This window comes from Protopterus annectens, chromosome 1.part0, assembly GCF_019279795.1.
Source record: "Protopterus annectens isolate FY-2018-M chromosome 1.part0, PAN1.0, whole genome shotgun sequence".
Classification (NCBI taxonomy): Eukaryota; Metazoa; Chordata; order Ceratodontiformes; family Protopteridae; genus Protopterus; species Protopterus annectens.
In genome coordinates, this window is record NC_056725.1 from 1,441,864,948 (window position 1) to 1,441,937,036 (window position 72,089).

Genomic DNA, 72,089 nt, shown 5'->3' on the forward strand with positions numbered 1-72,089 from the left:
CTGCCTGCATTTTTGCTTTGGAGTTCTCTGTTGCCTACACAGAGTAGTATTGAGAGGCTCTGCAAATGTTGTAGTCTTACTATGTGTGGCCTGTGGTGGTGGAGATCTAGTGAGACTATGTGATGAGTGTGGTGTGGTGTAAACACTTAACATCCCCACATGATTGCCAGGTTCAGTCTGGGTTGGAGAGAGCTTTACCTCCAGCATGGCTACATATGTGCATCTCCCACAGGTTGTAGTGTTGTATGTTAGGAGGGGAGCATTGACTGTGTACACTAGACACTTTCTATATTGTCTCATAATGCCCATATTCATCATATAGACAGGCGATAACACTGGGAATTGACACTTGGACATGCCTGAATATTTAACTATTTCTCACTAGATATGTGAGGAAAGTGTGTACAACAGCTGTTTTACTCTAAGCAAGCTGGAAATGTAAGTACAAACAGTGTTTACCTGTAGGAAATGAGGAGGATCGAGTGCTATAGTAATTTCTAGCTCATGAAGTGCTTACATGTTCTGAACAAGTGCTGAGCATGAATAAGCAATACAGATAGGGTGTTGGATAACATAAACACACTGCCCTCCCCAACAGGTACACAATCACATATCCATGAACACTACAGAGCCCCTATAACCATAACTATGATGGTACAAGGTGCACTCAGGCTGCATGTGACCTGTCCACATCCCTGGTTGTATCATACATATATGGCAAAACAGTTTGCTCTACACATACACATCATGTAAAACATAGCTTCATGTCAGTCTGTGAAAACACTGAATGGTGCACACCAAAAGTTATCACAACCCACAAAGTAGAGACACCACTCATAATGGGAGGCACTGCACTATTACCCTGCTGAGTCTGTTCTGAAAGTCCATGAACCTTAATCAACGTATATGTTGCTAGCAGTACAGATGGAGATGGCAGTACAGTTGATTTTACACTGCATATCATACCTATGACAGGTCATAGGACATCATCACCCATACTGTGTTCCACCTACAGTCAGTATACTAGATGTACCTTTGTATGTCACAGGAGTGTTCTGCCAGTGGCCTGTTGACAGAACCAACACTACAAAAGGTGTCTGTGTGATATGGGCATATCACACCAGTGGCAGCTACAGTAAAAAAGGGTTAATTCATTGTACTCCCCCTCATTGTAGCCCATACCACACAGACAAATGGGAGGCATTTGTGTATGTAAGTATGTGAATGGCTATGACCTAGGAGCAATAGCTGACTCAGTGTTGTGGACAACATACAGAATGGGCTTTGTGGGTGAGGTGCATGACATATGTGTACAATCTGACAGCTGCATATTGCATTGTCACTGCTAGGTTAATAACCCCGTACCCATGAACTACCACCTAGGCAGCGGTCAACATAATGGACACTGTTTGTAAGGGATGGTGCTGTGCAGTTTACTGCCCTGAGCTAGTGGCATCACCTAGCCTATTAGGTAGTTATAAGAGGCAACCCTAGTCATGACAGGGTGCCATCCATGAGCATGAAGATCATTGTACAGCCATTCTCATCACTCAAGTGACCAATATCGGATCACATATCACCTTTAAGGGGTATTACCCATGTTTGAATGGGAAACACCAGCCTTCACAATCCTCATTTCCACTATGTAGCATGATGCCTACTCTGCATAAAGACATGTCCAACACTATTATGTTGGACATGCTACATGTACATATCCTGATCTGAAATACATACGTCATGGACATCCACCTTTCTAGTACAAGGATCGCCACATGCTGGACAGATCCTTGTGACATACACGTTACATACTCCTGCCATACCATGCAACCCTGTCCAGCAAAGATGCACATTTCACCTCTGTCAGACATGGTGTGATGACCGCATGGTAGATATATCATTAACCATCTGGATCAGTTATGTGGCACTGCTTCACCTGGTGCCGGAGACATGGCTGTCGGCTACAGCTAGAAACCCTTACATCCTATGCTCATATATGGCCCAGGGCATAAAGACTACTACATTACCTTGGCCGTAAATGCTATAGTTGATAACCATCCCTGCAAATACCATCCGGCTAGCCATTGTCCCATGGGTATCACATGTGCAACACAGGCGATATGTGGCAGGATGTTGAACTGCTGTACAGTGCTGTGTAGATGTATATGGCAAAACAAATGCATGTAAAGGTTTCCGTGTGCATGTCTGCATTGTCACAGGTCATGTCTGTTAAGGCACTGTATGTGTTTATATGTGGCATATACACAGCATCAAGGTCAACAGCATTAATGTGGAAACATCCAGGCATGTGCTGATAGGTAAGAACACCAGTAAAGGCAAACAGACATGCCCACATCAATATAGCGTTCACATGGAGTATGAGCAATGTAATCAGGTGACACACATATATGGTGATAATATCCAATCCGCATTGGGTGTCACATGTGTGTGACACAAACATGTCAGTGGTGTCAGTGTCATGAAGATTTGCAAAGACAACTGTTCATATGTACTAAATGTAATACACATGTATGTGCAGCTGTATCTCTGTGCATTTCTGAGATACTGTGACCTGTCTCCATCATTATGTCTTCCAGATATGCTTTGAGTAAGGCTCCCAGCTTATACCTGCTTTGAGGATGAGGCCCTTATACCTTACCTCCAACATAACTATGATGTCTTGTTTAGCCATGTGCCACAGCATGCACAGCAGCGTGATGACCTGTGGCAGGAACTTTGCAGGAGGGCTAATGATGTGGGTGGCCATAACTGCACATACCAGCAAATGCGCAGACACTGCATGGACCTGATCAGATGTGCAAAACAGCATAAGAATGCAATTGCCATGGAACAAGGTGCAACAGGTGGTGGGCCACCAACCCAGCCCCCACTCACATGTACCGAGGAGCTACTGGACAACCTGGGGACACCATCAGAACAGCATCCACAAACCCTAGCTGCCATCGTGGCGATGGGTGTCTCTCAACCACTGAGCCTGGAGTTGCCTGGTAAGTCACAACTGCACATATAACTATTATATCCCATTTAGTTGCATGTGTCACTGTACAATATGTAATGTAACATCATATGCAAGGCATGTATACACACATGCCGCATACTATAGTATGCTATTCTGTGTATGCACACATGTGCATACTCCATAGTATATCCTATTCTGCTGGCGAATGTGTTAACATGCACATTGCACCCTGTAGCTGTCATACAGTCATAGCTAATGATCATACTGCTGTGTCACCCCTATATAGGTACTTCTGGCATGCCGCAGAGATAGCAGGCCATTGCAGGTGAGACAGTTATAAGTATCAGGCATGTTAATGCACAGATCTATTCGCCATGTGGCCAGTTAACACATGTACACATAATGTATGGTTTGGTCACAATATACAGGTCACATCTTCAATCCATCACATTGGCTACCCATGTGCAATACTTACAAACTAGGTGAAACACCGACATGAAGCCACAGAAACTGTCATTGCTAGATGTGTGGACAGCTGTGCATACAACAGTGGAGGTGTTGTTCGATGTAGGAATATGTACTATACATCAGAAGCACACATGTGGGGTACAGAAACAGTACTACACAGTGAGCTGGAGTATGGGCAGCTCACAGGATTCACCATTATGGAATATGCCCCTGCAATGAGTGCACATATTGTGATGTGCCATCTGACATGTCCATGACATGTAGTGGTCCGGCTGCAACATTGTCTCACTATCCCATAAATCATACCCCACATACCAAACATACAACCCTTTGTCTGCATAACCCTGTGGACAGTGGAGTATCTGAAATCGATGGGTGTATGTCATATGGGACAACACACAAATGTGAGATAGATGGCCATCACAACCGTTTGGCCAACACATGTTCACACATGGCCATGGAGGATGGCCAGAGACATGTAGCAACACACAGTAGATGTGATGTGTTTGTGTGTACACCCTGTTGTACATTGGCTACACATGGTCCAACTATAGCCTTTGTTGAATGGTTATATTGCAGATGTGGGACACTGGACACCCTAAAAGCCTATGCACAGCTTGTGGAGGCGTCACTTAATTCGACCACATAAGATGTGTTGAACATCATGACTGTGTCACAGCATGACAGTAGTCACTTGTACAGCATCCACATACATACACAGACAACCACATCAGGCCACAGATACAGTACATTTCCCTTGCTGCTATTGGACATCACTGTCAGCTGTGCACCTCGTGTGTGTGGTACACAAATGTCACGTGGGACATGGTGTATTGACAAGTCTGCCATGTGTGAACATGGTTGCCAGGCAGCTAAGATATGCTAGCAGATGTGCAGGGGTGTCATCCGTAAGTCCTTCGGTGACTTGTCACACATTACACATCATGGTTTAGTGTGTATACACCTCAGCGATGTGGGTCACAATCCACAGTATATATGTACTGTGAATGTACGCAGTCATGGTTATGCACTGTGTGTGTAATCCACACTGTATAGCAATAGAGACACTTCATGATTCCATGCAATGGCACTGTGTCTGTACGTCACACTGTATAGCAATATAGACGCCACATAATACCCTTCAATGGTCATGCACATCTGCTAAAAGTGCATTTTATCTGTAAGGTGTACGGACAACACTGCAATGTGACACCATTACACCACTGTACATGTGTCAGGACACCATTGTGTCAAACATGTATGCATGTCAATGCACACGTCAGCAGATTACGTCATACTACATGTTAATGTCAAGGTGATATGCCTCACATCAGGCATGTGTACTGTCAACCTGTGCTGGTCCACATGGTGTAACACAGGATTGCATGCTTACTACCATGATTGTGTGAAATGCATGGTTTCTGCTATGACACATGCTTGCTGTTGTGTGCAACCCAGGGATGTATGATAACTACCACTATTGTTGTCTGAGCTGTGTGTGTGTGTGTGTGTGTGTGTGTGTGTGTGTGTGGGGGGGGGGGGGGTGTCTGTATTGTAATGTAGAGTCTTTGTTTGCCTTCACAGGTGATGTAGGTCCGTTACCCTCCTGTGGTCCATCTGATGTTAGTGTCCCCACGGACTCTAGCAGTGATGATGAACATATGCTTGAGGCACAGGCAGGGTTGTCAGGGGCTGAATCTGTGCCATTGGTTGCCATTCCACCTATATCCCCCTCATCCCTGCACACAGTTCTCATGCCAAGACATACGTCATCACCAGTGGCCATAGAGGAAGGTCAGTTAGCATGTGGTAGCTTGGAACAGGAACATGTGGTGGCTACGGAAGGTGTGTATTCACCCCATGGTGTCAGTCAAATGACTGCAGATGTGCCACACAGGCATGTGGCCAGTGCTGTTCGAAGGTGGGCCTATGGCCGACATGCCCCTGCAGGACAGATGCAGCAGCTGGTGTCACCAGATGCATGTTTCAGACTGTAATGGCGGCACAGGTATGTGCTGAATGGCAGAACAGAGAAGGGTAGAGGCTTCAGAGGGCTGCTATCTGTTCTTTAAACGACAACATTCAGGCATTGGCAAATGCTCAACAGCAGATTGCTGAAGTTTTGGACAGATGAATGGGTGACATGGTTGGAATCCTTGACCGTGGCATGACAATCCACGAGCATGAGCTGCCTGTGCTGGAACATCTGGTAGGAGTGAGGCATAGGGCACATGGACGTAGGCCAGCTACATCACCTGGTGCAGGTCTACTTGTATGAGCTACCTCACATGCCCGCTCCCGTAGTGGCGGTAGCAGCAGCAGCAGTGCATCTGGTGCTGCGCTGTCCACACCAGGACACAGCAGGCCACATGGATGTGGCCCGGGATGGTCCCAATGGGGACACGGTTCCAGTGGACATGTGTCATCGGACAGTACCCAATTTGTACCTCTGCCTGGTAGTGCTTGTGCAACCCCTGGCAGGCACAGGTCATGTTGCCATGGCCGGACACTGTGAGCTGTAAATCCTGGTCTGTACAGTCTGGAGCTGTCAATAATACCCCTGTGTAGGCCAGAAACATGGCAGACCTGTGTGCACACATACATGCACACACCAGAAACATCTGTAGGGCACTGCAACACTCACAAGCATAACAGCCACATATGGCCAATTAGATCACAGGCCCTAACCCACACACATGATGTCATCCACTGGTGCAGCCTAGGTCCCTGGAAAACATTATCACCCTGTGCATATGATGATGCCTGTGCAGCATCCCTGTCATCCACACCATCGGTGCAGGGACATTCTCATATGGTCTGATGCACAGGGTGAACATAATAGAGAGATAAGTGTATATTACAATTGTTGTGTACTGTTGGCACGCAGCAGACATACAATGTAGTACAGGTTTAGAATGCATTGTTTTCTGTTCACACTATGTGTCTTGGTAACAACAGTAACAGCATGTTGGTAATGATGCCCTGCTTCCCTCCTTCAGGTCTAATTGCATGTGACATTGAGCACCAGTGTTTGCAGTTTCCCATGTGTAAATGTGGACTACTCACAGGCATGTATGGCAACACCAGCATACTATACGTAGCTTCAACTTCACTGTTAGAAAGGCTGACATTCCAAAGATGTCTACACATCTACTGATCCAGGAGCATGTGAGTTGTGTACTAAGCTACAGTGGCTAGAGACGTGACATCCATACCGGGTGACATCACAGGTACAGTTACATGGGGCGGGGAGTTTACATAGCGGTCTAGCTGATGTCAAGGGTAGAGGCCAGTTGATAGCTTGAGGCCTCACTGTGTAGCAGTAATACATATTCACATTACAGGATGAGAACACACACACACACACACACACACACACACACACACACACACACACACACACACACACACACACACACACACAGGTATTCGCGCGCATGTATTCAGACACAGTGACATGCCCACACCCATGGGGTCAATGACACTGTAACATACACACACACACTTGATAGTGTTGAGGTGAGGACCCCTGCCTATGTGGTAATCACCATTACAGTACTGTGCACCCACATGACGCGACACTGAGAATGAACATGTATAGGTAGTCAGTAACGCCTAAGATCGATGGCATCAACAGGGTAGTAGATTGCATCACCTGGAGGGGTTAAGGGTCCTATCTGTTCACTATGGTAGCATACATCCTCACTCCATGGACCAGACAGCCATACACACACACACACACACACACACACACACACACACACTGTGGAGTCCACAATTGAATGCACCTATGTCATGCACATACAGATAACTCACATGTGTGTGATACACACCCCACCCCTGCCTATGCCTTGCTTTCTACACTGCAGTATGTACAGATCTCTACAACAGAGTACAGGGGTGTGAGTAACAATTGGGATGTATTCCCCACCATACGTGGCATATATCTACACACAAGCAAATACACATTGCAGTACTGTGAATCAAACACCTGCTATCTTATGATACGTATGACAGACATGCAGCAGTATTGTCCGCATTACAATGTGTACTGATGCTACCTTTGGCAATTGTACTGATATATGCACACGGGAGGTCTTAAGTGTTACAGGTGTCAAGTGATTTACAGTCACTGACACCCTGACCGCTGTGTAGGTTGTATGTCTTCCCTTTCAATTAACAGAAACATAGCTTAGTGTTTGCACATGTTATGGTAAGACGGTTTGTGGCACACCTGTGAGCTGTCTTCAGCAAACATCCATCTGCAAATTTGGCCCACTACTTTATGTCCACACATCCGTCCATACCTGATGTACATCTTACCGTACTGTCAGTATTTCACCATATACAGTTGGCAATGATGGGGCTGCATTGCAACTACATGTTGTAGTAAGACTCAGATCACCTGCAAACATCAGCTACTGCACACGCATGGTAGCTGAATGCACACCACTACATGTACATGTGTGTAGGTCCTACATTCCTGTCATTTAGCCATGTTTGTAGGCATTGCAAATGGTGGACATGTGTAATGACATACATGACATATGGACTGTTGTATGATATGATAGTTTTCATGGGTAACCAGTACAGAGGGAATGTTAACTCAGTCAACATTGCTATCATACCTTATATACTGTTAACATTTAACAGCCATGTGCATGTGTGTAATTGCTGTAGCCACCTGTCTGCACGAAGGACAGCAACAGCTATGCTATGTACATATGTGTTGTGTGTGTGTGGGGCATGTACATATCCACGGCAGGTACATGTATGTCATATCCAAACATGAGTGTGTTTACTGGTGTACAGCAACAGTCATCTGTTACAGCTCTATATGACCCAGGGCCCCTGTTATGTGTACAGCCGACCTGGTTATGAACAGTGGTATCATTGCATTGCATAACACATGATGGAACTGTGTCAGTACATGTGTAGTCTGCACAGCTGCTGTAGAGCTGGGTACAGTCCACTGGTCATGGGTAACAAGGTGTTGTACTAATGTGTGCTCTGCCACATGTATGGATGTGTGTTGCTGGTCCAAGGACATGGTGATGTCTGAGGGCTACATCCTAGAATGCAGCTTTTGACACTGTGATCTGCACCTGACACATCTGTGATGGCTTTTGAGGGTGTACTGGTCAGTACATGTGAGTGGCCTTCATGTACGTGGGGACACCACTGCCTGAAGCGGTCCATAATGGTGTTATGGCTCACATGTCTGTATCTGAGGTATAGGGTGGTAGTGCTATTGTGCACAACTGAGCCTTCAGCCAGGTGTTCCTCACTGCACAGATGTCAGTATTCCCCATTGTTGGATCTAGATTGGCAGCTGTGATTACGAACGCTACACATCTAGCACTATTTAGCATACACATACAATGCAGTTGTCCTCTAGGTGTCAGGGTGTTAACCTGGTCTCAGGACATTCTTCTATGAATGGCACTATATGGGCGAAGTAGCCAATCCTGGCAGGACATCACCATGGGTGGTATTAGTGTGCCAGGTTTAGATTGGTACATCTAAGGTGATGGACAGCAGCAGACGTTGTGTAGAAGACCGGTATCAGATAAATGTAGTGCAGCATTCATGCTAACAATGACAACTATCGACACACTGTGCCCTTCCATGTTTAGAATCAGAGTGCATACAAAACAGCCCTTTGCTACTAAGTGTGTGAGCATGCCAGTATGACGTTGTGTAGATGGACACATAGTGCATTCCAAATGGACGTGTGCTACTAAGTGTGTGAGCATGCCCAGTGACACCTTGTGTCGGTTATATACCTCTATGTGTATGGGCATGGCCATTGTAATACTGTATAGTGATAGTGGTCGTCCAGGCAACAGATGGCCATACCCCACTTCAGGATGGATTTCTACATTGAACACACTGGTTCACAGGTATGTACATCGTAACTGCCAGCATCCATGTCGATGTCCGCATTCCTAGAAGGTCATATTGACAGTCTTGAAAGTTGTAGTGTCTGTTGCGCATCTCGTATCTATGTACTGTTGTAATAGTGGTCCATAGATAGGTAGTTGTCCTGATCACACCACTGGCGTGTGTTTGTCTCCATCTGCCTGGGGACAGAGTAATGCTTTTAGACTGGTCACACTCCATACAATCCCTATCAGTGTCTTTTCCATTGCTGATGATATCACCCACCTAGAAGTATCCCTCTGGGAGTACAGTGATCCAGTAATCTTGGGAGCATGTTCTGTAACTGCCTAAGGCAAGGTAGTTAGGTCTATGTTCTAATCCCAGCCATGCCAATTGTGCGTGTGTGTTTCCATCTGCCTGGGGACAGAGTAATGCTTTTAGACTGCTCACACTCCATACAATCCCTATTGACATCTTTTCCATTGCTGATGATGTCACCCACCTAGAAGTATGCCTCTGGGAATGCTGTGATCCAGTAATCTTGGTAGCGCATTCTGTAACTGCGTAATGCTGTAGTGTGATAAGGTAGTTAGGTCTATGTTCTAATCCCAGCCATGCCAATTTTGTGTGTGTGTTTCCATCTGCCTGGGGACAGAGTAATGCTTTTAGACTGCTCACACTCCATACAATCCCTATCAGTGTCTTTTCCATTGCTGATGATGTCACCCACCTAGAAGTATGCCTCTGGGAGTGTTGTGATCCAGTAGTCTCGGTAGCACATTCTGTAACTGTGTAATGCTGTAGTGTGATAAGGTAGTTAGATCTGTGTTTTAATCCCAGCCATGCCAACTGTGTGTGTGTGTGTTTCTATCTGCCTGAGGACAGAATAATGCTTTTAGACTGCTCACACTCCATACACTCCCTATCGGCGTTTTTTCCATTGCTGATGATGTCACCCATCTAGAAGTATGCCTCTGGGAGTGCTGTGTCCCAGTAATCTCGATAGCACATTCTGTAACTGCATAACACTGTAGTGTGATAGAATAGATAGGTAGGTGTTCTATTTCAAGGCATGACAGGTGTGTGTGTTTGGCAGTCATATCTTATGTGTTGGCATCTGTGAGTGGCTAGCTCCAGGATGTGTTGAGCGTGTTTTGTTGTTTTCCTATCTAGTGTCCATACATGTCACAATCGCCCAAAAGACTGGGTTGGCAAGACATACACATACATTCACCAGTAGGTCTGGTGAGTAAATATCAGCAGCCCTAATCTTACCCTTAATAGAGTCTGACCTGTGTGATGCAATGAAACACACTTGCCTTGATAGTAACACCAGTACATAATGCAGGAGGCACATGTGGTTTCCTTTTCATTCTTGTCTAATGCTTTGGTGTCATGTGGTCCGCTGTTGTGATATATATTCTATATTTACATATGTGTGTGTATATCTATGTGTGTGTGCGTGTGTGTGTGTGTGTGTGTGTGTGTGTGTATATATATATATATATATATATATATATATATATATATATATATATATATATATAGACATTAGCACACATAAATCTATATGATGGAATACATGTCCTATACTGTTGAATGCCTGTGCTGAATGATCTGTACGTGATCTCCTCAGATGCATGTATATCTGCCATGGCTTAGTGGTAAAGCACATAATCTGTGGTGTGCAGGGTCCTGGGTTCGAGGCATGTAGAGACCGGTTACTTTGTTGCTGGGAAGAACAAGGGACATTGAATACGGTGATAGTAAGGTGCTTTTAACCAGTTGTGTGTGGATCTGTGCGACAGTAAGCAGTGGTTATTATTTTGGAGGCTCAGTATGGGTCATGTAACTATGCATTAGAAGACAATACTATGCAAATTAGGTGGAAATAGTGAATCCCATTTATCCCGAGGGTGTGATGCAGATCTCAAAAGTGTATGTGTATAGATAGCCGGGTGCAGGACTCGAATATAGGTGAAAGCATGGGAGGGAGTGTCAGGCATACTGTACGTACATTGGAGCCCTGTGTCTCAGGATTGCTCCTGCCTTAGCATGCCTAAGCTAGGGGTGTGTCTATACCTGCCTAGTGCAATTGGGAGGGACAACAGCAGTAGGAGAGTATTCACGGTGAACAAGCTGCGCAAACAGGTGATAATTAGCACAATCAGCAGATTACAGGCCCAGCCCGGACCAGAACACTACGATAAAGTGAGCAAGCACCATACACATGGATTTTTTCCACATTCTGCACCACCGGTGTATACATGAGGGGACATTTTATGAAACAATCCAACCAAATGAGAAGGGCTGCAGCAGGCAACATAGACCAACATGTACAGAAGGCTGAGGGTGGTGAGGATGTGAATGCTGCCGAACAACCCTCAGTGAGGTGACAGAGAAGACTTTACAGACCCAGGGTAACCTACCAGGGGCTACATGAGCTGGAGATAGTAAGCGCTATGGGGTGGACAGAGATTTCCTACAGTAGATTGTTGAGCTGTGCCGGCCACACCTGACACATCGAACAGGCCGAAGGAAACCCATCCCAGTGGATACCAAGGTATGTGTAGGCCTAGGTATACTAGCCACAGGTACCTCCCAAAGCACAACTGGGGATATCATGGGGATCTCACAGGCATCTGCATCCAGAGTATTGCACCAGTTCCTAGATGCCATGTCACCACATGCCAGTGAGCATGTACATTTCCTCAACACACATGAGGAGTTGACCAGCAATATACGTCTCTTCCACCAAATGGCAGACTATCCTGGGGTAGTGGGTGCTATAGCCTGCACGCACATATGCATCAAAGCACCACCTGGTGAGCGGTGTAGGGCCTACATTAACCGCAGGGGCATCCCCTCCATCAACTGCCAGGTTGTATGCGATGCCCAGGGCATTATACTGCATGTGTGTGCTGGCTGCCCTGGAAGCTATGACGATTCTGATATATGGCATCTGACGCAGCTGTACCACACCTTTGCCAATATGGACATCCCCTACAGTCACCTAGTGGGGGATGCTGGGTACCCACTGGAGCCGTGGCTGATGACACCCATCAGAAATGCATGCACACCTGAACAACTATGCCATAAAGAGGCACACGCACAGCCAAGACATATAAATGAACATGTGTCTGGGATGCTCAGGTCACGGTTCCGGTGTATGGACACATCCAGTGGAGCCTTGCAGTATTCACCAGCTACATTCACCCAAATTGTTATGGTATGTGCTATGCTACACAATATGATCCTGCGGAAACATTTGCAGCAGGAACAGCATGGGGCAGGGCCACACAGCCCCCCACCAATGCCAAGGCCTGTATAGGCACAGAGTGACTCGGAGGAGGAACTACCTGAGCCAGACCCAGTAGGTGAAAGAAGTCGTGCCCAGTATGACCTGCCCTTGGCAAAGAGGCAATGCATAGCATATGCACTGACACAGTAGGTACCCAGGGAATTTCACCCTCTCTGACTCGCACAGACAATAAAAGGGATGCCAAACATGACACTACCTGTGCTCAGCCATTTATAGGAAGTGCACTGTGTGCATCCGGCATAGGCAGCCCTCCAGCACCATCCTCAGGTCTGGAACACCCTCAAGGTAAGTCAATCAACCTACCAATTGGCAGCTGTATTAGAATGTGTTTTTACCTGTAGCTATGGTATGGATGTGAGCATGCAAGGGAATTTGGTGGCCGAATATTAGGGCAGCAGACAGTACACGTCCATAGTGGCACCATGACATCTGTAGCAGATACCAAGGTCACAATAGTAGCCAGTAGAACACAGGGTGTCCTAACCCACTGCGGGTTATGGGCTGAACATCATGTGTGTCCATACAGCCCACACAAGTCTCAACCAGCTGGACAGGTGTAGACCAACACAGACAAATGCTGTACAATGGCCTCTAAATATGCCAAATGGATGCCCCCCCCCCTTGTCCACAGACACACACAGACAGACTACAGCAGGCCAGGCAGTTGGATGTAGGTTGTGAAGGCTAGGATGTCTGAAATCAATATGTTGGTAATTAAAGCTAGGATCTGAAGTACACTGGTATGCCTCTAGCCAGCACATTAGGTAGGTCCACACACTGAAATGGAGTACCTGACATACCAGTACAGTAGTAGCAAAAGTGTACAACTGTCAGCTGTGCTCCGCTTCCAATGTACACATGTAACTGTCATGTGCGCCCTCCCCCGGTGCTGTGTAGGAATGTGGATACAGTTGGATGTCCCCCCACACTGTGCAGAAATGTAGCAACAGTCAATGCCATATGACTGATGGATAACCTGCAGACACAGCATGCCACCTGTCAGTGTACAACGCAGGGGTCAGCACCACAGTACTGACTACCTGGACATGTAACACATGTGATCCATTTGACCATGCTGGGCATGCTCAAACACATGAAGGTATGATGGTAATGTCAGTCAACAACATGCATAACGGTCATACTGGGCATGCTCACACACTTAAACACAAGACGGCCAGGTCTGAAAACACCAGTGGTCCGGACATATCTGCCAGTACATTGCTATACTGTTGGATGACTGTGCTGTATGGTATGTGTGTGGTACTGTCTATTGTCTGTATATTTGCCATGGTGTATTGGTAATTCAGATTAGCTGTGTGTGCAGGGTGTTGCTACCAACACTTGCAAAGGACGGTTCTTTGTTTGCGGCCAGAACAAGGCCATCGGATACAGAGTGACTAAGGCACATTGCAGCAGTTGGGAGCAGTTGTGCGTGGGTTGGCACAGTGTTAAGCACTGCTGACCTCTGGTTACAGCTTCTTATACTTGTTTAGACTCCACATTTCTTTAACAGTGCAATACTCGCATACTGGTAGCCAAACACGCTTACACCCGCTCGCTCCCTCAATTGCACATGCACTAACATTGGTGCTTGCATTTGTCACTCACGCTGGGTGGGCGCGATCCCTTGTGATGCCTTTTACATTAGACTACATGATTACAGTATCGGGTATGGCTGACCATTAGGTGATGGCATGGCATTTGACTGTACGGAATCGGCGGCCTGTCCAGTGAGTTAATCATATTATATGCGTGTTTCTCATACAATTTGCTCCCTTCTGGCTGATACATGGGAACCGAAATTTTGCAATGCAGACATGTAAAGGGAACCACATCTATCTGCCCGGTCATGCTATGGCATACCTATTGTAGGTTTTCCACCTTTTAAATTGTCCGAAGTGAGACTTTAGGATTAACACCTGTCCCACTTTGCATGGAACAGTCCCTCATTAGCCATATGTGTCATGCAAGAATAATCTAGGCATAGCAAATGTCCTGATTACAGGACAATATTATATTCTACGTTTCTCTAATATTTGCATGTAATGGTTATTGTATAAATGACACTTCTATATGTTATGTGAAGTAGCATAAGCAACTTGACTGCTGCTAGACAAAGTTTTGATTTGTGCTAATACGTATATTTTTGCACTATGCACGGCTTTAGGTATGTTCTGACCTGGTATGTCTGACATTTCTACGGAGCAGGTCCTACTTTGGCCATTTGGAAAGTTGGCAGCCCTATAGGACCTATATGTAGAGATGTCAGATTTGGCAAGGCAACACATACCCACAGCCAGTAGAAAATTGACTACTTCACCGGTTTGCATAATTAAAGGTTATTCTTGTAGCATTATAGTTGCTAATACTGTTTCCTATAACATCTAGGTGTTTCAGATACAGCAAAATCGTTTTATGCAACCACTACAGACAATATATGGATTCTTTGCCCGAAATCACAGGCCATGTGCCATAATAACATTAATTTTTCAGGACACAACTGCCCAGAGGGGAGTGTCCCTCACAAAGGCAAACAGGTGGTAACCCCAAACTATTATGCTTTCTTCTACCTAAGGTAGTTGGCGGAATATGCACTTTCCGTCACTAGCAGACCTCACATACGAATGGGGGAGAATGAACACTGTATCAGGGACATTGCATAACACCCTCAGGGACACATTTATTTGATTGGTTCTATTAACTTGACACATTGACAGTCACAGGGCATATGTATTCATTCACATTTGTCGGGGTACATGCTGTTTATGACTCATACATGTTGCCATCAGTCATTACGTGTATTCCGCCACCTGTCCACCTAATATCACTAGTTCTGGAAGGGTTTAGTTAGGACTGTGTTAGATTCTGATTCGTAATCATGGACATCCATGATAATCGAGTACAGGGCACTGATATATTCCCTATGAGTTCCCCCAATGATTTACGGGCTATCCAGTAGATATGCTCTTCAGGTTTGGGAGGTATGAGCGTCTGCTGTGCCCACATAGGAATATTAATTACTTCCACTGGGTGGGCCTAATACATCTCTGCCAATCAACACCTGCACACTTAGGCCCATTATTGCATACCCATGATTTCCCTACCTGACACCCCTCTACAGCACTCATGACTCATACTTACTGTGAGCACAGCTGGGGTATGAACACACCCCTACACACTGCTCACTCTCCCTCTCTCAGAACACATGTCATACATTTTGTCAACCCATGTGTTAGCACACTTGCACAACCTACTGTTTCGTGTACAGCTACATCCTGCTCACGTCAGTCACCATAGGTTCACCTGTATGGCGAATTTTTGGTGTCCCACAAGGGACCCCATGATCCATGTTTAAAGTGTAGACCTTGCAGATCTCTCCCACTGGTACTTTCCTGCCAGTGGTCTGGAAAGCAGTGGTGTATTTACCTTTATTGCGTATCTATATTTCTCCCTGGCCTAGCTGGGGAGGTGAGGGAGGTAAAAGTTTGTTTATTGGACCTCCCACTAACATATGCCCAATCTGAACATATGTTACCCGCAACTGCTGTAATGTAACCTAGTTATGTACTTGTGTATATCTACAGTAGCATATATATATATATATATATATATATATATATATATATATATATATATATATATATAGACCATTATGTGGGTATGTGCCGGTGACATTTCTGTACATGTGTATCGCACATTTTAATATTCATATGTTTGTGTGATTGTGTTCTACAGTATGGCCTGTCAGGTTGTATTACGGATGTGTATGTTTGCTCTTTGTGTTTCTTTCTGATTCACCCACTGCTCCCTCATACACCTCCAGTTCACCTATTGTGCATCCAACACAGTCTCACCTTTGCAGATTATTACATTACCTGTCCCCCCCACACCCATATTCCACACACTCCATCCATCTCTTCTCTGGTTGATGGCCCATGGCACGGTCAAGGGAACACATTGCATACACTACATATCTCTGGTACCTGTATGGTTGTGAGGACTACCCTAGCATTTTTCACCTTCCACATGCTGTACATCATGCACATAGTTACACACAAATACTTATCTTTCATGACATGGTAGGAACACCTTGGTAATACCCGTTCATCTTTGACACATCCTGACAAGGACGGCTTGGACTGCAAATGGGCAGATTTTGGCTGAATGCTCTGACCATTGGTAGGGTTGCCACCTTTTCATATGGCCAGGATGGGATATATTCCGGACAAACATCAGATTTTACAGGAAAACACATACCCATGGTCAGTACAATGGATAGTACTTTTATTTTATGCCTACATGTAAGCTTATTGTTGTAGCAGTTTAGATGCTTCTGTTTCATTTACTTGCTTATTCTATTTTGTGTAACATGTAGGTATGTTACATATGGAAATAACTATTGTATGTGACTATTACATGAGATGTGGGACATAATTATGTCATACGGTCGCAGGATATTTTACATTTATAATGGTTTTGGTATGGACACAATTGCCCAGATGGGTACTGTCCCCTCACAATGTGTGGGACAGGTGGTAACCCTGACCATTGGCGTAGACTTAGCTATTGGCGGCGCGCTAACACAATGTGTTTTGCTTCCACTTGGTATAACTATCAACACTGCATTAGAATACAGCCACACGGTTTTAAATGTCATTTGCTCGAGGGATGGGGACTCGATATTTGGCTACGTGCATTTGTGTTTGTTTCTTAATTTTTTGTTTGCAAGAACTGTCTTGCATTCTTTGCATACGTTTCAGTATCCATGGACACTGACAGGTGTGATTACTATTGCAGGCAGACTGTAATATTCAGCATATTAGGTTGCACGTAGACAGCCGACATTTCCACGCCTCTGTGTGGCACTTCGACACGCCCCATGCACTCGGGCTCGTTTCCTATGCACGTGGATGTGGCGGCAGCGCACCTTCATTAATATGCATATGGCGCGACTGCGCCATCTGCACGCCGCACAGTCGGCGCAAGCCTAACGCCGGCCTTGCGCCTAGCTTCATGAATCCCGGGGATAGTGTAAAACATCTCTAGCAAAGAGGTATAAGCTAATAGAAAGTACAATGTGTTTCAACTAAGTGTTTCTTGAGATGTATTTTATTATTGATAAATACCTAAAAGAAAAAAATGTACTACAGTCTTGCCCATGGACTGACTGTATTAACAAAACTGAGAAAATTAACCAAACAAAATAAAAAAACAAGGTATGTTTTCAAAATCCTACAAAGCAGACTAAAAACAAGGTATGTTTTCAAAATCCTATAAAACAGACTACCAAATGCATGTAAAACAATACAGTCAAACTAAGTGTAAACATAAACATTGTTTGGCAAATATGATATTGGTATTTGTATTTTTCTCATTCATTAATAAAACCAAGATGTTACTAATAGACACGTTTTACAGACTTGGGTAGCATTCAGTATATTAAACTGAAGATAACTGTTTTTTCTGTTTTTTTTTTTTAATTTTTCTGTTATCCATTGCAAGTTGACTTTCTACTAGAAATCTGACATGTTTGTGATAATACTGCTACCAGACAAGCGTAGAATGGCCAAGTGGCTCCTCAGAAAAACTCTTCAAAAGATGTGTTTGTGTGGTTTGATGAACATCTATGCACATGTGCATGTCTGTATTTGTTTGTATATCTGTTATCCAGAAGCAATACTTCCTTATCAAACCATTATCCCATTTACTTTACAGATGTAAAGCTTACCTCTTCTTGGTTTATATCTGTTTTGATGAGTATCCTTGCAAATCCACATGTCTGTATTAGTATGTTCTCTAAATGGTGCATGTGTGCATGGCTGTATTTGTGTGTGTTCCCCAAATGGATTGTTGTATTACCAAACCATTATTGAACTGACTTTACAGAAATAAAGCATTTCTTGTTCTTGTTTATAACCTATCATGTATAAAGGTGTTTTACACATAACTCTTTAGTGTTAGACAGTGTCAGCTTAAGAACTTTCTTCTGCCATTAGTTCTATCCTCCATGCCATCCTTCATTTTAAGACCCCTTATCATTTATAATTTTTATCTATTTGTTAGCTCACATATAATATGCACAAATGAGCAAGCTTCCTCTTAATTTCATTCATTTTCTTTAAGTTTTAGCTGTGGTAACCAATACAGTTAAGTCTGTGAGGGTTCATCATCCCAAACACTGCCACCTCATAATCTTCCATTTTTACATATTGAACTGTCAGCACAACCTGAAGACTCCTTCAGAGCAGGCCATTTGCTCTGATTCCTGGTCTACCCAAGTTACTGTACCTTTTATTACAGTACCATATGCCCTTTCCAGTAATCCCCCATTCATTACAGTACCGTGCGTCCTTTGCATTAATCCCCCATTCATTACAGTACCATACTCCCTTTGCTGTAATCCATTTATTAAAGTACCATACGCCCTTTCCAGTAATCCTCCATTCATTATGTTACAATATGGCCTTTAAAGTAGTCCCACTATGAGCTACTCATGTGCAATCTATGTAAGCAGAAAAAGGGGTTCAAAAGTAACTGCAAAGTTTGCCAGAGCACAGAATTTTCTATGATTTTTTTTTCATTGCCATCATGATCATAAAATAACTGTAGCTATTATACCTCAAACCATAACATATTGCATGTATCACAGAAATCAACTTCATTTATATATCTTGAGAACAAATATTTCCACTTTTGGTGTCACCTTCTGCAATCACTGGGGTCTGTTTTCAGCCATTGAATGGAGATTCCATCGAACAGCTGAACATCAAACCTTATCCATCGAATGTTCATTCAGCAAACGCTCATTTAATTGAAGGGGAAAATAACTAGTTGGCCACCATTTCCCCATCTGCCCTTTTCCCCATGGTCACAGAGGTGGTATATATAGTTGGGGATGTGGGGGAGTAGCCCCCCAACTGGGTGGGTTTGAAATACTGCAGTGGGGCACACGGGAAGTGGTGGCCAACTAGTTACTTTCCCCTTCGATGAAATGAACATTCGATGGGATAGGGTTTGATGTTTAACCATTGGATGGAAGTTCCATTCAATGGCTAAACACAGACCCCAATAACTGCAAATATCATTGCTGCTACACCTACTGTTAGCTGAGTACATGCATTTTTATTTTGCATTATATATCCGAAAACTCTGCGGTGTCAATCAAACATATATTTCTAATGTATTATACATAGTGTACTTCTGAATTATGGCTTAATTCATTATCATAGTGCACACAATTCCAGACACTACAGCAAGAAATTATTAATGTTATGTGGGGAATGTGTATGCTGTATTTTGAAGTACTGTCAACTTTTTCTCATTTGTTAAATTGTTTATGAGATACCAGCTTCAAAGCAGATATTTTAATTGTTCTGTTGATGCAGGCTGTAAAGAGAGTACTCCTCAAAGCCAAATGACTTGGCTGTGTTTCAGCACTGAGTAATGCAAAGAATAACAAAGCACAGTGTGTGTCAGATTCCTTACATAATAGTGTTGACAACACCAAGTCAGTTGCCAATGTGTTTATAGAGCTCTGGGTTCAAACAGCGTTTAATAGTCTCACTTAACATCTTTAAAAACAATTACTTAGTAAATATATGATAACTGCCAAATTGAACTAGCATTAATATAGCTAGAATGTTAAAATGTAATATTTAATCACATATTTCAGCAAAAAATGTATTCCAGCTGCTTCAGTGCTTAGTGCACAAACCTTTACTCACATGTAGTCCAGCAAACTACTTAGAGAATTAAGCCACTTATAAGGGAATTATGATAGAGTTACTACATTGTGGTCTTTATAATAAATTGAAAGATGCAGCTGCCCCACTTTGTTGAGATGCATATGATTTGATTAAAACATCTTAGTGAGATAATACTTTCAAAACCATTCATGAAATTTGACTTTTTTGTAAATCTCTTTGATTCATATTTTGAAACACATATATATGTACTAGGACAAGTATAATTTTTTCAATGTATATTCCTTACAGTAATTATGTGCACTTCTCTTCTGTATACTGTATTCCTCTTATATAAATGCTGCTTATCTTTATAGTGCATAACCACTATTACTTTTATTATATTTGTACTCAGACTTAAAAGATCTCTGACACCTTCAATGTGGTATATTACATTTTATGACATGCTTTTGTTTATGTTTTTGTTTATAAACATATTAGAACAGATTATTTAGAACAAAATATTTTTATATGCTGTTTTCTCCATGTGTATTATAATAATACTAATTAAAGTTCTCAAGGAAGAATACTGTCTACTTGGTCAGGGTCTTGCCTGAAAAGTATCTTTGGACCAGTGTACATAGCCAGTCAACAAAAGTGTAAATAAAGAGAGAAGTAGATGTGCACATTGTTTTTCAAACATCTTATATTCTCATCTTATTCCTACCAACATGATACTTCTATGTTTATTACTCAAGTGTATTAATTTTTGCTTCAGTGCCTGTGTATCCATGTGAGGAAATATATTTGTCTTTAAATTTCATGTATTTACTTCTCTCCTCCAATATTTTGTTAATTGTGAATGGTCTAATGAAATTAAATATTAAATGCTCAAGTGTATTTACGACATGCACTACAAATTTCATTTGCAGCACATGATACATGGCGAACAGATTACAATTCTCTCTTAATTAATTTGTGCATTGGTGAAATGCCTTGAGAAAAAAGTCCTTTAAGAGCTTATGACAAATGCTTCACTATTAGGCTACTTATTTCCAAGTCTTTTAACAGTGCATAATAAATCACAGTACTGCAAAATTACAAAATTATGAGGAACGACTTGTACAATCACAGGAGTTTTCATTTGATCCTTTCTTTTCAGAAAACATGATTGCTTTGTAATTTTATTTCATTTTTCTAGTTATGTTTTTTGTGAAGAAAATAAAATTCACTCAAAATCAGATTAAACACTGACTGCAATATAAATAAATCAAACCTGTGCAAATATAATAGCAGAAGAGCAACCCACAACAAAAATGCATATGAATTATAATTAAACTACGTCACAAATTAGCATTACCCAGACTACAAAAAATGCTTACATATCAAACAATAAAATTATATTTTTGCAAGGAAAGCAGAAACCTGCACAGCACCCTGATACTTAACTATTCTAATTCAATAGGTGTGCAGACGGAGAAAGTAAAGACCTGGGACAATACTACAAGTACAAGCAGAATTCTCTATCTATGTCAGCAAGATTTTGTGGTGTACCAGGTATGATATGCAGTGGATGTCTACTACACTGGAACATTACAGTTCTTCTTGTGAGATCACTAGCATTATTATTAAAGACAATGAGCTTTGCGCAAAGCTTACATAGAATTTATGTGTTTGTGTAGTGACCAGCAGTGGTAATTACATATTCATGCTGTGCACCGAGTTTAAATGTAAACAAGCATGGTTTTGTACCATGTAAAGCAACATGAATAGCAAACTTGTTTACCTTAGAGCAACGTAGGTTAGTGGGATGGCTCGGAATGCCACAATGATTACCAGGGTTTATCATATAGTAATGTATATGGTCCAAACACAGCACAGGACAGTGTATACAGTGCAGAGTATTGTGGAATTCCATTCCTGGCATTCTGGATAAAAGTTGTGTCAGTGATCTTTACAGGTACATGGACTGCCATTTAAAAAACAAACAGGGGAAGCCTATGTATTGAACAGGGACACACAGATCAATTGTAGGAATGAACGCAGGGAAAGAGGAGAGGTGAAACATTATAATGTACAGCAGATGAGGGCATGTAAATGGAAGACAGTCGTAGCAGGAACACTAAGCACATAGAAACATGGTACAATATGGACTGCACAATGAAAATGTATATTATCTGACTGTCAGACAAGGTGGCAGAACAATGGAGAAGATGGCTTTGTGATATAAGCATTCTGACATGAACAAAGGAGAGGACATCTATCAGGGATATTATATATAATTGGAGTTGGGTGTGTGATGTTATAAGGTAGTGCCATCTGTGCCAGGGAGAGTAGGGCAGTACATGGGTATATATGCCAGCATAGTTATCTTGTTTTTTGTAAATAATTTTGTTAACTATCACACTGATTTGTACAGATGTTTGAGTTAAAATATATTTGTAAAGTTACGCGTATTAAAAATGCTTCAAGATTAGATCCTGCTGGACAGAAAAAGTGCATGCATTATATTAGGTTGCATTGTTGCAACTGATCAAATGTGTATGCTTATCACAGAACCCTGGAAAGGTGGAAAGTTTGAAATTGTTTTATGGCTTTCAGATGCTGCCCCAGGTCATAGAAAAGCTCTGTGTGTGTATTGTACCAGAGTCAGGTGACGAGACTTGATGTCATCCTCTAGCCAGCATCTGGTTTCATTGGAACCCTCAAAGCAGCACTTTGGAACCTGACTGGAAAGAGTTCTGACAGGACATATATCTCACACATCCACACAGATAAAGAAATACATCATCTGTGTTTTGCTGTGATAAGACACACAGCACAACTCAGATTGCCTTGCTTTGGTAAGTAGTCAGGGAAGAGTAATTCTTTAGTTAGTCAGGGACATTTAGTGAGAATAGTTTAGTATTGTTTTCTGTATCTGTGAGAAACTATCCAACTGTATTATTTTATATCTCTGTGGTTGAAACTCTGTTTACTGTATTCAGTATTCTCCTGTTTTCTGTTTTATTTATCATTAAATATTTTAATACCTTTCATTCTGGCTGATCCTTTAGAGAATACTTTTACCATCTTGAGAGTACTTATGCTTGTTTTAGTGACAATATGACTGCTTCTGAAAGCCTTGCTACTTTAGTCACACCCTACTATATGTGCTAGCATTAATTTCACAGTATAATTGGGTACCCTTTGTAAAAGCCTTAGGATAGCTGACTGGTGGCAGTGTGATTACCTCAGAATCTGGGCAGAAAGGGGCACAGCTAGTAAATATGTGCCACGTTTCCCAGGTCTGTATGTTTGTGTGTGAAACTCAAATATCCAAGTGTGTGTCAGCTCCTGGGAACAGGGACACAGAAGTCCAAAGTGGACAGTGTGTAGTTTTGTGTGGGTCTGGAGAGAGAAGGAGAGTCCAGCCCCAGGTCCGGAATGTGCTTCCTGTGTGCTGTTAAGGGAAATTGTGCTTGGTGCACAAGGCTGCATCTTAAAATACTGTGTGAATCCAACTTTTCTCTTAGTGACCGTCCCTCACCAAAGTCAGTGATAAGGACTGAGTCTCCTTGATTGCTGACCCAGAGTAGAAACACATCACAGGGTGCATATTGTGAAGCTGTGCAAACTGATTTGCCTGAATATGATTGCAATGTCAACAGAGGTCTCCAACAAGTGGGGCACAGTCATTGACAACAATCAAAGAAGCAAGCACAATCATTGACAATATCATAATAACACCACCAATAATCCCATGTCTCTGACATAACATATGTGACTCTGAGTGATCATAGATGGTTCTGGATGAACACACTTGTACAACTATTATGACATATCAACAATCTATGAGAGTAATCAAGCACACCATCCTGACACTGTAACATCTGCTGGAAGTGTCCTGTATGTGACATTATGATCAATATAGGCTAATTGACTGGTGTGCATGGCATATATCTATATCTTATATATATATATATATATATATATATATATATATATATATATATATATATACATATATGTATATGGGTCTAGTTTGATTCATTGAAAACTCATTTCACTGAATTTCAAAACACACCAAATCACTGAAAGTTCAAATCACTGAAAAACTGATTTTACTGAATTATATTTCACTGAATGTAAGAACTGTTGGACAAATCAAATGTATATGCCCTTTTCCCCACTGTAGCACAATCCTGGAGTTAGTAGATATATATATATATATATATGTATATATATATATATATATATATATTGTGTGTGGGGGGCACACAGCCACCCACATTGGTGGGTGTACTTTTGGTTTTATATTGTTAGCTTTCTGTGAAATGACATTCATAAATATAAAAGCTAAGTATATGAAGATATATAATGACTTTTACAAGGGTGTAGGGCAACTTATACTAGATGGCATCAGCATTGGATGTTGGAGAGAAGATGTTGGGAGGTCTGCATGAAATGGATGTGTAGGCTTGTTGAACTGTCAAGATATTTCAAGTTTTGCATGTTACCAGATGGATGAGTGTGCAATGTGTAGTATTTGGTGGTTGTGTTCCAATGTGTAGGTGTACTTTAAGAGACAGATTTACATACTAAATGCAAACAAGTGTTCACATTACTACAAGTATTGAAAAATCTGAATATGTGCAATGTGCTGTATTTGGTGGTTGTGTTCCAATGTTTAGGTATACTTTAAGAGACAGATTTACAAACTAATGCAAACAGATGCCAGCATTACTGTAAGTATTGGAAAATCTGAATGTGTATTGTCATTCTAAAGATGTGCATGGTATATGACATATTTGTTATTAATTTATGTAATGTAGTTAATATATTTGTGAACAAGTACTGAGAAATGAATGTTGCAGTACATGGGAGAGGTAACAGATGGCTGCATACCAGAAAGGCTCATCCAGACTCTGCTACACTTTGCTGTGAAGGAAAGGTTAGTTTGCTTTTATTTGTTGTATTTTGTATTACTTTATTACCTTTTTACATTTTGAATACTGTGGTTTGTTTTCTTTACCTTGTGTTTTACTTGCATTCTGCTTTAACTGCATATTAAAACTTCAAAAGAGACCACAGCTCTGTCTCTTCTGAGTCAGGCAGAGATTTTTTCCCAGCCTTCCACCCAGTTACAGTTGTCTTGTTAAATACCACTGTCTTTCTAGTTGCCTGCCTCTTATGTTAATCTGACCATAAATCTCATTTCCTCTCTGCTTTCACTGGCTTGTGTGAGTAAGCACAATATTATAATTTTAGAAATCCCTCCCCTTCAACTATTTAAATTTATTGGCCATCCTACTGTATTCCATATTACCAGAATACAAAAGTGACCACCCCTTTCAATCCATCTTGCTGTTTTAAAAATAGTAACTCTCCACTAAACCTTAACTTTTTAAACAGGTAAAACTTAAGTTACCTACTTTAACATCTATTTTCTCTAGTGCACACTGCAGTGTGCATTTTTTTTCATCTTACCTTTAAGCATCCCTGTGACTAGCACTTGCTCTAATACCTGCTGGAAAGCACTAGGAAGCCTTAAACTGATACAAGCACTCAACTCTCCTTGTTAATAAGGAGAAATTAATCGTAGGCACTGAACAGCCTATAATTGCAAATTACCTTGCTAAGGTAAGGGCAAACAGCTCCTGTACTTTACAAAAAAAAAAAAAGCTCCAAACCTGACATGTCCAAGGGTCAGCTTCCGGTGATTTCTCCTGTCCACCTGGTGAATCTGGGCATACTGGGACAATGCAGCAATTGCCTCATGTACACAGACAACCCTCTCCTCCTACCACCCAACACTACAACCTGTGAGAGATGCACTTACATAGCCAAAATGGAAGCAAAGTTCTCTCCACCCAAGATTGTGCTAGACAGTCAAGAGGAGAAGGTTAACACCCACACTACACCTTAAGCAACACATAGACCTTCGAAACCCACACCACCTACAACCACATATAGCAACACTAAATCCACATATGTAGAGGCCCTTAACTGCAACCTGCCCAAGCAACAAGGACCTCTGAAGCTGAAACGCAAACAAACACCAATCACAATCAAAGTGTCACATAGCTCACAACACCAGTGTGCCACCCAGCAACAGCCCCTAAGACAAGACAATGTACCTAACACTTTAGTCATAGGTGACTCTATAGTCCAGCACACTGATGTCCCACTCACCAGGTTGAACAATGAGAAAATAACAATCAGCTGCCTGTCGGGTGCCAATATCTGCCACATAACACATGCACTCCACAACAAGTACAAATATGACTCTGCCATTGTCCATGTTGGAGTGAATGACTTGAGACGTACCTCCCTGGACTACATGAAAAGAGACATGGAAGAGCTCTCGGATCATGTGGCCCAGGCAGGTATGACCCTATCCCTGAGTAGCATCCTGCCTTCGCCCAGAATGATACCACAATATAAGGACAAAATGATTGACTTCAACAATTGGCTAAGCTTCTGGTGTCATTCAAAGGGGATCCAGTATCTGTCTGTCTGGGATGACATGATTGACAGACCACGATGCTTTGCCAGAGATGGTCTGCACCTGTTGCCCCTGGGATTCAGGTTACTGGCTAAGGCTCTTGCCAACCCTATAGTGCCTTTTTTTGGCAAAGTTCAAAGGACAATACCATCACCATAACAGGTACAAGCCTGCAAAATCTGAAGGTTATGCTACTTAATGCTAGAAGACTAAAACTCAAAATGCACTCTCTCAAGGCACTCCAAAAAATGGAGAACATCGATATCTGTGCAGTAACTGAGACCTGGTTCAAGGCTCCAGAGAGCACCCTGCAATACCACACTTTTCAGCCACCAAATCAGGACTGAAACACTAAAGGTGGAGATGTGTCAATATTCACCAAGGATATTCACAGCACCAGGCTAGTTGCCCAACACAATGCTTCTGAAATTCTCCAGGTGCAACTAACACTAGGTAAGACTGCAATCCAAATTGTAGCTTGCTACAGATCCCCCACCATGCACCAAGATTCTCACTACACCTTTCTAAACATACTAGAAAATATTAAGATAGAACCAAACACCCTAATACTGGGTGATTTTAACTACCCTGCCATTAACTGGGAAAACTACTCATGTACCAACATCTTTGCCCAACGGTTCTTGGAATTCATAAATTCCAATGCCCTTGATCAACTAATCCATAGTCCCACCAGGGGCTCTAATATCCTAGACCTGGCCATTACCAACATGGGAAATTGATGCTCCACACCTATGGTCACCCCCTCGTTAGTCAGGTCTGACCATAAGCTAATCACCCTTAACATCCACATCCCACCGCCACCCCCCCAGTAATGAAACCTCCATAAAAATCTTCTCAAAAGCCAACTTCATGCTACTCAAGTCAGAAGTGGCAAACGTCATGACACCCATGCAGACGGGAACTGAAAGTTCAACTGCTGAATCCTATACTAAGGCATTGTACGAGCACATCCACTCATGCATGAATCATGCCATCGCAAATAGAACCAAGATGCTCTCCTCCAAAAAAAGGAAGCCAATCTGGTGGTCCCCTTCCGTAAACAAACTTTACAACAAAAGGAAGAAACTGTTGCAGAAAAGAGAAAAATCCCAGGATGCAAAAAACTCTCTTACCAGCCTCAGTAAGAAACTGAGATCCCTCATAAAATCCTCCAAAGCTAGTCACAAAAATAAAATTGTCAAAGATTCCAAAGATAACCACAAGGCATTATATAACTATGTCAAGAATCTAAATGGGAATGCTCAGATCTGCTCTGAGCTAAAACAGAATGGCATTAAATATACTGATCCCAAGGATATTGCCAATATCCTGGCAGATCGATTCAGTGCCAACTTCACCCCCTAAATGGCCCATCTCAATACCGGAAGATTGCCAAATTCTGGTAATAACAACCACACAGGTAAAAAATGCACTCTCCAAAGCTAAGAATACAGCATCAATGGGACCAGATGACATCCCGGGCTGTGTACTACATGAACTACAATATGAACTGGCACCTCACCTAAGTGTCATGTTTAATCATAGCCTCACCTCAGGTTTCATGCCCACTGAGTGGTGCAGAGCTACAGTTATCCCACTCCACAAGGGGGGCTCCACCTTGGATCCCGGAACCTACCATCTCATCAGTCTGATGAGCCTTATCTGCAAGGCCATGGAGCGTATTATCATGGAACTTATAAACAAAGACATTGGCAACCTTCAAACACTGGACCCCACCCAGATTGGGTTTGTGAAGGGCCGATCTTGTCTCCTGAACCTGATTGACTTCTTCGAATCATTCTCCAGAGCCATGGACAAGGGTAAGGTGGTTCATACAGCCTATCTAGACCTTGCTAAGGCCTTTGAAACCATCCCCCACTCTGGAATCATAGATAAACTTACTAAGCTGGGCATTAATCCCTACATCACCCAATGGGTTGCTAACTGGCTTACTGGTAGAACCCACACTGTAAAAGTAGCCAACTCCAAATCCAGCTCCAGACAAGTGACAAGTGGAGTACCTCTGGGTTCAGTCCTGGGACCGCTCTTGTTTGGCATCTACTTCTCTGAAGTACAGGCCAGCACTAAGGGACTCTGGCTAACAAAGTTAACAGATGACTGCAAACTGGGAGCCATTATTGAATCCCCAAATGATATGGATACTCTACAAAAGGGCCTTACAGAAACTGATGCTTGGTGCCAGAGCCATGGGCTCAAGCTCAATGCCAAGAAATGTATAGTTATCCTTTTTGGGAAAAAAACATGTACCAGTGAATTACCATATAGGTGGCTGTACACTAAACACTGAATGTGTGATAAGAGACTTTGGGACACAGGTGGACAGTGGTCTCACCTTCAATAACCACATCACCACAACAGTCAGGAAATCCTTCTATGTGGCACACCTCATCATTAAGGGCTTTTCATCCAGAAAAAAGGAGGTCATTGTCCCACTGTACTCATCCCTCATTAGACCTATTATAGAATACAACACCCTGTTTGGTATGTACCTCTCAAGACATCTGCAACAACTGGAAAGGTCGCAGAAATAACTCACTAAAAGAATCACAGGCCTAAAGCAGATGCCCTATGCTGACTGCCTTAAAAAACTCCAACTATACTCTGTCGCATATCATCTACTCAGAGGCGATCTCTGCTTAACATACAAGGCCATGTCAAACCCAGAGCTTTTGGACATGCTACACTTAAAGAAATCCCAATCCCTCAGAGCCACACACTCCAGGGATTTAAAACCTTGTCATCACAATAAACAAAACATGCTGGAGGGATAGGTTCCTGACCGAGAGACTCCCCAGACTCTGGAATAGATTGCCCGTACATGTCAAGCAGAGTGCCTCTTTGGCCCTCTTCAAAAGGAACCTTGACGACTGGATGGGAGAAAGGAAATTCACCCCGGGGATCATGTCAGTTGCCCTGCTAGACAGGGGTCCAGGAAAGTAAATAGTGTGGGAAGAAATAGCCAGGGAATAGTTATGGCTATGCTTGTATAGGCCCTAGGGCTGATAGCCTAGTACCAACCTATGAACCTATGAACCATTGTAAGTATTTGACATTGTCTTAGATAGGGCCTTCACTTTTTTTCCATTTCCACATGTAGCTTCATATCATGAACACTAAATGGACAACCGCCAAAAGTAATACATGCTATTGGCAACAGTGCAAGGTCAAGCAGCTGTTTTTTGTGATGTTTGGCAAGTGTTTATGCATGCAAGATATACATTACTACTGCTTTTCCTGTTTATGCATAGTTAAGCAGTGTGCAAACACAAGCTTCGTTGCTAAAATTCTGAGTGTTCTCACTATTGAGGGCATGAAACACATCTGCTGCTTAGCTAACTGTGTGGCAGCAGGTGAAAATGCATAGACACATTCCTTTTTCAGCCCAGATGATAGAGGGTTCAAATCCAGGTGAATGTGATACCTCTAAATAAGTATTTATAACACAGTGAAATTTTATTTTTTTCTGTGTGTTAGTGTATTTTGATGTAGCATAGCATGTTTAAATGACATTGGTTGGAAGTAACCACACAACAGAAGAGCCATTCACCATTGCTTGGCATTGGTGCTTGACACCAAACTCCACACAAACATAGAGGCCAACAAGTGAAGGGCTCTATTTTTTTTGGTACTTATATGTGTTATGTGTGATCCTATTTTTTGACCAGATTATAGCTGCTAAAATGGGGTAGATAGGAACGTTGTGAAATGGGGGGCAAGCAGGGGGAAGAACAAAGGGGAAGCATTAAATGAATGAATAAGAGAAAGGTAGGAAAGAACCAGAGCTATCCATTTCTTCAATAGTGTAAAATGAGAATAGGCATAGAATATTAGCTGAATTTGGACTGTCACCTCCAAAAAGAGGGGTGACAACAATGCAGTCATGTTGTATAGCCAATAGGAGCTAATCGAGTGTGTGATGACGACACGTGTGTGAAATGGAGAGCTAGTATGGGACGATATATATATATATATATATATATATATATATATATATATATATATATTTTATTTTTTTTTTTTTGGGAGAGATGCCCAATTTTTTGGCTTCAGTAAGAGAGGAATGCTGGGTAAGTTACACTGGTATTTCTGAGTCAGGTAAGTTGGGTAGGTGAGGAAGAAAATGCAAACAATCAGTACAAACAAAACAAGACACAGAAACAGTGAGGGGCATAAATGGTTGGCAGACATCATGATTAGGGCGAGGGAGGGGACAATGCAAGATCATGCCCATCAAACCTGGGGACATTGAGAATCTAGTCCTCACCTGTAGGACTGTCATCACTGTGTTAGAAAAATATGTATTTCAATATATGTGAAATGCTAGTTTAAAAGCAAGGTAGTTTATAATGCATTTTATTCTATTAATCATATAACAGAAGGGATAAATTCATGTGTAAATGCAAGTAGCTTCTGAAACTGCAGTGTGCTTTGACCCCTGACCCTGGCAGCTGCCAGCTCAGCAAGCTTAATGTTTATGCTTTTCATAAGTGATTATCTGCTGGGTCAGGAAATTAAATGTGTAAATCTTCTGCTCCTTCCTGATGAGATAACTTTTATTTTTTATTTTTATTTTATTTTACATTTGTTGACCGGGATGGTCCGACTGGATACATGTCCATTTTCAGCGGAGGCCCGGGGAGAAAAGCTCCACAGAGAAAAAAGTTACACTTTCATGTATATACAGATAAGTACACTACCTAATGCAAATACATAAAAAATTCGAGGTTCACATAAACAGAATCAGTGATACACATAAATACTTCACAACTGTATTTAGATACGTTATAGTTGAAATTCTAGGTTGATATACCATTGCTTATAGAGTCAAGTCAGGCAATGGGGAGCTTGACTTCATAGGTACCCATGATGGTGGAATTAGGGGGTGTGCGCTTACAAATTGTTTGGATTAAGGGGACGAAAAAAACACCTAGTCAAACAGGTGGAGAAAACTACTAGTTGTGTGTCAGAGAGAACTAGTCTGGGTTGTTACATGGGCACAGCCAATGTTCTTTAAAAAATTGTTTAAGATTGTTTTTGAATAGATATTGGGATGTAGTAAGTCTTAAATTATTGGGAAGGGAATTCCAGACTTTCCCTATAGAGTTAGCAAAGAGGGCTTCTCCGGCTGAGTTGTTGGATTTGATGGTTTGGACCAGGACTCTATGTGAGGAGCGAAGACAGGTAAGATTAGAGTATGGTGTAAGAAGATTTTGCAAGGATGGGGTTTTATCTGGTTGCTTAATAATTTTAAACGCTTCTGTGAGTTGGTTTAGTTTAAGAAGATTAGATAATTCTAGCCAGTCAAGTTTCCTTAGGTTAATGCAGTGATGAGTTCTGTAAGGACCACCTACTACAAATCTGGCGATGTGATTATAGGCAGCAGAGAGTTTATTGATCTCACTTTTGTTAAGGAATGAAAGCACAGGAGAGGCATACAGTAATGTAGAAAGTAGATGCGTACGGGAGATGGTTAGTTTGGCAGTAGGGGTTAGAAAGTTTTTAATTCTATACAAGGAACCAAGTTTCTTATTTACAGTCTTTACGGTTTGACTGACATGCATATCAAATCTAAGCCTACTATCAATGGTGACTCCTAATAGTTTAGTGTTGGTAACAGGCTCAATCATGATACCATTAATAGATTGCACAAAGAATGGACAATTATTGGATTGGGCTGTGGTTTGGACTGATGAACTAACTGAGGTGGGATGAAATACTAATAACTTGGTTTTTTTTGGATTTAGAATGAGTTTCCGTTCTGAGAGCCACTTTTCAACTATGGTAAAACAGTTTTGGGTTGTTACTTGTAGGCCAGAAAGGGAGATATCCGAGCAAATCAATGTGGAGTCATCCGCATACTGGATGCAGGTGGCCTTAGGGATGACTGAGTAAAGGTCGTTTATAAATACAGAGAAGAAGAGGACCAAGTATAGAGCCTTGGGGACCCTATGGTATTTGGCAATGGTTGAGAAATCTTATTTTCCCATCGAACTGCCTGTTGTCTTCCAGAGAGGTAAGCTTTAAACCAGTTAAGAGCCGGGTAATCAAGGTAAAAGGTTTCAAGAGTGTGAAGTAGTAGTTGGTGGTTGACCATGTCAAAGGCTTTTGACAAGTCTAGAAAGAGGGCTGAGGAAATTTTTTTGTTATTACGGTTATTATTGATTGAGTCGGTAAATGAGAGTAAGGCGGTGGTCGTACTATGGTGGGGTCTGAAACCATGCTGAGATTTGGACAGTAGATTATTTAGGGTGAGATGGCTAAGGAGTTGTTTATGAACACATCTTTCCAAGATTTTGGCTATTGGCGACAGTATTGCTATAGGTCTATAGTTTGATGGGTCAGTAGAGGTGCCCCCCTTATGAAGTGGGATGACATGGGCTACCTTCCAAATGGAGGGGATAGTGGCCTCAGTTATAGTTCGGTTAATTAGAATTGAGACGGGATATGCTATGACATCTGCTGCTATTTGTAGATATTCAGCTGGGAGTCGGTCGGCCGACAGGGTGGTTGGCTTAAGTTTCTTCAGTAGTGATCTAATATAGGAGGTGGGAGCTGGCTGGATAGTAAAGGGGGTTAGGGATTCATCATTAACCTTGGTCGGGGGGGAGGAAGGATGTGGAAGTTGATTAGCCAGGGTCTGAATGGTCTCAGTAAAAAAGGAGTTAAAAGTATTCGCAATCTCTACTGGTTTTTTCCAATAAGTGTTTCTGGGGTGGGAGTAGTTGCTTTCCCTGGGTGGAGGAGGGTGTTTAAGCCTGCCCAAAACTTCTTTGGATTGTTCTGGTGTTTCTCTTGAAGGTGACAGAAGTAGTTCTTTTTATCTAGGGTGGAGTCTTTTTTTGTTAAATTTCTAAGTTCCTGGAATTTAATGCGATCTAGAGGTGCTTTAGTAGTTCGCCATTTTTTCCAGGCCTGATCTCTTAGTTTGATCTTAGATTTGGTTTCACTAGTTAGCCATGGTGCTATCCGAGTCTTGGTACGGATGCGTCTGTTAGGTGCATGAGAGTCAAGAATGTTGAGGAATGTGTCAGTAAAGTAAGACACACTCTCTTCAAGGGGCAGGGTTTTTAGCTTGGACCAGTTACAGGATCTAAGTTCAGTTAGGAATAGTGCTGGTACAAATTTCTTCTTATTTCTAACAAGTCTATATAAAGGGGGATTTATGTTGGTCAATTTGTTTCTTATTACGTAGGTGACGTGGTGGTCACTGAGATCATTCGGGAGGGTCCCAGTTGTATATTTATGTCCTTCTTTATTAGTAAGTATCCAATCAATTATACTTTCTTTTTGGAGAGCAGTTCCTATTCTTGTAGGTGAGACAATATTTTGGGAGAAGCCGTGTAGATTAATAGGCATGGGGTTGGTCTGTGCGGAGCATTGAGCCCAGTCAATGTTAACATCTCCTAGTACAATGGTCTCCTGAGGGTAATTTGCGGTGATCCAATTTAGTATTATCTCCATAGTTTCTAAATTATTCCCTGGCGGAATGTAAACTACAATAAGATTGATACTTTTTTGGTTATTTAAGCATATTTTTAAGGCAATTAATTCTGCATTCACTATTTTAGGTGGCTGGATAGGATTCAGGATGATATTAAGGGTACTTTTAAACATGACAGCTATGCCCCCACCCCTTTTTTCCCCGGTCTATCCTGAGAATATTATACCCAGGTGGAAGGATCTCTTCATCCTTTGTGACTGGTTTGAGCCAGGTTTCTGTAAGACACATAATGTCGGGGAGATGCATGGCTAACAAGGCATGAAGATTATGAACCTTGTTGTTAAGGCTTCTAAGGTTAAGATGGAAGATAAGGAGGGAGCTAGCTGATCTTTGGGCTAACATTGAAGAGGCTGAGTCAGGATGAGTGGATGGGCCTGGGTTCGGATGTATATCACCATCTTTGGTGATACATTTCTTCAAATGGAATAGGAGTCTTTGGAGCTTGTATAGTACCTTTAGTCCACGTTTAGATATTGTTGCCTTTGTGTATGGTTGGGTAAGATATAGGCTTTTTTTGCTTAGGGTATCTATGTAGCATACAGAAGAGGTCTCTTTCAAGGTATATTGTAGGACATTACAGGTTTGATCCTTTGGGTAGTGGGATCCCTTGAGTTTTTGGTCTTCATACATTGACAAGTAGTAAAGAGTGATTAAAAGAGGCAATAGAAGTGGAGTAACAAGATTCACTACTTTACCCATTTTAAGTGTAAGATTAATCTAACAGGGTATATAGGACCTGGAAGTGGTACTGTAATAGAGGCAGTTAGGTGAAGTTGAGGGAGGAGATAGGTTAGATAATTGAATGATTGCAATTGGCTTAGGGCTAAGACGGGAGTGGTTTATGGTCAAATAAAAGTAGAGATAGTGGGGCGGGTGGGATAAGGGGCAGGAGGGCGAAGCAAGCCCAGCAGCGAGCGGCTAAGCGGGATACCATGTAAGAGCTTTCAGGGTCCTAGAGATCCTATGCTTAAGGTGAGCAAAGGAGACTACTTTTACTTAATTCTGTTGCCTAAATTTTAAGAAAAAGGCAAGGATTCAGTATGGGTGGGATACTACGTTTTCTTATATGCAAGTACTGCTATTCTGCCTGCCCAGAATCGTCTATGATAGGTATAAGGCCAAAGAAAACCACAACCAGGGTATAGTTATTACCCTTTCTTCCTTGGGATGATTTTTTAATAGGGCTGAGAACCGGGAGCAGGATGTGCGTTCGCACCACAATTATATTCTTCCTCTTTCGGTATCTAGCACTATTGGGCTACACTCTTTCATGTGTAAGGGACAGACACCTAGGAGATAAATTATTACACTTGGTATTAGCTAAGCAATGTCAGTTTTAACAGAAGATCTATAACAGTTTATAGTTCCAACAAACAACTACAAGCACCAGGGCTACTTCTTCAAAGGTACATTTCTTAACTACATGCACAATCCTCAGCCTGCTTTATTTAATTAACATGCAGGGATGAGTTTATATACAGATATTTAAGAGCGCTACTATAAACACAGGTATGAGTACAAGAGGTACGCTTGAACAGATGTAAAGCAGCTAACGCTAGTATAATACACAATGCGTTTCTACAAGCAAGTTTAACTAATGCGTTTCTACAAGCAAGTTTAACTAATGCGTTTCTACAAGCAAGTTTAACTAAGCGCTTCCAAGAAACACCACTATGTTTACAGATGTAGCTTATTCTAATCTAAAACACGCTAACGCTAGTTTGATACACATTGCGCGTTGCTTACTAACAAGTTTAAACTAAGCACAGGATTATAGTGATTACACAATGCACGTGTCATATAAACTAGTTCAAACTAAGCACAGTATCATGGATTAAAGTCTTTTTCAGTAATTATCATCTAGACAAGTTTCTCAGTAAAAAACAGCAACAATAACAATAACCTTGTTGGCATACCTCGAGGCAGGAGAAGGCGACTGGGCAGGAGACGCAGCAGTACTGTTTGTTGTTCTGTCCTAATCTTTTTCTTTTTTTAAAAAATGGCGGAAACCCGCCAGGGCTATGAAAACTTTCCTGCGTCACCAGACAGAGGGAGGTACACCAAGTAAGAGCTTTCAGGGTCCTAGAGATCCTATGCTTAAGGTGAGCAAAGGAGACTACTTTTACTTAATTCTGTTGCCTAAATTTTAAGAAAAAGGCAAGGATTCAGTAAGGGTGGGATAGTACTTTTTCTTATATGCAAGTACTGCTATTCTGCCTGCCCAGAATCGTCTATGATAGGTATAAGGCCAAAGAAAACCACAACCAGGGTATAGTTATTACCCTTTCTTCCTTGGGATGATTTTTTAATAGGGCTGAGAACCGGGAGCAGGATGTGCGTTCGCACCACAATTATATTCTTCCTCTTTCGGTATCTAGCACTATTGGGCTACACTCTTTCATGTGTAAGGGACAGACACCCTTTCTTCCTTGGGATGATTTTTAATAGGGCTGAGAACCGGGAGCAGGATGTGCGTTCGCACCACAATTATATTCTTCCTCTTTCGGTATCTAGCACTATTGGGCTACACTCTTTCATGTGTAAGGGACAGACACCCTTTCTTCCTTGGGATGATTTTTTAATAGGGCTGAGAACCGGGAGCAGGATGTGCGTTCGCACCACAATTATATTCTTCCTCTTTCGGTATCTAGCACTATTGGGCTACACTCTTTCATGTGTAAGGGACAGACACCTCGAGGCAGGAGAAGGCGACTGGGCAGGAGACGCAGCAGTACTGTTTGTTGTTCTGTCCTAATCTTTTTCTCTTGTCCTTGTAAATAATGAAATCTTCTGCTCTTCCTGATGAAGTAACTTGTCCTTGTGAGATAAACACACAGATGGTGGGAAAGTGAAACAGTGAACAAAGATGTATGTTAAAGACTGAATCTGCTATTGTATTCGAACTGATATGAGACCTTTAAGAAGTAACTTTACAGAAAGACATTGTGCCTGACCGGATGAAACAGCAAAGTTGTATTATTATCAAAAGGAAGTTTTTGAAAAATATACAACTACAGCTGTTGCATGAATAAAGGCCTGTAAGCTAAAGTGATGTAAATGCCCTGTGACTTGTAACGTCAGTAAGGTGGGAACAACTTGAATGTTAAACCTATATAAACTTGTGAACTTCCTGTATCATGTTAGACAAAATTCTGTACTTGCATGTTTTTTTGCCTCCTGGTGTACACTAGTAAACTTTTGAATCTGAACCTCCTGTGTATTGAGTTCTGAATTTTATTTAACAGTTTGGTCCTTTCGAGACGGAATTCCCTTGGTAAGCTGCAGATCAGAGCGTATCGGTGGTCGAATACTGTGCAGGAGAAGTTACCGAAATGGTTCTTCTTGAGTGAAAAGACCTCCGACTGAATTGTCGTGTGTAAAGAGGCTGGCCACTTTCTGATCTGTGGCCGAAGAGCGGAATTTGAATGATTTTCAAAACCAGGAGGCTCAGGTAGGAAGAATTTGCCTTTTTTCTGTTTTAGATCAGGGACTAGGTTACAGTATATTATTGTCAAGATTTGTTTTGCAGATCAGGGACAAAAGGAAGTACTGTATATTTGGTCATAGATCAGGGTAACAGAATAAGGTAGACAGTTATTCTAGATAAACTGTAAACAGGAACTAAGAAATTGATATCACGTGAGAAAAAAAGGGTTACTTAACATTTTCTTTGACATGGGTAATCAGTGCACTAAAAGATCGCGAGATCCGCCCCTAACCGAAGATGCAAAATATATGCAATCACAACGGTCCGATAACGTTAGGTATTATATGAAATGGGTTAACAAATATGAATTTGATGGCAAACTAGATAAAGCTTCACTAGTTAAACTCCTTAAACAGCTTAAATCTGATGCAAGAGGTCAGGCAAAAAAGCAGCGCCAACTAGGCATTCCTCAAGCACACAGGTGGATTGAGGAAGCAAATCGTAGAGAACAGAAGCTTAAAAATTCAAAAACATTATTTTTAGACAAAGAGGATAATAACTTGGTAATAGCTACAGTTCCTCCTCCTCCTACCTTGCCCCCTCCCTTACCCTTTTCAGGATATGAAGCGAGTGGACAGGCTGGTCCGCCTCCGCGTTATCCTGAAGTTTCAGTAAGACCACAACCATTGGTTAGAGATCCTATTGAGACTAGGTCCCGAACACGTAAAACACATAGGGACACAGAATCATACCAAATAGAGAGAAATCTACAGGATGAGAGTGAGGAAGAAATATGCCCACTTATAGAAGTTCCAAATCCTCAGGCAGGACAGGAAGGGCAGGATCCAACACTCTTAGTATATAGACCATGGACACTGGAAGACATCCGGAAGGCCACTGAGAGAATCCCCCATCCGAAAGTTAATTTTACGAAATTTTTAGAAGATTTACAAGGCATGAGGTTAAGTTACCACTTGAATGGGGAAGAAGTAGAAAAAGTAGTAAGACAAATTATAGGTCCAGATTGGCACATGATTTGTGGCACCTGGAATCCTCGTAATGCAGAGCTCAGACCACTCCCACATAGTGACGCAGAGTTAGACAACAGAGTAAAAGGTCTGACAGACCGAATCTCTGAGAAATGGAAACCCAGAGCAGACTGGACTTGCATTAATCAATGCATACAACAGGAAAATGAGACAATAGATGGATATTATGCTAGATTATTAGAATGTTTTAATAATCATAGCGGTATGTCGGTTCCTGAGAACCAAACGAATGATTCCCCGTATGAACAACAATTAAAAAATGCATTTTTGAAGGGTTGCATTGCACCTATTAGTAGCTTCATTACGAAGCATATGATAGATCATCAAACAGGGAGGCTACAAGCCTTACTCGAATATGCTAGACATGCTGAGAGACATTTTAATAGTAAAAAGAAAAAGAAGGCACAAGTCTTCACTGCTGAAGACGGAGCTGAAGTATTTGTATTACAGTCAGGTAAAAAGGGCAAGAAGAATGCCCAGGGAAACAAACAGTCTGATAAACGATCAGAAGATTTTGAAGAGAGGAAAAAGAAAGGTGAATGCTTCAAGTGCGGGAAAAAAGGGTATCTAGCAAGGGATTGTAGGCAAAACAAAAAGGTAATTACAGAAGATAAAGGAGATGACGACTGACTATATGATAGTGAGGGTACGTCAAGTGAAAGTCAGAAATCATCAGGAAAAGGTAAGAAACAAAAAGCAAATGTAAATGTGATAGAATGAGTAGAGGAAGTGCAAATAGATATGGAGGATGAAGAAAGTGAAATTTTGGACTTAGCATTATTGAGCTTAGAGCTCTACTTAGCGGATACGAAACCGGAAGTTACACTTCTGGTGGAGGGAAGGGAAGTCAAATTCCTGTGTGACTCAGGAGCGCCACGGACTTTGATACACCCCTCCAAGTTACCAGAACATTCTGAATCACCTGATTATATACTAGTAAAAGCTGCAAATGGACAGCTATACAGGGAACCACTTTACCATGATATAGCAATAACTGACCCTGTTTCAGGTATGACCCAGAGAAGTAAAATAGTTGTTTCTGCAAAGTGTCCAGTAAACCTATTGGGCAGGGACCTTATGCAGATATTTGGCATAGCAGTAGTTCCAACTGTACAAGGTATGTAGGCACAGAGACAAATGGATACCTTTGTAGTGCGAACGGAGGGTGAAACTTTTTACTGGTACAGCCAGGACCTAGTCATGACTGGTCCAGGGGCAGTAACCGAGGAACTGATGAATGTAGCCATCAGTAAAGCCCCCTCCCTTGACACTGATCGACAGCATTTGTTACACTGTACTCTATACTACTGTACTACACCAGGACCTGATAGAGAATATGAGCGAGAATTGTTTAGAAATCGTGCAACTAGATTGGTTTTGTGTACTTTGTACTGGGATACTGAGGGGAACAGTGTAGTTAGCTGTTCATTACCTCAAGAATTCCTTGCATTGTATAAATCGAATTGGTTGCCACATGTCAGCTTGACAAAGAACAAAAGTGTTAAATGGGCAGATTTAGGAGAAAAAGTAACAAGATGGGAAAAACAGACTGATTTAGAACTATCAGAACAAGGGATACAAAAACAAAAACTGAATTGGTTGACACAGACACATCCAGCTGTACACTTGCAATCTAGCGAGGACAGCTAATTAGCATTTTTATTAGAAGAAGAAGAAAAGACCTTATGTGAAATTCCAACAACTCTCTGGTCAACAGGCAAGTCAGATGTAGGACTTATTCGAACAGCAGGACCAGTTACAATAACCCCAAAGTCAGCTTTCAGACCACAGAAAAGACAATACCCTTTGAGAAAGGATGCAGAAATAGGAATTAAGCCTATAATAGGAGCATTACTCAAAGAAGGAGTACTGGTAGAATCTCCTGATTCACCATGTAATACACCCCTATTTCCTGTTAAAAAAGCAAACGGGGAATGGCGGATGGTACAAGATTTACAAGCTGTAAATAATGCAGTAATACCCAGAGCACCTACGGTGCCAGACCCACATACCTTGTTAAACGATTTAGAACCACAACAGAAGTATTTCTCTGTGGTAGATATTAGCAATTCTTTCTTTTCAATACCTATACGTCCTGATAGTCAATATTGGTTTGCATTTACATTTCAGGGTAAGAGGTATACGTATACTCGACTACCACAGGGATATTGTGAGAGCCCAACAATATTTGCACAAGAAATGGCTAGCAACCTGGCAGGGTTTACCCCACTGGGAGGAAGTCAAATTCTACTTTACGTAGATGACATCTTGCTAGCAGCCCCCACCCAGCAACAGTGCAGGGAGGATACAGTAGCATTATTGAAATTTTTAGCAATACAAGGACACAAAGTAAACAAAAGTAAGTTACAACTTTGGAGAAAACAAGTTAGATACCTAGGGTATGTAATATCCAATGAAGGTAGAATACTAGATGAGGAAAGAAAAACAGCGATTTTGCAAGCACCCAAACCAACAACCAAGAAAGAAATTATGTCTTTCTTAGGTACAACTAATTTTTGTCAGAGCTGGATACCAAATTATGCTTTGGAATCTGCTCCATTGACTGATTTGATATATAAGACACCAATGGCAGCACAAGATATTTTACAATGGACAACTGAAGCAGAAACGGCTTTCTGCAGGTTGAAGCAGTTGATAGCTTCTTCATTAGTTTTAGGACTTCCAAATTATCACAAACGGTTCTTTCAGACCGTAGATTGTAAGCAAGGATATATGACATCAGTACTGATGCGACAACATGGGGACAAGCAACGCTCCATAGCCTACTATTCATCACAGTTAGACCCAGTGGCACGATCTTTGCCTCACTGTGTACAAGCAGTAGTTGCAGCCGCAATGGCAGTACAGGCTTCAGCCTCAGTGGTGTTATTCCACCCTCTCACATTGAGAGTGCCTCATGCAGTTGCAATAATTTTACTGCAAGAGAAAGTGGCATACCTTTCTCCTGCTAGACATCTTTCATGTATGACTATACTGCTGAGCCAACCTCATATGACAATTGAATGATGTACGACTTTAAATCCGTCGACATTGCTTCCAACTCCTGCGGATGGCACACCACATAGCTGCCTGCAGGAAATTGAACAGTTAGCTTTACCTAGACAAGATCTCACAGATGTACCCTTGGATAATGCCGAGGTGACATATTATGTGGACGGCTCATGCAAGAGGGGTCCTACGGGAAAGAATCTAGTAGGGTATGCAGTAGTTACAGACACTGAAATTCTAGAAGCCCAATCTTTACCACATAACTTATCTGCACAGGCAGCAGAGTTGATAGCTTTGACACGGGCATGTACTTTAGCAAAAGACAAGTGTGTAAACATATATACTGATGGACAGTATGCTTTTTCTACAGTACATGTATTTGCACAGCAATGGAAAAATAGAGGAATGATAACATCTAGTGGAAAACCTATTAATCATGTGCAATTTATTTTGGAGTTATTAGAATCTATTCAGTTACCTACCACAGTAGCTATTTGTAAATGTGAAGCTCATACAAAACAACAGGATAAGATTTCAAAAGGCAATGCACGAGCTGATGCAGCTGCAAAGCAAGCAGCCTCAGACTCAGAAATTTTATTTTTGAATGAGGAATTACAACCCTCTGAGATTTTAGATTTAGACATGTTAAAAACAATGCAGATGCTTACTACGAAAGCAGAAAAACAAAAATGGGTAAAACGAGGTGCAATTCTTGAAAATGGACTGTACATTTCCAAAGAGAAAAAAACAATATTGCCGTCTAATTTATTTAGGTATGCAGCTTTGTTGAGCCATGGGCAGAGCCATGTCTCAACAGGGGGGATGGTACAGTTAGTAAATCGAATATTCCAAACATACGGATACACAAATTACACAAAAAAATTTTGTGCAGCTTGTCATACTTGTAACAAGCATCATGCACAAGGAGCATTAAAAACTAAGCAAGGAAGTTTTCCTATACCACCATACCCGTTCCATACTATTTGTATGGATTTCATAGAATTGAATAAATGTGAAGGGAAGAAGTTTTGTTTAGTTATTGTAGACATGTTTTCTAAATGGGTAGAAGCTTTTCCAACCAAAAATCCAGATGCAGCAACAGTAGCAAAAGCCCTGATAAAAGAAGTGATCCCTAGATTTGGCATTCCAGAGAGGATTTATAGTGACAATGGCACACATTTTGTCAACCAAATGATCCAGCAACTTGGGAGATTTTTTGGTATCTCCTTAAAGAACCACTGTGCCTACCACCCACAGTCAGCAGGACTGGTGGAAAGGTAAAACGGTACGCTTAAGAACAAGTTAAGGAAGTTAGTTGAGGAAACCCAAAAGAACTGGATACACTGTCTACCTTTGGCACTGCTGAGTATGAGAACGGTTACAAATGTAAAGGGTCTGACTCCCTTTGAAATGGTTTTTGGGAGAGCATACTATGTGCCTCAGTGGAAAGCTCTCATGCCTGCAGAACAAGAGGCTGACAGTTCGTTAGCAGAATATATGAAGAAATTGTTAAGGAATAAGTCTGTTTTGCAGTTTAACTCTCTTTCAGATAAGGAACAGAACAGACCGGTGGAAGCAGTCGTGGGCCCTGGAAGTTGGGTGTGGCTGAAAGTGACGAAAAGGAAAAACTGGGTGAGTCCAAAGTGGGAAGGTCCGTACCAGGTTTTGTTAGCAACGCCTACTGCAGTTAGAGTGGCCGAGAGGACGTCCTGGGTTCATTTGACACATTGTAAACCGGTAAAGAACTTTCAACTTGATAAAAACTTTGTGACTGATACACAACCAGACCAAGATGGCCAAAAACAAAGCGAATAAGAACTTAGATCAACCCCAGAGATGTTGCATAATCATTTTGTTGAGTATACATTTATTGACTATTATTGTGACAATTTTCCTCTTGTTGTGGGTTATCTTACAAACAACCACGCAAGTGAAAGTGAAAAGGTGTGATGAAATGTCTATAGACTGCCATCCATATTTTAACACATACCTAGCCATGAAACGTGTATATGCAGAGACTATGAACATTTCAAATTGCTGGGTTTGTACCACCATATCTACAGCATATGGAGGACTGTTAATGTCCGCTATCCCTTTGGGGATAAATGAGACTTAGGAAAATTTGCTTTTTGACACTGGAAATGTAAGATCACAAGACAAAATAACATTATTTTTACCTGTTACACAAAAGGGAATTGTGTGCTTTTTTAAAAACGATACCCTCCAAGTAGGATGGAGTAATTGTAATATTACGATATCCTACAAGTGTTACATTAAAGTTAAAAGTGGAGGTACTGTTTGTAATACTAACTATGATTCATATTTGAGCACAATGAAAACAACATTGAATGAAGTACGACAAAACCCTGTTTTGTTTAAACAATTGTCAATAATAGATCAGAAAATGTTTCATGCAGGGCTAATGCGTATTAGTACTAAAGTAGAAAACTGTTATTTTATTTGTGGGAAAAAGGCATATAAATGGTTACCTGAGAATTGGTCCGGCAGATGTTTTTTGGGTTATCTGGTTCCAGCAATAAGACATACTGCAGAATTGCCTTTGGGTAAGATACGAAACGTGGGAGATGTAGCCCGAAAACCTGAAGGTCCAGTCGAGAAACCTCTAAATCCAGTCGGAAAGATCGAAGCTGGCTGGAAAGACCATAATTCTGTGAAGGATAAAGACAAATTAACTCATATGGACTTGAGTGACAGTGTTATATCTTGGGCAGGGATACTCCCAGCATATGGAGCAGCCAAATCGATCTGGGAGTTGAGAAAACTGTCAAAACTTCTCAAAGCAATGAGCAACGCAACTTTTTCTGCCCTTGAATTAGTGACTGATGAACTGAATGCAATGCGAACTGTAGTGCTACAAAACCGAATGGCTCTTGACTTCACCCTAACGTCGAGAGGTGGTACGTGCGCGCTTATCAAAGAAGAATGCTGTGCATATATTCCTGATAATCGTCATGAGATAAATAATCACCTAGAGGTAATTCAGCAAGTATCAGCCATGACTGAACCAGGCCCAAACCCACTGACGGACTTTTTCCAGAATCTATTTGGGGGGTGGGGTTCCATCCTAATGAATATTTTGATTGCCATTTGTGTGGGTATACTCCTGATAGGAGCATGTGTTTGCTGTGGAATTCCCTGCATGAAAAGATTAATCAAAGATTTTATTGATGTATCTGTTACTGAAACCATGTATCAAGATATTGAGATTGAAAAATTGATCTCAGACGACATCTTTTCTGAAGTATAAATTAAATGACTCACCTAGCTGAAAATCCTAAGTGGAAAAGGTTAGGAGATGAAATAACACTATGTATACTTCAAAAAATAGAATAAAAGTATTAATAGGGGGAAATATAAGAAAAATATGTATTTAAATATATGTGAAATGCTAGTTTAAAAGCAAGGTAGTTTATAATGCATTTTATTCTATTAATCATATAACAGAAGGGATAAATTCACGTGTAAATGCAAGTAGCTTCTGAAACTGCAGTGTGCTTTGACCCCTGACCCTGGCAGCTGCCAGCTCAGCAAGCTTAATGTTTATGCTTTTCATAAGTGATTATCTGCTGGGTCAGGAAATTAAATGTGTAAATCTTCTGCTCCTTCCTGATGAGATAACTTGTCCTTGTAAATAATGAAATCTTCTGCTCTTCCTGATGAAGTAACTTGTCCTTGTGAGATAAACACACAGCTGGTGGGAAAGTGAAACAGTGAACAAAGATGTATGTTAAAGACTGAATCTGCTATTGTATTCGAACTGATATGAGACCTTTAAGAAGTAACTTTACAGAAAGACATTGTGCCTGACCAGATGAAACAGCAAGATTGTATTATTATCAAAAGGAAGTTTTTGAAAAATATACAACTACAGCTGTTGCATGAATAAAGGCCTATAAGCTAAAGTGATGTAAATGCCCTGTGACTTGTAACGTCAGTAAGGTGGGAACAACTTGAATTTTAAACCTATATAAACTTGTGAACTTCCTGTATCATGTTAGACAAAATTCTGTACTTGTATGGTTTTTTGCCTCCTGGTGTACACTAGTAAACTTTTGAATCTGAACCTCCTGTGTATTGAATTCTGAATTTTATTTAACAACTGTTTCCTTACTCCATTTGCTGGTGGAGTGCTTGATGTCTTCTCCTCCTACAGACCATGGGGGAGAGTAGCCTCTTCATCTGGCATAGGCATACACCAAAGGTGCAGTGCATGACCCTATGCACCAACCCTTGAATCTCCTGGTGGGTGATGAAATCCCCACCTCTCCCTGTATTCTCGAAGGATAGCACAGCACCAGCTGCCAGGGTAGTGCTACATGAGAGCACAGGAAGTGCAGGGGCAGCAGAGGCAGTACTACCAGGTTGGGTCACAGATGTGCTGGGCATCGGTGCTGGAGGAAGTGGAGCATGGGCACACAGATCCACTGGGGTTGGCCTACATCAGTGTGCTGTCAAGCATTTAGTGATTTGGTACAGATGGATGGCATGCACACATGTTGGTGACACATAATAGAAAATAAAAAAAAAGAGATAAGAGTTGGAAAGAGAGAAAAAAAGATAACATTAGTACCATTATATTTATCTAAAGTATTACATTTAAGTATATGTCCTAACAACTACAAACTATAATTACAGATTGATCAAAGTACTCCTTGCAATGTGCATACATTGCACATATGCTTGGTCCAATTATACAGATTATATTTAACAGCAGGGCTTTTATGCCACTTGTATAGACTTTAATTTATATAATATTATTAAATAAATGCAGTATTATATAGTGGTTGCTCATGGTATTTGAAACTACAGCCTCTGACTACAGGATTTCACTTGACTCCTATAGTTGGTTTGTGCTACAGACTTATGCATGCATACTTGCTTTTGCAGTTGGGAAATGTATGCTCATTTTGTTACTTCTGCATAGAAAAAATACTAACTTTTAAAGCTACAATAATATTTTTCTTATGCTGCAAAAATACCATTGCTTCCTTCAGTCTCTCCAAATGATCAACATGAACCTGCTGATTCAACTCAAATTCAGGATTAGCTGTGAAAAGAAAAAAAAAGAATGTAAGTGCATTATGCATACCAGTCTTGCCTATATTTAACTTTCAATGTATTATTATTTCTCTTTATTAGGATACTTGCATGACTGGGATGTTACTGGTTTGAAACTCATCAAACCACTGGTTGAGTGTATCCATCTTGCACCGTTTTAGGTTATTGAAATAGTGCCTAAACTGTTCTCCAGTGCTTGAGATGCCAATCACACTGGATACAGCCTTGGCCAGACTATTCCAAGCCTCAGATTTGTATTGGAAGCCAGAATAGTCATCCTGCAGAAGTTTTTGGCTGTGGCACTTTACCAAGAGTCCAAAAATATCCTGGGCTCCTGAACAACCCCCTCTGCACCCTAAATTGGGCATCTTCTCCTCTAAAGTCAGACATGTCTAATCCCAAAAGTAGAGCAATGACAAATGATGGTTTCCCACCAATTCCTCTTATCATGTTTACTGGTATTGTGCAAACGTGAGAAATGACACCAGCTGCGTTTGTGTGATGTTAAGCCAAGAACATCAGTGCAAAGCAGGGAGGAAAGCTATTTTTGAAATTGGAAGGTTAATCTAACACTTGACATTAGTTTGAGGGGTGTCTGCTGCTATAACTGTTAGGTGTTATAACACTGCAAACACACACTGGGGGCATAAATTTCATCACCAGATACATTTTTGGTTTGGCTTTATACACTGATAAAATTGATTTTTTTACAGTGTAGGAGTCAAAGCTATTCATAAGGGACATAACATTTTCTTCCACACTGATGATTTTCTGTCTTTACCAGAGAAGACATGCTTCTCAGTCATAGTCATGAATCATTCATAAATACAGACAACACTTTGAGGTGTTAACCATGTATGTGTGTGATCTGATAGGTCCTTATATAGAGATTCATTTGTGTATATGTCTTAAGTGTATGGGCAATCCAACTCCTGATGTCATAATTATACTTACAAAAATATATTAGAGAGTATACCCTCAGTCATACATCTGAAAACACAATAAGGGTGTTGTATCCCTCATAAAGATAATTGATATAAGCTCCACTATCTAAAGTGTTTTAAGTAAAATTTAATATAATGTGAAATGGAACAACAATAAAAATGTTTGGAATCTCCTCTATTAGGACCCAGCACCATCTGTAAGCCAGCCCTACACTTATACCTGTTGCCACAATGTTGAAATAACACTTGTATATTTTTGTGTTCATTACTATAAACTGGACTGTCTCCACAGTAAAAATATGTGCACTTCCTGTATTATAACACAGAATCATCTATATTACAGCCCCACACTTACACCTGCTGCCACAGGAATAGTTAAATGACAGTTGAATAATTCCCTATTCATTCTTAAGTTCTGCATGCAGCTCAGTGCTGCTTAGTGTGTTTTTGTGGTGCCCAACAGCATTAATCGAATGTATCCATTTTAAATTGTTGATTGTCTGTGACCTGTCTGCAGGTGATTAATGGCTGCAGGTGTTGGAAAACATGCTAAGTGCCGAGGAATGTCACTTAGCAAGGTTGCACAATGGAAAGCAAAAACTGCAACAATGTATCCTTTTTGACCATTACACAGTCTACGCCCTATCTGCAGGTGTTCTGTCTGCTTCCTTTGAGGGCTAGTAGTCCAGGTTTGTGCACTGATAAGTGTTACACAAATGAGATAAGCACAGCTAAATCTAACATTCACTGTGTTTCTGTTTCCCTTGTTTGGGCTAAGTAATACATTGTGCACACACTGTCATTTTTAAAAATAAAAAGAGAAAATTAGTTGAAATGTAGAAGAGAAATCTATGAAATAAACACAACAAAATGTTTGTTGGCACACATGAAATATTTTCAGACAGGTCTGAATCTTAACTCTCATGCCAATGAAACTTCAAAATACAGTAAGGGTGTTTTATCCCTCTTGGCTACACAAACAGATTTGTAGCAGAGAACAGAAATCATTGTGCATACAACCAACTGCAACATTATGCACAGTACTAACAAACCATATGACAGTTATTTGTACATGCATTTCTGAGTGATCACACAACCATTTCTAACTATTGCTTGCAAAAATGCAGCTATGTCTTATCTGTCTGTATTTGTTGCTCATTCTTGTGTTATCTGACCAGTAATCTAAGACATACAGTCTGTAAGGCATTCTGTATCATTGTCCTTAAAATGTGTGAAGATATTAAATGGCAATAATATACAGTTGCCAACAAATGAAGGGGAGGTTGGAAGTTACTGAACAGAAGCTGTGAAATGTGTGCTGTGTACTTAAATTTAAAACATTGATACAATTACTTTTACACTTTGTTAGTCTGACCTGGCTGATACACCCAGTGAAGGTAGGTCAGTCCGAATTGCTGTTGTTTTTTTCCTTCTTCCTACCAGTAATCGTTCACAATTGCAATCCATGATCAACAAACACTGAAGGAGTGACTGCATTATTCATCAGCTACATGGAGCAAGTAATTAGGATTCACCATTTCTAATGAGTTTGTACCTCATTTGCATCTTCACTGTACTAACTGCCTTGAATCTAAAGCATAAAAAGGGAACCGTGTAGCTAGGAATCCTGAAGCTGGGGAGACTTATTTATGTGGATAACACAGAAGAGGATATTACTTTGGGATATATCTGCACAGAAGACTACTGATAGTGATAAGGTATGCTTGCATTTTTCAGGTATATATTGCATTTGCTGAAATGTCATTAAGAAAAATCTGCTAAAATATAAGCAAATGCTACTTTTATCTGTATGCATTTCTTAGAAGTGTACTGATGGCATGGGCATGTTTGTCAGGGCATTTCACATTCTCAGATGCATAGCCTTATTAACTGTCATCACAAGTGCTAAAGCTATAACTGTTTTTCTCTGTGTACTCTACTATTTATTTCTATGAAATGAAAATGTCCTATATTGTCAATGACACAGGTGTGTTAGCCTTCTAGGATGGGCCATACACACCTCTAGAAGACTGCTGGCCACAGGTAGGCATGACTGGCAATAGCTTAAAATAAAATGTTCTGTGTTAAATCTGTACACATTTCAGGTACACTTTATTTGATAGCACTTTTAGCATTTCACTGATGATTTACTAGAAAATGTGTCATTTGCCTGTAATATTGGGGGTGGTGGAACAAAGTTGCATTTCTGTTTTGGCACAAACAAGGGTTTTGCTATTGTTATTCTCTTTATATTGGATCCAGCCTTGCATTGTGTGTGATTGTAATATATAATAACCAAACAATTCTTTTTTTAATATTTGACTATTTTGACTGTTGTATGTTTCTCCATTAGGTAATAATGATGTGCTACCCTTTATGTGTTATATCAAAACAGGACTTTTAGTTATGTGATACATGTGTGTATTACACTTCTGTTGTGTTTTAGGTCACCTAGGACTATGGCACCCAGGCATCCCAATCTCCAAGCAACCCTCTTCTGTGACCCTGGGAATGAGGTCATTATGGAAGCTTTTAGGTGACATGGTGCCTATCTCTTTGAGAAGGGACATGCAAATTTGGCAGCATGTAGTTTCTTATGTGAGCACAGTAGATGACCACAGCAGGATATATGGTCAGGTGTGCCATAAGGCCACTGTCATGATTTCATTTGCATGGAGGAGAGCAGCTGCATTGGCCCATGAAGAGATGGGTACCTGGGGGCCTGCAACAGAGCCACCACTAACAGCAAATGAAGAGTTGCTGTCCACTGTCAGGGATTCAGACAGCTCACTGGAAAGTTCATAACAGCATATCATTGATGTTGGTGCTACTGATTCAGGGAGAACAAATATGTCCCAGGAGGAGCATCCAGGTAGGCTTATCTATCTCAGTTGTGAAATGCTTCTTGTTTTGTAAAATATTGACATCAGTATTTAATTTCTGTTTAACATTAAATTCATTTGGGCAGGGATAGTTGTAGATTTATACAGTTAACAACATATTTAGATTGATTACACATGGGCTTAGGGTGGACTTGTTATCCAAGTTTTTGTTAAAACTATCATTAATGGACATATAAATGTTAAAAAGTTTTAACCTCCTGTGTTACTGTTAATTGTGACAATGGTGTCCTTACCTTTTGCTTAACTTCTTCCAGGACCATCATCCATGGAAAGCATAGCATCATCTGCACATGGTAAGCAAAACATTTTTTGTCAGCAGTGATGAGCAGTTCAAAAAATATTTATTTTATCCATAAGTGTGATGTGGGCATCAGGACTGTTGTGTGTATTACTGTACTGTCTGTAGTAGTGGCACCACTGTTAGTTTGTCAGCATATATTAAATTGTAGTAGTGTAGCTATTAATTAATTTCCTGTGTTTTGTGCTTATTATCACACGTGATCCTGACAGTGGAAGCGTAGGACTCATACCACCTGATGTCAGAGTATTGGCAGATTTTGATGATGATAGCCAAACAAAGGCACAGTCAGGGGATGCAGAGGTTAAATCTGACACTGAGGTTGACATTCACCCTTCTCCTGTAATTCCATCTGACACAGCCATGAGGCCTATGCCAACCCATTCCCATGAGCCCTCAGATATTGGACAGGTGGAGGGTGAGTCACTCATTCAGGGAAGTGTGATTACTGTATCTTCAGTGCCTGTTGATGCTGGCCATAGCCAAAGTGTTGGCAAGGTGCCACACAGGAGGGTTGTTAGGAGTGGTTGGCGGAGGCCTGCTATCCATTCTCCACATGATCCAGGTGTATTTTCCGATGCCACTCGACATATGTTTAGGACCGCCATGGAGGAGCAGGCATGTTCCTATCAGTCCTCCAGAGAAATCCTTAGAGTTGTAGATGTGGTACAGGCTGACATGCTTGACTGCCTCCACTTTGTTGTCAATTCAATGGATTGGATGAAAGACACATTGGAATGGGTGGTGTCTATGAAGGAACATCTGCTGGGAGGGGACAGCATCCTCATGGGTGTACATCAGCCACATAATCTGCTGTAGCTGACGTGGCCATGTCCGATCATGTCCACATAGTGGCATTACTTCCACTGCTCCATCAGTGGTTGAGGTTTCTACACCCAGACATGGCAGGGCATGGCATTATGGTCCTTGGCATCCTTGTGAGGGTCGCTCATCCAGTAGACATCAGTCATGTTCAGGTAGCAGAAGTGCATCTGACTGTAGGGGTGGACATGCCAGTGCAATTCCTGGCTGAGCCAATTCTCATTATCAGGAATGACAGCAATGAACTTTCACCTCTACCTTGCATGTCTTGGACCTGTCTGATATACCAAGACATAAAACTAGCACAGATCTTGGCTGTGTTTATGCAGGCACACATACACCAATTTCACCTGGAGAACTCATACAGACACACACACAACAGTTACATGGTTCAGCCATGAAGATTTAATCTCATTTTGTCTCACTGGACATTTGTTACTTTATCTGAATGTCTGCCTGCTTCTCTTTCTTACTCACATACACTCATCAATCTTTGTGTCAGCCTAGGCTTCCTGCCCCTCCCCCCACATACACACATACACACACACACACACACACACACACACACACACACACACACACACACACACACACACACACACACACACACACACACAAAACACCCTGTGCAAGTGATGATAACTGTGCCAGATCCTTGTTTTCTATCTTTTAGATTCAGGGATATATAACATTTGTGTCTAATGCTCAGAGTGCATAGCTGACTTAGTGCTTAGTATATCTGTTTTTGTGATATTGTTTTGCTGATTGTACTTTACACATATTTTGGTCATAGAAAGTTAGACATTTGATAGCATTAAACATTTTTGCATAAGTACTTTTAATAATCTTTTAAGGATTGTGAAGTCTGAAACTGAAAAGGGTCATATTACTTTCTAATCTCTCTCTTTAATGATTTTCTAGTAGAAAAGTAGGATGCCAAACTGAGGACATTTGGCGACTATCACTAATTCTGAGAGATATTAATCTGTGAATCTTTGATGCCTGAGGCCTACTATTTGATAGAGGCCACATGTAGTCACATAACTCTCTGCTGTCACATGCTAAAGTAATTTCTGTGCAAATCAACCAACTTTTACTTGCTTATATTACCAAGTAATAGCATGCAAGGATATGCCATTCATTTGTATTATTACACAATGCACTCCATGTTCTACACTTTCCTTGTAAATCCAGTGGTTACAACAGTTTTAGTTCAGGATTGACTCTGTCTGATGCTTGCCGTGCACAGCCATTACATTGGTAGGTAAAGTTGTGAGCAAGCATTGCCTGGCATCAGTGTTACTATATGTATGTGTGTAGGATGAAGGTTTTAGCCCCTTAGGTGGTGGGTGAATGTGTGTGCTATGCATTGCCTTTTAGCCAATGCAAGGGCATATTGAGTATGCCTACATCTGCCTACACCCACAAAACTGCTGGTTCCCCCTCTGACTCCTCACCTGTGAGGCTGTGGTGACCTTGCCATTGGTGATGGGATTTATGCCCCTTACTCCTGTTAATCCTGCTGAAGCAGCTTTCTCAAGATGATGTTTTGTAACATGGCACAGATGGTGAATATTTCAGGACATATATATGGATTGTACTGCAGGGCTCCCCCAGATGTATCTAGGTACCTGAGCTGTGACTTCAGCCGCCCAAACACACACTCTGTGATATTTCTGGTTTGAGCATGTGCCTCATTATGACATTCTTCAACAGGTGTGTGTGCATTTCTGATGGACATCATCAGCCATGGTTCCAGTGCATAATCTGCATTCCCCAGTAAATGAACCTATGGGATATCTCCCCTAGTGAACATCTGATACAGTAGGGAGGTGTGCCAGATATGTGAGTTGTGGTAGCTGCCTAGGTTGCCAGCAGACACATTCAAGATGAATCCCTTGGCATTACACACAACTTGGCATTTATTAGAGTGGAAGCCCTTTCTATTTATGTAAAGCCTTCCCTGTTCCCAGGGTGGTGCCTTAATTTCTATATGTGTACAATCTATGGCACCCAGTACTTCAGGGTAGTGTGCTACAGGGTAGAACTCCTGCATATTTGTGGCCTTGTCCTCAGAAGTATGGGGGAAAATATATGTCGTCACTGGCATGTTGAAGCATAGAATTCAGGAATTGATGGAGGATTCTGGATACTGATGCCTGTGACACCCCCAGCATGTCCCCTGTTTGTCTATGAATGGTTCCTGTAGCTAAAATTCTAAGTCCTACACATACCTTTGTTTCCACTAGTATGGATTCCCCTCAGTTTGCCCTGGGTCTAAGTTGAGGATGACAGAGGTTACAGAGTTTTTGTAGTGTGTCTCTATCCAGCCTGTAGCACTCTACAATTTCCACCTCATGCAGATTGTGATAAGTTAACAGGGGACAGAAAAGTCTTCTATTTCTTGGCCGTGGTCTAGTAACAGCATCAGCAGCATAGACTTAATTCTGTTGTACATACACATGAATTAAAGCAACAGCAGCCCATAACATTGCTTCTGTGTAGACTCCTTTCTGTGGCTGTATTCCAATAGGTTTTGGAATTTGCAGGGAAAACCAGCACTGAATCTACACAGTTGCTTTATAGCTTGTTGAATAGCTCCTCCAGCTTGCATTGGTTGATTAGCATATATTTTAGCTGTTTATTCTGTAATTAGCATTCCACTGTGTTTACCATGCTTGTGCAGCTCTACACACCATGTAGAGACACTTACTGAATACAAAACTGTGCACTCCCATGTGTATGTCTTGGGGTGATACGTACACTGTGTTAGTGAATCATGTAGGTTTTATTGAATCTGCCTGCAAGTTTATTTGTATAATTATCAATATAAGTAACTCAGAATATCTCTTAGGATGTGCAGCTTAGAGTGAATATATGAATGACAGTTTTCTTCAACATATATAAGGTTTCATATTATGCCATCCAATAGTTTTTAAGCATACCAGTTTTAGAAATATTAAGTACACATGAAAATATTTAATATTTGCTGAATTGCTGGCAAATAACTACCAGAATTTTCCATATAATGTACTGCAATTGCACATTGATAATGAACTTGTTATTATTCCATCAGGACATTTCACACCATGCCCCTCAATAGCATGTAGGTCTCTCAGTTATGAAAATATGAATTCAGATATGAAAATTTGAATAATGACGGAAAAAAAAATAGAGGTTAACTTTTCCACTGCAGGATTAACAATCTTAGTATAATTTTGTTAAATACTCCTTGCACTTTCTAATATTGCCTTTTATTAATTAGTGACTCATTTTGTTAAGGAAGACAAGACCCAAAAAATGTCTGAATGCCATAGGGAACTATGGGTGTTGACTGGAAGAATACAAAAAAAGGCGTTATAGACTTGAGTGAGTTAATGAATGTACAACATGGTTAATAACAACAACAAAGTTAAAACATCTACAGCCAGACACTCCAAACTTGATTTACAATGAAACAGGTGCATTAGTTTGCTCACCTGTCATCACAGTTAGCAGTGGGACTCACTTGCAATCCTCCATTCACAACAGAGTAATACTGCTCACCTTAGCCAATACCAAGAAAGTAAAAGGGCAGAGGGAACAGGCTGCTTCTGTACCCACAGGCTGTTTCTCCCTGTTTTATCACTTTAGCAACTCTTTTATTAACAAAAGAATATGCCCGTTAAATATGTTAGGCCAAACATCACTCAGGTACATAGCATCTGACTTATACCAAGCAAGATCTTTATTATACAAGTCCAATAATCCAACATGACTATCCCCATAGCCCTTGCAACCCTAGCTGCCCAACAATTAACAAATTTTTGGGCAGTTTCAATAACACTTCCTTTACAAGCATTTTTCCAGGCCACCCTAGGAATTATTGCTGACCTTACTACAGTCAAACTAGGAACCTATGTTTAATCTTTGCTCATTCCTTTACAGTCACTGAAATTAGCTCCTGTTTAGAAATAACACCTAAGTCACTACACTCCAGATAGATCAAAATAATATCAGGCAAACCTTGTCACTTCATTGAAACCCCATAAAAGACAACAACTGACTCAATTTAAGACCACTATGACCTAACCAATGTACCTTCAACAACTTAAGGTCTGATCCTAACAAATCATTATGAGGTCTAAGCAACGCCCTCTTTGCTGCCCAATACACATAGAATTTATCAACAATGACAACTCTTCTTCAACCCGCAAGACAAATAAGCAGTATTAACCAGGCATATCATTCCTTCACTGCCTCACACACAGCTGAAAAGCATTAGACTTCTACAAGCCCTGCCTCTGAAGTACATCAGTGAATCTGCCTTCCGTACTAGATCAGACACTTTCCCTATCTCAAAAAATATGAAGAATATCTAGCAGTTTTTATCTCCTGCACTCTTAATATCTTCTTCAAAACCACATCAAACTGTCTCAAATATAATACCCTGCCATTCTTAAAACAGAAAACTGTCTCATTCATCTCAGTCCTCGCTAGCAGGTGCCATCTTATCCCTCACCTCACTTGGTATAGCTGAAGTTCACTGTCACATGCCAAAACAGTCTTCTAACCCTTATCTAGTTGATCCGTGTTATATGCCTTCACCCAGATAAGCACAACCTCTTTTGAATACATATATCTCTCCATTTTAAACATCCTAACAACTCTCCTGTCCTGAATGCCCTTATACAAAAATACAGCTAAACTCACCCACAACACCTTAGCCTCAATGGAATAAGAAACCTTCCTGTAAGCCTTTAACAACATCCTCAAAAAAACCCTTCCCCAAAGACATGCACTTGTATAACATTAGACTTCTAAGCCACTGCAAACTCCTGATCATTCTCACATTTAGGCAATTCTTTGTTTAATTAATCAAAACACCAGTCTTAGCTAATACTGCTAAAACTGACAGCTGCACCTTAACCATTTTTGCCAATTCATTAAACTGCCATCTGTGTACAACATACTTTGGAATCAGGCCAATGGACCAAACTCAATCTTCTGCCTTAAGTTCTCTCATAAATTGACAAAAAGAACTCAGAACAGATGTATGTGCCTCCCTTGTGGAAGAAGACCAAGACCACAGAAGTAATTGTCATGCTACACTCTGCCAATCTCCCAAATCTGCTCTTGAACTTCCGACGGGTGCTTTTCTCCACATGCAGCAACCATTCAGAACCTACAAAACTGAAAGCATGACAGACTATCAGCTATTGCATTACAACAGCCTGGAATATGCTGTGATGAAATATACAGGTTAATCCTTCAACACTGTAACACTAACTTCTTTAATAATAACTGTGTCTTCTCCACCTTTGACATTTTCTTAGCTAGCACTTGAATAATTGCTGTATTGTCAGAAAAGAAAACCACTTGTCTGTTGGCTATCTCCTTCTGCCATACCACTAATGCTGTCCAAATAGGCATTAATTCCAAGAAAGCAGTATCACTCCTCATTATCTCATCCTTTGTTACTGGTTAGGGGACTCCAAACCATTTGCCTCCAAAATACTCCTTCATGCCTAGACCAACTGCTGCATCCATGAATAACTTCATATCAACTGCAAACAGCCAATCATCTTGCCACATTGACATTCGATTGAAACCTTCCAAAACATTTAACTAAATATGGCAGTCCTACTTCACTAGCCTAGATACCCTAATCCAGTGATGTTTCTTCTTAATATCCTTCAACAGTTTGGCTTCCCACCTGTAAAAGGGGCATCTTGTGGCCACCACCTGACAAGCAAAAATTCAACAAAATTAACAGCCCATTCCATCTCTTACTCTCAGCTTGGACAAACCCAATCACCTGACAATATGCTACTTCAGTTTGCAGAGTTTATATTCAGGTAAATGAAATAACTATTACTTGCATCAGTCCTCAAACCTGAAAATTAATCTTCTTTAACATGCCCTCCCTCTTAACTTTCTCTAAAGGTACACTGGCTCATGACAAAGCTGCACAAATTCCTGCAGCTCCACATTCTTTGATGTCTCTACCTTCACTCACTAACAAAATCATCCAAATTATGTACTCCCTTTTCCCCTTTCACCCACTGGTTTCAAATTCAATGCAAATCCCTGCTGAACTTCTTAAAAGTGACACAAGCCATCACACAGCCCATCAGCACAGCCGTGTCAAAAAAGAACTTACCATCTACATACATTCACAGTTTTGGCAAATCCTCTTTGGCTACCAGCAGCAACCTAAAGACAGCCTCCATGCCCAATTTCTCCTAACCGTGGGTCCTCAGACATCTGAATCAGCTTAATTTTTTATCCAAGGATGCATACTGAACCTTCACCAGCTCCTGTTCTATACAACCACTCACAGAATTACCTTCAGGAAAAGACAAGTGAATGATGTGATAGTCTTCCAGCTTCATTTTTGGAATAAGACCTAGCATATCTAGCATACTACATGAATAAAATGCTTCCTAATAGCATGCGCTCTCCTAAGGAAATAAAGCCACCTAGTGACTTCTGTCCTCTATAACCTGCACGAAAACCACACTCACTTGCAAAGAAAGATGTTATGAAGAAAACACTAAATATTCTACAAATGTTTGGGTAGCGGATCACCACTAAATGACATCTCTAAACTAAAAGTGGCCCCAGATTCAAGATTCCTTAGCATCAGAGTTTGAACAAGTCATACCACACATCCACACTCAATATGTAGAATGAACTTACACTGAGTGTAAATGTATACTGCTATTTCAAGACATATAATGCCAGAAAAACACCGAACTACAAGGACCAGTATGAAACAAACAACAATTTGTTGCCACACATTAACATGTTACACATTGCTTCATATAATCACATTAGTCTGTAGCACAGGAGATTGGCCCTAGGTGTGAGTGCGTGCATGTGTGTGCCTTCTGTGGAAGGTTGGGTGCCGGGCTGGCAACTCGACACTTTAAAACTCCACTGCCAATCATGAGCGGACAGGTGATCCGCTGTGGTGACCCCTAACCGGGAAAAGCCAAAAGAAGAAGAAGAAGTCTCTAGCACAGGAGACTTCCATTTACTTGCACCATTTAAGCCTGCATGTTCTCATAAACTAAAATGTGCCATACAAGAAGAAGCAACAACCAACCATTCTCTCTTCATAGAGCTGTGTCTTTTCAGCTCCAGTCTGACAGTAGAGCAAATTCAGTTGTCAATGTCTTAATCTACTGTGGGTCTTCAAACTTAAATCATTCTCTTTCCCCTGAAATTAACAGGCAATCACAGTACTATCACATGCATCATTCCTGCAGACCTTCCACATGTATAAAAGACATATTCATACCACAAAAAAAAAATATTCTCTAGTAAGGAGCAGTTCACAGATCTCACATTCTGAGAATGAGCATCTATGACTGGAATCCCCCATTCCCAGCCATAGAAAAGATCTTTTATACAGCAAGGCTCACCTCATACCCAAATGAACTGCAAGCTTGGTGGTAGCTCTGGTATAGCAAAAGATCACATGACACTGAAAAAAGGACAGGAAGTTCCTCTGTGCCCTGGCAAACTTTGCTTAGTATGAATACAAGCTCTCAGCTCTGCTGCAAAGATGTCATTGACCAAGTGGGAAGAACCTGGTTAAAGTGCAAATAAATAAATAAACTATAGCTAAAAGAACATATTAGTATAAACAAAGAAAATAACTGCTTATGAAACATGCGTTTCAGCAACACAACAACAAAAAAATCATACTACATGTAATTTTAATTGCTTTGAAAGTATGCCACCATCTCAAATCATTAAATGTTACTCTAGGGTGAGACAGAAGTAATGCAGGAATTTCATGCACATTTTCATTGTCACAGCGGTACTAGACAGCTCCTAAAGAAATGCTATATTTTCAACAGAATAAATACTCTTACAGTAAGAAATCGGAATCTGACAAACCTGGTACCTTTTGGAATCCATAGAACATTTTGGCACTAGTAAAGATTAACATGCCAGTGAAAATACTGATGGATCACTATTCAATCCTATACTAATGAAATAAGGAAAATATACGCATTTTATAAAATGCATGCAAACACACATACACACACTTCCAGCTTTTCTCAGTTTAGTACTCTATTCTTCATCTGATTAAATATTTTTCTGCTGCATGAAAAATAATTTATCATCATCATCAACCCCCTTTTTACCATTTTATACATGGCGTTGGGGTGTCATGTTAACTGCCGCCATCTCTTTCAATTTAATGCCACAATCGTCCTTTCTTCAACACTCATACCTGACTGCTACAGATCAGCTCTCACATAATCCATCCACCTCTTTGCTGAACACACTTGTTTCCTCTTACCTTCTTTCAGTCTGTCCAAAATGTTTTTCATCAGATTGTCTTCTAGTTTCATGCACATTTATTTATTTGGCATTTACTGACTGGGAATGTCTGACTGAGGTAGAGACCTTTTTCAGTGGAAGCCTGTGGAGAAAAGCTTCATCGAAGTAGACAGACCCCCGGATTCAGCAAGCCCTGCACGGAGTGCAAGACTAGTGCAGGACCTCCAGCAGGCAGTATGTCTGCTATGCAATCCAAGAATAAGCTGTAGGGAGGTGCATAAGTGCTACTGCACTAGTTCTGCACGGACTCAGACCCTGTATGCAAATTACCCCATTTGAAGGGGAAATCTATGCAAATTAGGTGAATTTGCAATTGAGGAAGCTGGAAACCGGCCGTGCAGGACTAGCGTAATCTGCAGAAATGTACTCCACCAGTAATGGAATACATTTCTGCAAACTACAAAATGGAGCCATTACAGCTCCAAGTATAGGGTGGATATTATGTAGAAAGCATGCCAATGGCCAAATATAAGGCCATTAGCATGGAAAACAGTTGCAAAAATAAAAAAAAAATCAACTTTTATTTTTTTTTTAGCCGATCTCGGTTGTTTAAGCATAGGGCAGCGGTGCACAAATGGGATCGGGCGAAAAATAAGAAAAATAACCTAAAATAAGAATTCTAACCAAAATCACTACTTTGCCATTATACTCAATGGCATGCAGAAGACAACATGGCCAGTGAATTCTGGTTGCTAAGGGGTGAGGCTCAGTGTGTGACATGTAACTATGCATCAGCAGGAAATTCTATGCAAATGAGGAGAATGATACTGAATCCCAGATTTCCCCTGCATGCTAGTCAGCACCCAACAGTGTAAGAGCAGGAACAGCTTGGTGCATCATAGGGGTGTGTGTGGCTCGAGTTTGCCCTTAGCTTAGCAGAGCTAAGCAGGGGTGTGTGTCTGAGGCTGCCTAGCACTCTTTACATTGCCTAAGTGGGTGTGCATGCCGTGCACCAGGTTTTAAAGGAAAAAAAATAAAAATAAATCAGGAAATAGCAGTTCTTTGCACATTTGAGAACTGTGTTTGTGGTGCGAACCCCCAGGCTTAAACAGGAAGGCAATGGGAAGGGAAAACAGCAGTAGAAAGGTAATCTAGGAGAACTAGCATAGCTGGCAGGTGAAATGTATCAGAATCAGCCAGTTACACAGGCAGCAGACCAGCCCAGCCCAGAACACTACTATAAACTATACAAACACCTTTCCCTTTTTTTTTCCCACATACTCTACACCACCGGTGTATACAAGTGGGGAACGTTTAACAAACAAAAACAACAAAATGATAGGGGCTGCAGCAGCTATCAGACATCAACATGTGGAAGAGGCTGAGGGTGGTGAGGATGAAAATGCTGTCGACCAACCCACAGTGAGGAGACGGAGAAGGGTGTACAGACCCAGGGTAACCTATCAGGGTGTACATGAGCTAGAGATAGTGGAGTGCTATAGGGGGGACAGGGTACTCCTACAGCAAATTGTTGAGCCTGACACACAGAACTAACAGAAGGGAGCCCATCCCAGTGGATACCAAGATATGTGTGGGCCTAGGAATACTAGTCACAGGTACCTCCCAAAGCCCAACTGGGGACATCATGGGGATCTCACAGGCATTAGCATCCAGGGTATTCCACCAGTTCCTGGATGCCATGTCAGCACATGCCAGTGAGCATGTATATTTCCTCAACACCCGTGAGGTGTTGGCCAGCAATATGCATCTCTTCCACCAAATATCAGAATACCCTGAGGTAGTGGGTGCTATAGAGTGCACGCACATATGCATCAAAGCACCACCCGGAGAGTGGGGTAGGGTCTACATCAACCATAAGGGCTTCCTCTCCATCAACTGCCAGGTCATGTGTGATGCTCAGGGCATTATAATGAATGTGTGTGCTGGCTGCCCTGGAAGCTATCATGATTCCCACATCTGGCAGCTGACGCAGCTGTACCAGAGATTTGCCAATGGGGACATCCCTTATGGTCACCTAGTGGGGGATGCTGGTTACGCACTGGAGCCGTGGCTGATGACACCCATCAGAAATGCACACACACCCAAACAAGAACTCCATAATGAGGCACACGCACAGACCAGATTTATAATAGAGTGTGTGTTTGGGATGCATAAGTCATGGTTCCGGTGTCTGGACACATCTGATGAAGCCTTGCAGTACTCACCAGCTACATGTACTCAAATTGTCATTGTATGTACCATGCTACACAATATGATCCTGTGGAAACAGCTGCAGCAGAAACAGCATGGGGCAGGGCCACACAGCACCCCACCAATGCCAAGACCTGCACAGGCACAGAGTGACCTGGAGGAGGAACAACCTTAGACTGCCCCAGTAGGCAGATGGAGGTGTGCCCGCTATGCTCTGGCCTTGGCAAAGAGGCAATGCATAGCACATACACTGACACAGTAGGGACCCAGGGAATGACACCTCTCTCTGACTCACACATACAGTAAAAGGAATGCCAAACATGACACTAACTGTGCTCAACCATGTATAGGGTTGTGTACTATGTGCATCCGACATAGGCAGCCCTCCAGCACCATCCTCAATACTGGCACACCCACAAGGTAAGTCACTCTCCTTACCAATTGCTGAATGGAGTAGTATGTGTTGTTACTTGTATCTATGGTATGGATGTGAGCATGCAAGGGAATGGGGTGGCTGAATGGGATGCCAGCTGATAGTAGACACCTATAGTGGCAGCATGAGATCTGTAACAAATATTGGTGTCACCATAGTAGCCAGTACTACACATGGTGACAAAACCCACTGCAGGAAATGTGCTGGGCCACATGTGTGTCCATATGACACACACATGCCAGTCAGGGATGTTCACATACCTAATAACAGTCTCAGCCAGCAGGACAGGTGTAGACAAACACAAATAAAGGCTGTGCTAAGGCCTCTGAATGATGTCTATGGGTACCCCCCCCCCCAGACATACACAGACAGACTACATCAAGTCAGGCAGTGGGATGTTAGTTCTGAAGGATAGGAAATCAGAAACTTATATGTAGGTCAATCAAACCTAAGACCTGTCATACACTGATATGCCTCTAGTCAGCATGATAGGTTAGAATACAGAATGAAATGGAGTACCTGACATATCAGAACAGTCAAATGTGTACAAGTGTCAGGTGTACCCCCAATCCTGAGTAGAAATGTAGAAACAGTCAAGTGTGCCCCCCCAATCTTATGTAGACATGTAGTAACAATCAGGTGTGCCCCCAATCCTATGTAGAAATGTAGAAACAGTCAGGTGTGCCCCCCAATCCTGTGTAGAAATGTAGAAACAGTCATGTGTGCCCCCCAATCCTGTGTAGAAATGTAGAAACAGTCATGTGTGCCCCCCATTCCTATGTAGAAATGTAGAAACAGTCAGGTGTGCCACCCCCAATTCTATGTAGGAATGTAGTAACAGTCAGGTGTGTCCCCCCAATCCTGTGTAGAAATGTAGAAACAGTCAGGTGTTCCCCCCCAATCCTGTGTAAAAATGTAGAAACAGTCAGGTGTGCCCCCCCCAATCCTATGCAGACATGTAGTAACTGTCAGGTGTGCCCACCCAATCCTATTTAGAAACAGTTAGGTGTGCCCCCCCTCAATCCTGTGTAAAAATGTAGTAACAGTCAGGTGTGTCCCCCCAATCCTATTTAGACATGTAGTAACAGTCAGGTGTGCCCCCCCATTCCTATGTAGAAATGTAGAAACAGTCAGGTGTGCCCCCCAATCCTGTGTAGAAATGAAGAAACAGTCAGTTGTGCCCCTTCCCCCAATCCTGTGCAGACATGTAGAAACAGTCAGATGTGCCCCCCCCAATCCTATGTAGAAATGTAATAACAGTCAGGTGTGCCCCCAATCCTATTTAGAAATGTAGTAAATGTCTGGTGTGCTACCCCCAATCCTGTGTAGCAATGTAGAAACAGTCAGGTGTGGACCCCCCCCCCAGATCTTATGTTGAAATGTAGAAACCATCAGTTGTACCCCCCCCCCAATCCTGTGTATAAATCTAGAAACAGTCAGTGGAGCCCCCTCCCCCAATCCTATGTAGAAATGTAGAAACAGTCAGGTGTACCCCCCAATCCTGTGTATAAATGTAAAAACAGTCAGGTGTGCCCCCCAATCCTGTGCATACATGTAGAAACAGGCAGGTGTGTCCCCCCCAATCCTACATAGTAATGTAGTAACAGTCAGGTGTGCCCCCAAATCCTATTTAGAAATGTAGTAACAGTCTGGTGTGCCCACCCCCCAATCCGATGTAGGCATGTAGTAACATGTATGTGTAGGTATAATACCAGTGGGGCACAGATGACCAAAGGTGACCAAGGTAGCAGGATAGAGTGTAGGATTCATACAATATACAGGTATGTATGCATTAGGTTGGTGTGTGTTACATATTGTGTGAGAGTGATCAGTCTTTATGCATGTTGAGGTCTGACCTGGTGGCCATTGCCCTGTACTGCCAATGACAGGGCCAAGTCCTCACAACTGCAATGCCAAAGACAATCCCCCCAGTATAACACCTGCTAGCAGTAAGCCATTGTAAATGTATGGTGATAATATGTGTCACCATCTGAAAGAGTGACATGGCATGGCCGTTGGGCTCGATATACAAGCAGTACACAGAGGAAAGTACCCCAGACATACAATATATAATGTGTAACTGTGAAATGGACACACCCTTGGAATTGTACATGCAGGTATGCATCACATTATCTGGGCCTGTAGTAGGGAATACCGATGTTGTCTGTCTGAACACTTGCAGATCACAAAGGTGATAGGACTGATGTACTGGGAAGCATCTGATGTACCTGCACATGCCAGCATAACTGGAATGCCCCATGCATATCTGTGAGTCAGATGCAAGTAGTGTCCATAGCACACATGCACCCAGCTCACCCAAACACCACCCACAGGTACCTCTCTGGTCATATCCCTGCTGCTGGGAATGGGTACAATATGACCTCCACCTGTACATGGCAACAGTGAAAGAATGCAGCATATAGTGCAGGTATCCCATGCAGGTATGTCCCTAGCTGTAGGTAGCACCCTGCCAGGATCCACACCACCTGATCAATACTGATAGAAAGTATTGGCATGAACACCTAGCACACCTACCCTGTCACCCCAGAGGAATATACTGCATGGCGGTCTGGGACTGTAGGATTGACAGAAAGCAACAGCCTGCCACAGCTGGCCCCCATCACCACCAAATGGCCTACAGACCTCTGCCAAAGGCTTGTGTCTCACATGTTCTGCCAGTGCATGTTACCCATATAACAACATAACACCCTCCACATAAGCCATATTCAAGGCCATGTGGACAAACCACAGTAACATGTCCACCATGTCCCAATGCATGAACTGTGGACCAACACCAAAACACAGCTGTGATGAGGTAATAACCTTAGAGAAAGTATCAGAGAATGTATGCATAATGTATGGAAGAGGATAGAATAATCCCGGGGGGGGGGGGGGTTGGTAGCATGGGCAGCATGGAATGTGCAGGGTCCTGCACACAGCTGTGTGCACACACTATCCCTGGCTGCAAACGCATAAATGGGTGGCTACAAACCTGCCCACACACCACAATAGGAGTAATGTCCTGACTTATGACCCCTACCTCTGGGTCACCTGTGTGAATCTGTACAACTGTGAGGTATTGCCACAGCAAGATAAGGCCATACTGTCATGTTGATGGATTTACAAGTATGGGATCCTCTGCCAGCATTGTACCAAGGTGCTGAACCGGATACACAGACCCAATAGCAAGTGTCTACAGCTTCCCTTCCAGAATGGCATAACTGTCCATGAATATCTAGGCATTTGCCCACAAAAGTGGACACAGCTGCATTCACCCTTATTCCCCTGGACATCAATTTGAGCAAGAATGCCCACCTGACAGTACCTGAGGACATAAAACATCACAGTGTATAGCAGTACATATGTCTGAATATCTCTGCTAAAACCAGTACCATGTAGCAGATGCAGCACAGACACAATCACCTACAGTGCACACTATCCCTTGCACAATTTGACCCCATATTGCCAAATAATCTATAGATACTCTGCAGAAATAGTTTGCTACCTGTAGGTGTACAACACAAAGGTCTGCACTGGAGTACAAACTACCTGGAATATATCCATGCATTCAATACAGAAGGGCATACTGGTTATGCTCTCACACTTAGAGAAATGAAGGCAATGTCAGACAACATACTGAAAGGTCATACTGGGCATGCTCACACACTTAAACAAATGAAGCCCATGTTTGCAAACAACAGTGGTCCATACATATCTGACAGTTGCAGATTTTAGTACATACACTCCTCAGTATGCACCAGTAATGCTTTGCACACACATTGGATAGGAATACAGACATATATATCCAAGGTCAATACACTATAATATGCCAAAAGTAGACATGCGTAGTATGTGTGGAAGAGATTGACTGTGACAAAGAGCCAACCATCATGAGGCCTGCCCCACCCAGCACACAGCCAAATGGCTACAACCACATGATGTGTAAATGTCACTCACTGTAGAAATTAGCCACTGGTATCCATCAGCATTACAGTCTATGTGGTGCAATTGCTATCTGTGCAACATGACTGTACAAGTCAGTAGTCATCTAGCAGCTGTATACAAGTACCTGCAGAATATAACCCTGCGTGTACCTGCATGTGGTGTGTCAACTTCTAGATAAATGTGTTGTGGCCCATGCACTCACACTGCCATCCCCATAGCCCTACTATGACAAGCCTGATGATGTCATCCACTTTGAAATACACCTTTGGGAATGAAATAGCCCAATAATCTCTGTGGTGTGTCCTAAAACTGTGTAATGCTGTAGTGTGATAAACTCGTTAAGTAGGAGTTCTAATCCCAGACATGGCAACTCTGTGTGTGTGTGTGTGTGTGTGTGTGTGTGTGTGTGTGTGTGTGTGTGTGTGTGTGTGTGTGTCTGTGTGTGAAGGGAGCAATGCTTTTTAGGCTAGTCACACTCACTACAATTCAAATAAATACTTTTGCAAGGCTGCTGATTTGATTCACTGTGATATACACCTTTGGGAAAGGTGCAGCCCAGTAATCTCAGTGGCGTGTCCTATAACTGTGTCATGCTGTCGTGTGATAAACTAATTAGGTAGGATTTTTAATCCCAGACATGGTAACTGTGTGTGTCTCTGTCTGTATAGGGAGCAATGCTTTTTAGGCTAGTCACACTCACTACAATCAAATGCCCTTCTTTGACAAGGCTGCTGATGTCATTCACTGTGATATACACCTTTGGGAAAAGTGTAGCTCAGTAATCTCCATGGTGCATCCTATAACTGCATAATGCTGTAGTGTGATAAACTAGTTAGGTAGGAGTTCTAATCACAGACATGGCAACTGCGTGTGTGTGTGTCTCTGTCTGTGTAGGAAGCAATGCTTTTTATGCTAGTCACACTCACTACAATTCAAATGCCCTACTTTGGCAAGGCTGCTGATGTCATTCATTGTGATATACACTTTTGGAAAAGGTGTAGCCCAGTAATCTCCATGACGCGTCCTATAACTGCATCATGTTGTATTGTTAGGTAGAAGTTCTAATCCCAGACATGACAACTGTGTGTTTGTGTGTGTGTGTCTCTGGCTGTGTAGGGAACAATGCCTTTTTAGGCTAGTCATGCTCACTACAATTCAAATGCCCTACTTTAGCAAGGCTGCTGATGTCATTCACTTTGAAATACACCTTTGGGAAAGGTGCAGCCCAGTAATCTCCATGGTCTGCCCTATATCTGTGTAATGCTGCAGTGTGATAAACTAGTTAGGTAGGAGTTCTAATCCCCGACATGGCAACTGTGTGTGTCTCTGTGTGTGTGTGTGTGTGTGTGTGTGTGTGTGTGTGTGTGTGTGTGTGTGTGTGTGTGTGTGTGTGTGTGTGTGTGTCCCTGTCTGTGTAGGGAGCAATGCTTTTTAGGCTTGTTACACTCACTACAATTCAAATGCCCTACTTTGGCAAGGCTGCTGATGTCATTCACTGTGAAATATACCTTTGGGAAAAATATAGAGGAGTAATCTCTGTGGCTCCTCCTGTAACAGCCTAATGCTGTAGTATGATATAGTACATTGGTAGGGGTGAATGTTTATGTAGGGAGCAATGCATTTTAGGCTAGTCACACTCACTACAGATCAAATGTCCTACTTTGGCAAGGCTGCTGATATCATTGACTGGGAAATACACCTTTGGGAAAAATGTAGCCCAGTAATCTCCATGACACATCCTCTAACAGCATAATGCTGTAGTATAATATAGTACTTTGATAGGGGTTCTAGTCCCACACATGGCAAATGTAGATATGTGTGGGTTTCTTTGTTTGATTAGGGAGCAATGCATTTTAGGCTAGTCACACTCACCACAGATCAAATGCCCTACTTTGGCAAGCCTGCTGATGGCATTCACTGTGGAATACACCTTTGAGGAAGAAGTACTTCAGTAATCTCAGTGGAGTATCCTATAACTGTGTAATGCTGTAGTGTGATAAACTAGTTAAGTAGGAGTTCTAATCCCTGACATGGTAGGTATGTGTGTGTGTTTGTCATTTGTATCCTGTGTGGAGGTGGACATGAGTGTGTAACAACTAGACTCATTGTGGAGTGGGTTTTGCAAATTTCTTATATTGTGGCCCTATTATATGTCACAATGTCCACCTTACAAGGACAAGAGATGTGAAATAGCCGAGAGGCTGGGGTGGCTACCCACACCCCTACATGTGACATCAAGGCCTGGCAAACAAAGTTAGCAACCTATGTATTACACAGAGAACACTCTCAATCCATGTCTCATACACAAGCACACTTGCCTAGGCAACAACTGCTATGTTGGTAGTACCCTGCATATTGCCCACAGATAGCAACCATGGTGTGATTGCAGTGGACAGCAGAGGGCATGGCACCCTGTCCATCAGTAAAATATGCACGTACATACAGACTGTGTGCCATCCCCTCTGGATGCCTTCAACACCTGTGGTACCATCAAATGTGACACACAAAGGACATACCATGCCTTATACACATGCCCTGTATGGACAGATGCCACTGACACCAGGAAATACCTGTATCATGCTATCAATGTAAATGCAAAGTCAACCTGCTGTCCATTGCCTGTTCCCAACACATGAGGCCAGGACAGGCACATCTGATTATAACAATCTGTGTACACAACATGGGCCAGACACCCCAGGTATAGTTCCACATGTCTCTGTACATGCATGTGGGACATGTGCACATCCCAGACAGCATCCATGTCATGGACTAAAGAACACACACAAGGTAAGCATTGAACAGTAATGGCCACACATCATAGCTAGTCAGGTGACTGGATGGTGAATACAATACCCACCTGTGTGGCCAATCCAGACACTACACCCCTGAGCCACACTGCAGACCATTGTCATGTGGCCTGATGCCAAGGTATACCCTTCAACTAGCCTTGTATAGCCGTCTGGCACAGTCACCCACTACACACCCGTGAAGCAATGCAAGCATGCATGTCAGTACTGGTACTCTGTGTCTGTGTGTGTGGTGTATGATGCTTTTGACCACATTCACACTCACTACAACCCCCATTGGCATACTAAAGCATGCTGTCTGATGTCAGACACCTCCACATACCCTTTGCCCATATAACTTCCGGATAACCCCTGTGGTGCATGTGATACCTTCACAGTACTGTATTGTGGCAAACTAACTAGGGATGAATTGTATTCCTGACCCTGCCAAGTGTGTCAGTGTGTGTGAGTCCCTGAGAGAATGTGGCTGTGTTGACGCTGACACCTGTTCATGTGGACAGGCATGTGTACTACACCTACTGTTTTGCTACCATATCACTGTTGCAGATGTCACTCACCATCACATATATGTTTGGAGAGCACCTCCAACATGTAAGCTATGTGGTGCATCCAATAACTGCATAGACATGTGATTGCAATACATAGTCAGATAGGGGTTTGATACCTTGTACTGGTAAGTGTGTGACACAAACATGTTTAGGTTTTACTCTCCCACCCTCTCACTGACTTATCCTTGCCTCTGTCTGCCTCTCGCACTCCATCTCTGGTGGATGTGGAGAACTCCACCTGCTTAGCTTAGGCAGCAGCATATGTTTTGTAAGTGATGCTCATGATCAGCTGATGGCCTCTGCATGAATTGCAGCCCTTCTCTAGATGATTGCATGTGGAACAGCTGTGGTAATATTCCCATAGCCAATTGCATGGAAACACACTCCAATATCTGGGAACATCATGTTGGTGTTGGGCCTTTTCATTCACTGTGAGCAGGACCTAGATCTGTTGTTTGGCAAATAGTATCACAGATGGATTGGGGATTTACATCTAACAACATACACTGTGGAAACAGGCCAACACACAGGAGGGGGATGTGCCTGACATGACTACAGAATGTAAGTGCTGCTATTCTGCATTTGGAGTAATGTTGGTTTAACAGGGTGTATGTGGATATGGCTGGTCTACATGTTTTAATACTTGTCATGACAGTGCTATGTTTCTGAGGAAACACCCATCTGTAGGGTCATCTGCAAACTGGACTGTGTGTGTTGACTTCTGTTTCTTGTGTTACTCACAGAGCACCTATCTGTGAACTGCAGAAGCATAGTGTGAGGATTTCAGTAGGTTCATTGTGACAGCCATGAGAGTTACTGACTTCATATCTCTCATAGGACATCTGTCACAACAAACCCTGCTACAACAGTAAATGTATGAGGTTATCACAGCAACATGTCAATATTGGCCCTGTGTTTGTGCCTCCCGTCACAACTCTGTCAATCTTTGTACATATGTCATGCAGTAAGAGGTGCATATGTTCTGTACACCATAATTTATTGACATCATATCTGATAACAAGCCAGTGAGATATCAGACTGCTACACATGTTATGTATAGTAAGGATTATATTTGAGGACATAACCTGGGCATTCTGTGGTTGTGTATACAGTACTGAGGTCTGTGTATGTATGGTGATTGTCGACAGTGTGTGTATTGTGAATATGTACCTTGGCCTGTGTACAGACTGTGGTAGATGTCATTGTTCTTTGTACTTCTGTATCTGATGTAACATGCTGCTCCAATGTATGTTACCTTATCGACTTACATGTTTGTAGGGCTAAACACACACATGTCACATACCACAGGCAGTCATTGTACCACACTGTGTAGTGGCCCAGTATATGTAGGGTTAGTGTGAGAGTGGCACATATGAGGATGTTGTTGATCAGATAGTCCATATACTGTAATATTATGCTAGCTTACCATATGTGGCTGTGGCTGTCTTCACATTGGTTGTGGTTATGCACTTTCACACAGGTGTCTCTTACTTTGTGCTGTGACATGCCTGTAGAGCCTGCTATATATGCAGGTACATGTGTATTCCCCATAAGAAATGTAGGCCAGTGTTGCGGCAGTCTGCCTGTAGCCTGCACATTGTTTTGTTACATGCCTAGCTCCTTATTGTACTTACCCAGTTTGATGTTATGTCCAGATATTTGCCAGATGTACTGCTGCCAAGCCACCATACCAGTCATGTATGTCAGACAAAGCAGTGGGATGCTGTACAGATGTATGTCACTAACAAGTGGGCAGTATGTGGCCATGGCACCTTGGTACCAGTAGTTATCATGTGCCAGGACAGACAGGGGTGTGTGAATGCATAACTTATGGGGGCAAATGTATACCAGTATATACGTGATATACCCATCTATATGGCCGTTAACATCCACATTATCAGGCTTGGTCCACATGTCTTGCACTAAGAGGTTCTGTGTATATCTCTGGACTGACCAGAGTGTGTCAGACTGTCCACATTTATTGGCCATATCT